Source organism: Lissotriton helveticus, chromosome 7, assembly GCF_964261635.1.
Source record: "Lissotriton helveticus chromosome 7, aLisHel1.1, whole genome shotgun sequence".
NCBI classification, from domain to species: domain Eukaryota; kingdom Metazoa; phylum Chordata; class Amphibia; order Caudata; family Salamandridae; genus Lissotriton; species Lissotriton helveticus.
Genome location: NC_136068.1, coordinates 1,722,578,819 through 1,722,650,907, shown reverse-complemented (window position 1 = coordinate 1,722,650,907; position 72,089 = coordinate 1,722,578,819). Strand labels below are relative to the sequence as shown.

Below are 72,089 nucleotides of genomic sequence, written 5' to 3'. Positions count from 1 at the left end.
TCTTTGCACTCCACACCACCCCAGGTCAGACATGGCCATATGCAAATCAGCCTTGACCCTGTGCCTCATGGGAACAGTCCAGCCCGAACTGCCAAGCCATGTCTTTCCTAGACCGGAATCAAGCATCCAAGGACCGGTTTCTGGCTATCAGCCGTCATCAGCCTGGATAGCTTGACTCCAGTGGTGTGGAGAGCATGGGACTCACGTCTGAGCATACCCATCCCACTCGGGGCGACAAAGGCAAAAACAACAGGTGATGGACAGAATGCAGAACATTGTCATACATTCACCCCAGTACAGAGATCTCAGCCTAAATCCATCGTTTTTTTGCACTCCACACCACCCCAGGTCAGACATTGCCATATGCAAATCAGCCTTGACCCTGTGCCTCATTTTTTTGATAAAACAATTTTTTATTGCAGGGTTATGCATAACATACAGAGCCATATTGAGTATCATACAATACAGAGTTATCGTTCATCAAGTGCTTTCCAGTCGTGTTGGACACAGCCATTTAGCCCTCATCCCGGAGGCAGGGCGGCGTCAATTCGCAATACAGTACTCTCTGTTGGCTGAGCCCGTCACCACTGTCAGCATTCAAGGTTCTCCGCCCACTGCTTTTTAATCGTGTAACCTGTTGTGTCGCACTGATGGTCCTATAAAGATGTACTCGGTTTGCTACGGGAATCCCTAACATTGATTTACTCGGGGTGAGGTAACCTCTGTGGAGGATATAAAGGTGTATCAATTGAAAGCGCGCGTTCCTAGTGCTTTTTCTGGCTCTCCGCACCAGTTGTGACCATGTCGTGTCTGGGATGTCTAAGTGCAGGTCCGCTTCCCATTTATTCTTAAGTGGAGTAAGTGGCAGTAGAGTTTCCATGTGCATTCTGCGATAGAGGCACGTAACGGCTTTAAATGTTCCCGCCGCCATCATGGTGTATTGGCACGCAAGCGCTGTCACAGGCTCTATCAGGCCCCCCCCCCAGTGTGCTTGTATGGCTCTCACCACCGCTGCATGCAGTAGGTAGTCCCCCCTCGGAAGATCGTACCGCTCTTGCAAGGCCTGGTATGGGGACAACACCCCGTCCTCATAGAGGTCGCCTATCATCTGCAACCCTGCCTCTTCCCAGCGATGCAGTCCCGACCAGTCCCCGCCATGCGGGAGTGCCATCACCATGCACAGCGTGATCTCGGGAGCATAAGGGTGACCGGATCCGGTCCGCTTTTGCGAGCGGTTCCAGCACAACCGAAGGGTCCGCTCCTCCTGGGAGAGCCCCCGTACAAGTAGTTTCTGTTGCAGAGTGATATATGCTAGGACATGGCGAGGTGTGCCGCTCTCTCTCCCCTGCTCCGGGCCGCGATACACTCTCGCGACTTCCTGCGTGAAGAATTGCAACTGAGCCGCTAAGTAGTAGAGCTCAAAATCCGGGACAGCTAGGCCCCCCTCATCTTTAGGGCGGGTTAGCGTCGCCAGTGCTATTCTGCGTCTGCCCGTTCCCCATAAGAAGGATACCAGCATCGATTTCAATTGTTTAAAGGTCGCCCCGGGTATCCACACGGGGAGGGCTCGGAAGAAATACAATAGTCGCGGCAAAGCCACCATTTTCAGAAGTGCAACTCGGCCAGCCATCGAAAGGGGCAGAGTGGCCCAGAAGGACATACAACTTCTCAAGGCACGGATGCAGCGGCCTATGTTACCGTCTAGGAGATCCGCCGGTTCGTGGTAGATGTGCACCCCCAGGTAGCTTAGGCAACGGGGTTCCCAGCGAAGGTTCTGGCGGAGTGAAGGGCTGTCCACCCCCCTCCGTAGTGGGAAGAGACAGGTTTTTGACCAATTAACCCGCAGCCCCGATATATCGCCAAAGCGCTCTAGTAGCCGCTCGGCACCCTCCACAGCCTCTTCCGCATTGTCCAGAAAGAGGAGGAGGTCATCCGCATATAAGGAGATGTAATGGAGTTCTTCCCTGTGGACAAGCCCGTCGTAATAGTCTCCCCTTCTAGCCTTGGCCGCAAGAGGCTCCACCGCAAGCGCAAATAGCAGGGGAGAAAGTGCACACCCTTGTCTGGTTCCCCGAGTCACTTCGTATTGGTCCAACACTAACGATCCGACCCTTACCCTTGCCCTCGCTGAGGAGTAGAGCACCTTCGTCCATCGTATATACCCCTCTCCCAGGCCGAATTCTTGCATCACTCTATATAGGTAGTTCCATTCTAGGCTGTCAAAGGCCTTCTCTATGTCGACCGCCAACACCAGGGGGGATCTCGCCTCAGGGGGCGGAGTGTCCACCAGCCTGAGTAGTCTACGAATGTTGTGTGTAGTGTTTCTTGTGGGAATAAAACCAGATTGGTCTTTATGGACCAAATCTTGCATATGAGTTAGGAGCCTGGTGGCCAGCACCGTACTCAATATTTTGTAGTCAGTCGTGAGCATAGATAACGGCCGATTGGATGCAGGGTCTGTGCTCTCTCTACGTGGTTTCAATAAAGGGAGCATTATGGCCTCGCTCATCGATCGGGGGAGTCTGCCCACCTCCTTGGCCTCGTTATAAATCACCTGGAGTCTCGGGGCTAATTGGTCTAAGTATCTCCCATAGAACTCGATGGGCAACCCATCCATCCCTGGTGTTTTATTACGCGCCATTCGCTTCACTGCTCCCCTAATTTCGCCCAAGTCTATTGGGCCGCCCAGGGCGTCAGCCTGTTCTTGCTCCAGGTGCGGGAGCTGCAGGTCACTCAAGAAGGCGTCCAGCGCCTCAGTGTGGTCACTGAGCTCAGTCCTATACAATCTCTCGTAGTAGGACCTGAAACAGTCCAGTATTGCAGATTGCGCAGTATGGGTGAGACCCCCACTTCCCTGTAGGGCCAGTATCGGTTGGCTATTCCTATTAGGGTTCGCCATCCAGGCCAAGAGAGTTACAGTTTTGTCTCCTTCAGCAAGAGTCTTCGTCAAGTAAATCTTATAATCGAAGCTACGAAGGCGCTCCACCTCAACTGCTACCGCTTCCCGCGCCCCACTCACTGTCTCCTGTAACTCAGGGTGATTAGGTCGGTCCAGTTCCACCCCTCGTAGTGTACACTCAGCCTTTTCTAGGTCTTCCACCAATGTCTTGCGTACACCTGCGTACTTCCCAATACTATGTCCTCTCACTACTATTTTAAACGCATCCCACTCTGCAGCTCTGGACGAGGCGGTGCCCTTGTTCTCTACAAAATACTGGGCGATCCGCTCTCCCAGCTCAGCACGGAAGGGCGGGTCATCCAGTGTGTCCGGCCGCAGTCGCCATGATGGGATTTTAGGAGGTTCAGTCATCCAATCCAGCGTCAGGAGGAGCGGATTGTGGTCAGACAACGTACGAGCTAAGTATTCGGTCCGGGCCACCGCAGTAAGTACCGCAGGGGAGCACAGAAAGGAATCTAGGCGCACGTGTAAGTCGTGCAGACTAGAGTAGAAAGAGTAATCCCGCTCAGTGGGGTGTTGTGCGCGCCAGCAGTCGGTCAGGTCCCACGTGCTCTGCCATTCAGACCTACATTTCGCCAACCGGTGGCAGGGGAAGCGCGAAGTGGTGGGTGCGACCTATCTAGGGTAACATCCTCTATTGAGTTGAAGTCCTTTCCCATCAGCACAGGACCTGTGAAGTAGTTGGCTAACACCCTGGAGAGTCTTGTAAAGTGTGTTGCTTGATCCACATTCGGTGCGTAAATGCTACAGAGCACTATGTGTCGACCTCTAAGTAGTCCCTCGACTGCCACATACCTCCCATCCAGGTCCTCCGTGTGCCTAGTCACCTGGAGGGGGATTCCCGCTCTAACCCAAATTAGCACTCCCCTAGCAAATGCAGAGTACGCAGTATAGAATAAGTGGCCCCTCCATCTCCGCTGAAGCGCAATCCCCTCTTTTTTTGTTAAGTGGGAACCAGGTACGAGTGGATTATGTGTCTTCTCGCCATTGTATTTAAGCCCCGCACATTCCAGGACACACATTTCAACGGACCCACATTAGCCATTGTCCCATTGGAGGTAAAGTGGACCTCTAGTAGTTTGCATCCTGACCACAGACGGGACCCCGAGCCCGCCCTTCCCCAATCGTCCCCCGACCCCCCCTCCCCAAGCTGCTCCTAGAGTCACCCCAACCTCTCCAGGCCCCCCTCCCCCAGAACGGGACTTAACTTCAAAGGAGTCGCACCCATCCAAACAATTGAGCAACGTGCTCACAACTTCACTAATACGTAGTCAATGCTACGTGGGCCTTATGGGCCCCGGGGTGCGCACGCTAGCCCTGGAACCTGTAGGCGCTGTCTCCTAATCCCCCGCCCTGTAATACACCGCAAGTCCCATACACTTCAGTCTTACAGCGATCTGCTCCAAAGTTCTCAGTAGCTGCAGCAATCCCCCGCAACCCAACCAGTTACCTTAGCGAGGGTTCAGCTCTCGATAATTTCACTCGATGTCTGTGGCGTGACCTTCGGGCCTCTGGCTCCTCCCAGCTCCGAAAGTTCAGTGTCTGAGCCCGTACCCTGGCCCTCCGAGCCCGAGTCCTTCTCCGACTGGGGCAGCGCCGACCCCGATACCTCCTTCACCGCCTGCAGTGCTGCTTTACGTTCATCCGCTGTTTGAAAGTCCGTCGGCCGATTGGGGCCCTTTCCGCGCCCTCGGTGTCATCTCGATCGCCTGAGTGAGTGTTCCTGGCGCTCCTCTTCAGCCCGAAACTGAGCCCCATCGCTGCCAGCTTTGTAGGTGTCCCACCAGGTCCATGCTTCTGCTGACGTCGGGAAGAACATGGTGTTCTCGTCCACCACTACTCGGAGCCTGGCCGGGAACAGCAGCGAGTGTGGTAGGCCCTCCGCACGGAGCTCTTTTTTGATAGAGAGGAAGGAGGCCCGTAGTTTTTGGGTTTCGAACGTGTAGTCCAGGAACAGCGTCACTTTGTTGTTGTCGACCTGGAACGGACCCGCTTCTCTAGCGCGCTGCAACAGCCAGTCCCTTTCCTTGTAGTGTAGCAGTTTTATGACCACCGGGCGAGGTGGGAGTCCTGGCTTCGGAGGTCTTGATGGTACTCGGTGCGCCCGCTCCAGGGTGAAGAAGGGGGATAGTCCCTCCGGCGCCACCACTGATTGCAGCCATACATGCAGGTAGCCTACCATGTCCGTTCCCTCTTTTTTTTTCCGGAAGGCCCATGAGGCGCACGTTGTTCCGTCGACTGCGATTTTCGGCGTCTTCAGCTCTCCTTTCCAGGATATGAATCCGATCCAGCGCCTCCGTGAGCTTCCCATCCATCGACTTTTGTGCTGGTACCAAGTCCTTCAGGGTGGCTTCCGTCTCCCTGACTCTATTCGTTAGCTTCGGTGGTCAGCGCGCAGGAGCCCCAGACCAGTCGATACCTGCGCAATGTCGTGGTGTAAGGCATCTTTCGTAGCGGCTATGGCTTCCAGGATCCTGTCCTGCATTTGTTGTAGGTCCGTCACAGGCTGCGTGGGATCTTCGGGTGTTTCCGAGGCAGGACTTCCGTCCCCCTTGGGGGCTCTGGGCTTTCCCATGTCTCACCGGACCAGCCCCCCGCGTGTCAGTTAGGGGTCCCAAAAGACTTCCTCCCGGGCTCCAGCTGCAGGTCCGGGGTCGCTGCTAGGGGGGCAGCCTGGCTCCTCGCTCAAGTCCGGGACCCGGTAAATAAAGGCGGTGCGCTCACAGCCGGTCCCTCTCTCAACCCAGGGGGCACACCTTATGCGGGTCAGCGGGCTAGATGGGTCCCTGGGCACCCCTGTGAGGGTCGCCGCACGCCCCCGGACAAAGCAGTATCAGGAATCCTGCCTCAGGCGCTAGGCGGCTGGACTCAGGACTTAGACAAAGCTTTTGCCTCCTCGTGTAGATATTCTCACCAGGAGATGCTACGCCTGAAACCCCGAAGTTTGTGGTGCTCGCACTCCTATGAACCTGACGAACTTCATTTCCCTTTACGATGTGGCTGCTACCACACGCGTGGGCCTGTTAGTCCTGTTCCCCGTCACCTTTCCTCTGACTACCCCGCTGTCTGTAGACCCAGGACAGTGGGAGTAGAAGGCATTTTGATCAATGCCCGCTCCCTTGTCAAAAACAAGATAATGTTTAGGGAGATGGTCTTAGATAGAAAGCCTGCCCTAGTGTTCATCACTGAAACTTGGGCTAAAGACTCATCTGGTCCTGATCTGATCGAAGCGGTCCCGGAAGGGTACTGCCTGGCCAGACTGGACAGACAGGGACGAGTGGGAGGGGGTATAGCGATCCTCTTCAAAGACCACTTGCAATGCCACACAGTACCTATACCCGACTTTCCGGATAACTTTCAAGCTTTCTATTTCACCATAAAGGAAGTGCAATGCCCTTTTTTCAACGGAATTCTGCTGTACCGACCTCCTGGCCCGAGGACCGACTTCACGCACAATTTCCTCCAGTCCTTGGAACCCTACTTTGGTCGAGAAAATGTTTCCATTTTAGGTGATTTTAATTACCATTTAGAACGGCATGATTTATCTGATACTTCATGTCTTATTGAGGCCTTGGCGTCCTGTGGACTCACGCAGCGAGTTAGCGGGGTTACCCATCGTGCAGGCCACACACTAGATGGTATTTTCTCTAATGACCATCGTTTGACCATCAAGGATCCGGTGTATCTGTCTTGGTCCGATCACCTTGCGGTCCCTTTCCTTTTGGAATGCTATAGGATTGATGGAAGTAAAATAGGGAAACACTCAGTGGAAACTGCCAGAAATTTTAGGAATATCAGCAATGACTCCTTTGCGCCATGGGCTGTCAGTCTTTCTACCACTGGCTTGGACAGTGTTCAGACCGCGGTTGGTCATTTTGAACAGGTTATTACTGAGGCCCTGAATGAACTGGCCCCAGTACAGACCCGCCGCCGAGCCAGAAAAAGACCATCTGCCCCATGGTTTTCTGAATCTCTCAGACTCCTCAGGCAAGAAGTGAGGAGGATGGAGAGGCTCTGGCACTCAGGCTGGGACCTCAAGAACAAGGAAGCTCACAAACTCCTGGTCAGGAAATACAAGGCTGAGATTGTGCAGGCCAAACAAGATTACTTTGTGGCCATGACAACCTCGCTCTCCTCGCCGAAGGAGCTTTTCAGAATCGTTGACTCCTTAGTCAACCTACAAACTCCTGACCCTGTTGTACCCTCGCAAGATCTATGTGATAAAATTGCTTCCTTCTTTCACACCAAAATACAGGATATCTACCTGGCTCTTGAGGAACAAAGAGCATCTATCAGTGGGCCCCCTGCTCGGGTTGAGATGAACACGACCACCACAGATATCTCCCTTCCGAGCACCCTGGACTCCTTTCCCCCGCTGGTCTCACAAGATCTGGAGACCTTGCTTAATAAGACTAAATCTGGCTCCCCCCTAGATACCTGCCCACTGAAAATCATTAAGCAGTGTAGGGAAACCTTCCTACCACCTCTGCTAGAAATCATGAATCTAGCTATGAGAGACGGTGTCTTCCCCTCGGAGTGGAAGAGTGCAGTAGTGAAACCCCTGCTAAAGAAGGCCTCCCTTGATCCGGAGGTCTTAAAAAACTTCCGTCCGATCTCACTGCTCCCAGCCCCTGCGAAGATGCTTGAGGCACATCTAAACAAGCATCTCGCTGCCTTCATGGAAGACTCGGGCTGTCTGGACTTTTCCCAGCACGGATTCAGGAGGGAATACAGCACTGAGTCAGCCCTCACTATTGTGCTTGATAAGACTAGCACGAAAGTGGATGGGGGCCAGACCACCCTCCTGGTCCTGTTAGATCTAACTGCGGCCTTTGATACCCTCTCCCCCTCAGTACTTACATCTCGTCTGAGGGAAGTGGGGGTGAAGGACGCAGCTCTAGATCTACTGACCTCCTTCCTTGACGGAAGGGAACAAAGAGTCAAGCTGGGGGAGTTCCTATCTCCATCCTGACCGGTGCTGTGTGGGGTCCCGCAAGGGTCGGCTCTTAGTCCGACCCTATTTAACATCTACGTGACCCCACTAGCCAGACTAATTAGAACTTTCGGGATGGAGGTAGTCTCTTATGCAGATGACACCCAAATCCTCGTCTCTCTTTCCCATTCAGATGTACCAACTTCCTCCAACTTTAGATCTTGCATGGAGGCGGTTGGTCAGTGGATGATCCAGAATTCACTTAAACTGAATGGGGAGAAGACTGAGGTGATGGTGTTTGGAGGGAAAGAGAACATCTGGTCAGCCAGCTGGTGGCCTGACTCGTTAGGAGAGTGCCCCTCCCCCACGACATCTGCTAAGAATCTTGGGGTGATGATAGACCCTGCCCTGGATATGGGCAGACAGGTTAGTAGAACCATCTCCACCTGTTGGGGCTTAATCCACACCCTGCGAAGAATTAGGAAATATCTCTCTCAGCAATCCAGAAAGCAAATAGCTGTCGCACTTATCGGCTCACGACTGGACTACTGTAATGCGCTGTACGCGGGACTAAACAGGAGCCTGCTGCAGCGCTTGCAGGTAGTCCAGAATGCCGCGGCCAGATTTGTTCTGGATGTTCCCAGACGCTCCTCGGCCACGTTGGCCAGGAAAGCGCTGCATTGGCTACCGGTAGAGCACCGAGTACGGTTCAAAGTCCTATGCATGACCTATAGAGCCATTGCAAAGAACAGCGACACGGGAGTCGGTTCCATCATCTCCCACTACACTCCTGGAAGGGACTTGCGCTCCTCCAGGAAACTGCTCCTGACAGTTCCCCGCATACGAAGAGCCAAGTGGGGTGGCAGGGCTTTCTCCACCCTGGCCCCTAAATGGTGGAATGATCTCCCTCTGGATCTCAGGTCCCTCCCTACAGAAATTCCGAAGTGCCCTTAAAACTTGCCTCTTCCTGCAAGCCTATGTGTAAGGATGCATGTTTCCTTTTTTAGATGTTATTGTTAGGTGCCTTGATACCTGCGGGTTATTGTTTTGCGCATTATACATTTTTATCAATAAATCAATCAATCAATCAGGCGCAGCAGAGGTCCACGTGCATATGGCAGCACTCAACGAGCTCCTGGCGCCCGGCGGAACGCGCCGAAAACAGCGCCCCTCGGTCAGGGTCAGCTCCAATGGAAACTCGCTTCCTAGGCAGGTAGTCCGGGTCCCAGTCGACCCTCGAGGCGTGCAGGGGGGGTCGGGCACCGGAGCTTGATGCGGCTGGGCTCCCCCAGTATCGCCGCCACCCAGGGCGCCGCAACAGGCACTGCAGGCCAGCAGCGCGCCGGTCGGGTCTCCTCCGCAAGTCGGGCCTCCTCAGTGCCGCCGAAGAAGCGGCCAGCGATGGAGATGGGGGCGCAGGTATCAACAGGGCAGCGCAGGTCCCCGAGCCCGGGGCTTCGGTTCACACCTCCCGCAGCGGTGGAGCTCCGCCGTCCCCGCTCAGTCTCAGCAGTCGGGCCGGCGGGAGTACAGCGGCCAGCCGCCTCCTGCCACTCCGTCCTCCTTGAAGCCCCCGCCGAAGCCAATTGAGCCGTCCCTGCTGGGATCGCAGGCCCCGAAGCCAGGGCGTAGATTAGCAGTCCTGCAGACAGGGCGGGCCTCGCTGGGTCGCTCTGCGGGCAGCTCCGTTCCGTTAGTTCCGCCGCAGGCGGGGGTCGGCAGCCTCCCCGGCGGTTCCGGTCTGTTCACCAGGGGTCCGCCGGCCTCTCCCAGTGCAGTCAGGCGCCGGTAAAGGAGCTCCTGGAATCGCTCAGCTACTCGGGAGCCGCCATCTTGGGTATCAGCGGCGCAGGCTCTTCGCGGCTCGCGGCGACCGCAGCAACAGTTCTATCAGCGCAACCCTCTCGCCGGAGCAGGCACGGGTGCAATACTCGGGATCCACCCGATGTTCGCGGAGATCCCGGGTCTTGGGAAGGATTAATTACGGATCGCCGGGCGGAGGGTCGGGAGCCTCGCTAGGCTGCGACCTTCCTCATTGGCTGCTAGCCACGCCCCCCTGACCCTGTGCCTCATGGGAACAGTCCAGCCCGAACTGCCAAGCCATGTCTTTCCTGGACCGGAATCAAGCATCCAAGGACCGGTTTCTGGCTAGCAGCCGTCATCAGCCTGGATAGCTTGACTCCAGTGGTGTGGAGAGCATGGGACTCACGTCTGAGCATACCCATCCCACACGCTGGTTAAGGATTAGCCGCGTCCAGTGGAGAGATTAGTTATTCGTAGGCCTGTACAAGCAGCCAGGTTTTAAGGGTCTTTCTGAAGCTGAGTAGGTCAGTGCATGACTGGATCTCCAAGGGGAAGGAATTCCACAGTCTTGAAGCAAGAGAGGCAAATCTGCAGCCTCACTGACATTTTAGCTTGAACGTGGACGTAGACAGAAGCAAAAGTTGTGTCATGCCAGCAAGCCTCACCGGTGTTTAATGGTGAGAATTACATTTTCAGATTCTCACAGGGGTCCAATGGGCACTTACAAAAACACTAGGCACTGATAGGTTACTTCTATTTAAGTTTCACTATCACTTTTCACTATATTGGTTTGAGATTCTTCCAAAAGGAGAATATACACTTACCTTTCTTCTACACAGAGAGGGAGTAACCTATGATGATAAGTGGGTGTGCTGGCGAGTACCAGTCAGCAGCCCCCTTGGTGTTACTACAGTGAGGTACTCTCTCTCTTTTCTCACACTTTTCTAACATTTCTCATGGTAATTTTTAGGTGGGATTTAGCCTATGATAGTTTTTACGACATCAATTTGATACACCATGACAATTTGAGTAATGATAGGGAACACACTCTAGGGGATTCAAAAGTATTGGAAACCCTTACAATTGTCAGATTCCAAGGATTGGGTGTAATGTAGGCGAGGCCAATTGTTGTTTGTAGTACATTAAGTGGATGGCGGCCTGGCCCTTCTTTCTCCCCCTGTGACTCCTATTGTGTTGTTACATGAGGGGGTATAACTTAGTACCAGATCGTTTATAAATCTGGGGGTACGACCGTTGAGAGATTTAAAGATCAGGCAACTAATTTCAAATGCACAGCATTGAGGAATAGGGAGCCAATGTAGTTTCCTCAGGAGAGGGGTAGAAGGTTGCCGCCTAGGATGTCGGAGGATCAGTCTGGTATCTTGGTTCTGAACCATCTGCAACCACTTAGAAAGGAAGAGTGACATGCCCAGGTAGACTGAGCTCACATAGTCCAGGTGTGACAACACCGTGGCTATTACGACCTGTGTCAGAGCTTCCTGCGTGAGTAATCAGATGATCTTCCTGATCTTTCACAGCTGAAAGAAGCATGTCGAAATCACTGATCAGACTTGCGCTTTTAGTGAAAGATCATCGTTTAAGGTGACACCAAGGGTTTTGGCAGAGGAGGAGGGGCTGGGCGGGGGTCCAAGCTCCATCGGGCAATATTGTGGGCCCCAGAACTTGTGGCTACTCCCCGTCAGGACTAGTTCTGTCTTGCCAGGATTGAGCTTTAGGTGGTTACAGTCCATCCATTGGCGGATGTGCAGCGTGGTGGCCTGAAATTCGGTGACTGATTTTGGAGAGTTGTTGACGGTAAACACCAGTTGTAGGTCGTTGGCGTAATTAAAAATAGTCACGTTCCTTTCCTTAAGGGACTGAACCAGGGGGAGAAGGTAAAGGATGAACAAGTGGGGGGAAAGTGAGGAGTCTTGTGGAACCCCACATATTGTTCTGAGGTTAGGAGCCATGAACTGGGCAGAGTGGACTGCCTGGGAGCGATCTTCAAGGAAGGAGCTAAGCCAACTAAAGGCTGTGCCCTGGATTCCAGCCAGCCCGACACGGTCTGCATGTAAGTCATGGTCGACCGTGTCAAAAGCAGCAGAGAGATCCAGTAGCACCAGGGCCTACGGGAGCCTCTGTCAGCTTTGTCTCGTAAAGTATCCAAGACCGCTAAAATCACTGTTTCCGTGGAGTGCGCGGGCGGAAACCGGCTTCATGGGAGTCAAGGTAGTTTGATTCCTCCATTAAGTTGGACAGGCACCTTGCTACATGGGCCTCCAGTATTTTAGCCAGGTATGGGGGCAGGGAGATGGGACGGTAGTTTGATGGACTCATAGGGTCTGCTCCAGGTTTTTTCAGGAGAGGGACTATGATAGCTTCTTTGAAGGCTCTAGGAACGCGACCAAAGGAGAGGGATTCATTCAGAAGGGCAAGTGCTGGACTCGGGAAGGCGGTTAGGTCATCCTTTAGAACATGTAGAGGACAGGTGTCCGTGGGGGCTCCTGATTTAACTTTGGACAGAAGGTCCTGGGAATCCTGGGTGCTAATGGCCGGGAAATAATCAAGCGTACAGTTGTTGCTGTGCATGGCAGAGAGAGTCACATTGGGGAAGTGTTTAGGGATGCTGGCTTTAATGGCGGAAATCTTTTCAATTAAGTAATTGTTCAGGGAGTTACACAGTGCTTGAGTTGGAGTGGCCTTGGGCAGAAATCTGTCTGGATTAGACAATTCATTGACGATTTAGAAAATTTCTTTAGAACTCTTGTTGATATTGAGGATTCTAGAAAAAATGAGCAGCTTTAGCCAAAGAAATGGCCATCTTATATTCTTTCAGCGCTGTCAGGTAGTGGAGTTTCCTTTCTGTAGAATACTTCTGTCTCCACTGCCTTTACAGTTGGTGAAGGGCCAGTTTTTGTAATTTTAATTTGTAAGAGAACCATCTCTCAGCATCAGTGCGGCGAGCCAGTTTTACTTTTTTGAGAAGTGCATGTATATTACTGGCCGCTAGTAGCCAAGCTGATATTCTTAGCTCAAAGATATGGATATCAGATTCAGAGGTTTGGGCAGTGCTAGCCAGTGTGTCAAGGAATTCCTTTTTTATCAAGGGTGTTCCATTTCCTGGCCATCCTCCCTTCGACCGTGGGTGTTTTATCAGTGGTGATGTTCTTTATAGTGAACTTTATTAAGTGATGATCTGACCATGTGCATGGGAGGACTGCAGGTGCAGATGTTATCAGGTTATTGGTCCAAACTTGGGCTAAAATGTGCCCTTTGATGTGCGTGGCTGTGGACACTTGCTGGGTAAAATTTAGGTTAGTTAGGTGATCGGTCAGCTCAGCTGACTGAGGCCCTCCATGTAGGTCATTGTACCTAACCGACTCAAATCAGTACGCAGGAAATACAAAAAACACATCAAGAATGAAAAAAGTCCTTCTTTTGCAGTGCTCTTGACAACGCAAAAACCAGGCCGAAAGGACTCTTCAATTTCATCAGACAGCAAATTTCCAAACACCCCTCAGCCTCAGTTCCAGCCTCCAAAAACCTATGTGACAACTTTGCTAACTTCTTTGACGACAAAATCACAAAGATTGAGCTCTGCCTCGACGTGCACAGCGGCCCCCCCTACAGTAGCTCACTCACTGAGAGAGAAGCTATCACTCTCAAGCACCACCCAAACAATTGGAAATCCTTCAAAACGATCTCCGAAGCGTAGTTCTCAAAAATGATATCCAGCTCCACCATCTCCCGTCTCGGACCCCATTCCTGCCCAACTGGCCAAAAAGTTCAAACACACCCTAGCACCGATCTGAACCAAGATTATAAATAGCTCCCTGAGAACCAGAGTCATGCCTCATTGTCTCAAAATTGGCCAAGTTACACCACTATTAAAAAACCGGGCTCTGACACAAACGATCCTAACAACTTCAGACCCGTCTCCAATCTCCCTCTCCTAGCTAAAATCCTGGAAAAATGTGTCCTCCTCCAACTTACCCAACACATGGACTGCAACAACCTTCTAGACCCTCACCAATCGGGTTTCAGAAAAGGTTGCAGCACAGAGACAGCGATGCTGAATGTCAATGATGATATCCACAATTCACTAGATAAGGACAAATGCTGTCTTCTCATACTCCTCGACTTATTGGCAGGCTTAACACGATTGACCACAAATTACTCTTTAAGGTACTGCAAGAGAGGGTAGGAGCGGATGAGGTGGTCTTACAGGGGTTTACCTCCTTTCTACAGAACTGAACCCAAAGAATAAAAATCAGTAACTTCTTGTCTGACCTACGCCCCGTCAGCAGGGGTGTACCCCAAGGATCAGTTCTTTCCCCACAACTTTTCAACATCTACATGGAACCCCTCAGGCAAGGAGCTTCAGGAGCACCAACACTCTTCTCCTCATCTCTCCGAAAACTCGCAAACAACAAACCTCACCTCGATCCTGCTCTGGTAGCGCGTCCACAAACTGGAACTCCATCCCAGTCCATATCAGGACTACCCCCTCCTTTTTAAAAATGAAAAGGCAGCTTAAAGACCTCTTCCTCAACCGATCTTTTCAGAAAGGATAGCTGCCACAGACTCTTGCCCATTGCAGCACTCAGCCAACTTAACATAAAGGCTTCTACCTCACCCTCTTCCCAACTCGTTCCTATTCCCCCCTCCCCGGAAAGGGTCTCCCCACGAGTCAATGTGTATATTACTCCTATATTATGTGATTTCCTGCTATCAAAGTTGCAATGTGCTCTGAGACCTTTGATTAGCATTGAGTCAATATGTATACTACTGTTCATTTTTTGTGATTTCCCCCCCTTACCTATGTTGTAAAGCGCTCCGATACCTTTGGGTCTGGCTAGCACTAAATAAAACTCCTAAATAAATGATAATAAAAAATAAATGAATAAACAGTTGTTTATTAATTTAGCAAACATTAATGCCCATGCCATTCTTACAGTTTCAGGGGCCTGGAATAATCTGAATTGTCACACTTGTAAGAGTGTGAGGGTTAGTAGTTGTGTTGGTTCTGTCATTGGCAGTGCTTGCTGTGGTGGCATGACGGGTCCCATGGCCCTCTTGTGGTGAGAAAGAGATACAACGCAAGTTACTGAATGAATGAGTAATCTAAAACGGGGAATGGAATATAAGAGACGTCATGAAATAAAATGAAGAGAAGAGAGAGAAACAGAGCACAAAGGCCAGAGAATAAAAGAGGCAATTCAACGAACAAGGGTAAGGATAATGAAATAGGGTGGAATAACACAGAGACCCAAGAGACCTACAGAAAAAGAACCAGGAGTTGAAATAGAAAAAAAATTATGACGAGAGAACAGGGAGCAGAAGAGAGATACAAGAGAAGCAGGGTGTGGTGTAGGGGTCTAGCTTATACACCACCACGTGACCTAGAGGATCACAAGAAGTGCGGTCAGAGTTTTAGCCGGGGAGATGAGAGAGAAGTAGCCGGCTCCATACTCTCCCTCCGGAGAATAAATATGCTTTAACCTCCCACCAGTCTCCTGCCTCTTCCTTCACTGTGGGCGGGAGGTCAACATTACAATGGCGAAGAAGATGGTGCACGCCTCTCTTCCTTTCGGCGTTTAACACACGCCTGCACGGGAATCAACGTTCTGCAACGAGGTCGCGCCTCAAGCGACATTCCACTCTCGAAGGGAGAGTGGACCAGTGGGACGCCCAGAGGGTGGTGACGCTTCCCGCCTTGATGTTAATGAGAAGCAGAGGCGTGCCAGCTACCACAGATTGAAGGGACGCTTCACACGAGTGCCCCCGGCTGAGTCCTACAGCCTACTGAAATGAGCCAGTAAGTGTCTGCGTGGGGCCATCTGCACACTTTTAAGCGTGCTGCTCCAGGGCCTTGGTCCAAGGACTGGTACCACACTGCACCGTCCCTGCTACAAGTAGATACAAGTTCCATGGAGCACCTGCCATCTGCTACTGGGGGGTGCACAGGTTCCCCCGCCCCACACAATCACTACAGCATACAACGAGTACCCGGGAGGAGCTCCAGTTGACCACGTCACGACCCCACAAGGCGCAGCCTACGACTGTTACACGCCTTCTCCTGTTGGACACTACTACATTGGCACAATATTACTGCCTGCCTGCTCTTCCCGCGTCCGCCTGCAGACTTTCCTGCTGTCCCCAGGTTAACTCGTCTCCACAATGTGTGCGCAGACCATTTCCCTCACCAATCCGGTTCCCTTCCTGCCAAAACCGGGGGAACCGGCAATGAAATTGATAGATTGGAAAGGATACTTTTTGAATTACCTGTCTGCACTAGAGGACGAAGGGGAAGATGAGTTTTCCAGTAAACGGAAAAAGAAAATCTTATTGCATAACTTGGGCCAGAGGGTTAAGAGTATACGAGAATATGGTCAAAAAGACAAGGGCCCCCAACGATGATGACGTCTTTCAACATGCGCTAGAGGACTTAGACAGCCACTACCAGCCAGTTGTATGTACTGCCATAGACCGTTATATTTGTTTCCAAAGAAAACAGACAACCACTGAGTCAGTGGAGGACTATGTAGCTGAGTAGAAAAGACCAGCTGTGACCTGCAATTTTGGCCCCCTTCATGATGAGCTAGTGGGGGATCAGATAATAATGTACACAGTACATACCAGCATCCAGGAGAAATTGTGGGGGAGTGGGGATGCCCCCCTCAACGAGATTATTGCCATTGTGAAAAAGGTGGAACTGTCCAAAAGATGCGCTGCCACTGCAAAACAAAAAGACAGTGAGAGCAAACCTACCATATGCAAGGTGAGCGATATTAAAGCTCCCAACAGCCGCCCTCCATCCTCTGCTGGGATGCGTACCAATATGAAGCCAGCACTGAAGTCCATGGTCCCCAACAAGTCACATAGCTACCACAAGGGTAGTTGCTACAGGTGTGGGAGCCAGTCCGACAAGGCAAACGATAGACGCTGCCCAGTCTTCCGTGTGAAATGTTCCTTTTGTGGAGTTACGGGCCACTTTGGTAAAGTATGTAGATGAAGGCCCAGTAAGGCCACTGTTAAATGTGTCATGTATGATTCAGACACGGAGGGGGGGAGGGTGCAGCCGTTGATGACAGTGTCTTAAGGTGGAAGGGGTGTGGCTCAGCGGCCAGGGTGCCTGACTTCGGACCACGGGAATCACGGTTCGATCCCCGGTGCCGGCTGCAGGTTAGCCCAGCACCATGTGACTGTGGGAAATAGCTTGCTTAATCTTCCCGAGGACCCGCAGCGCTGGGACACCGTTTTGGAGGTAGCTGTGTGCTTTACAAATACTGGTATTCCATTTGGTATTTCATTTAAGCATTAATGACCAAGTCCTAGGTATTGATTGCTACAGCAACAGGAAACCATTCCATGTGTTAACCATTGGGGAGTCCAAGTTTCCATGGTAGCTGGCTCAGGGTCCCTGTAAACCATATTTCAAAATGTTATTTGGGAGAGGGATTTCATTCCCACCTTAGGTACCCACCTTCACCCCACTGATGTTCACCCAGCAACCTTCACAGGAGAAAAAATTCCCATGGTTGGGTTTCGCCCACTTCTCTTTGAATTTAAGGGGAGGACTTCCATGGGCAAACTGTACCTAGCAGAGAAGGGGCCCTCCGCGCTAGGATGGGCAGACCAGGGGGAGTTAGGAATTCAGCCCAACCCAGGCGGAGCAACATAAGTGCTCATGACGGACAACCAGCTAGCACTGGAAATAGTGAAACTCAAAGAGGACTTGCCCTCTGTCTTTGGCGGCACCATAGGCAAACTCGGAAAATTCACCCACAGAATCTGCCTGAAGGAAGGAGCCACACCTGTCTGCCACAAAGTCAGGAATATCCCATTCAAGTGCAGAGACGCTGTGCAGATGGAATTGCAGCGCCTGGAAGACAATGGCGTATTTGAACCCATTGAAAGCACTGAATGGCTGGCACCCTTGGTGGTAGCATGCAAGCCCAATGGGAAGGTGTGCCTCTGCATTGACCTCAGGGAACTAAACAAAAACATTATAGTTGACAAATTTCCACTACCGAAAATCAATGAAATGCTGGCCCAGACCAAAGGCATCAAGTGGTTCTCCACCATTGACCTCATGGCAGTATATCACCAAATAGCACTTCATCCTTCCTGCAGTAAATTAACATCCTTCATCATGCCATTCAGATGTTACAGATTTCGCCGCATGCCTTTCAGTCTGGCGTCCGCTGTTTTTCAAAAACTGATGCACCGATTGCTTAAATACATCAGTGGTGTCCTATACTTCCAGGATGATATACTAATCATGGGGAGAACCAATCAAAACCATGACAACAAACTGAAAGTAGTGCTACAAATCCTGTCCACCAGCGGTTTCACAGCGGTATGGGAAAAATGCAAGTTTAGCCTGCGCTCCGTCACATACTTGGGGCATGAAATAAGTGACTGCGGGATTGCCCCAAAGAAGGAGGACGTCGACGCAATCATGTCCGCACCCACTCCACGTAACACAGAGGAAGTTCGTTCCTTCTTAGGATTGGCCGACTTTTTCAGCAAGTTTGTACGGAACTTCGCCACCAAAACGCACCACCTCCGTCAACTCTTGAAAGAGAAGAATGCCTTCCTCTGGCCAGATGACGCTAACGCTGAATTTGAAGAAATCAAAGCGGACATCTGTAAAGCTGTTCCACTACACGGTTTCGACAGCTCGGTCGCCTCCATCTTGACCGCGGTTGCCAGCGTCAAAGGCTTGGGAGTGGTCCTCTCACAGATATCCACGGGTGAAACTGAAACCACCATCAGTTTTGCCTCCCGTTCCCTTGCCCCCAATGAGGAGAAATTCAGCGTCATAGAGAAGGAGATGCAGGCTGATGTTTGGGCCATGGAAAAATGTCATCAATACCTCTGGGGCTCCAGGTTCACTATCAGGACAGACCACAAGCCCTTGGTCAAAGTCCTCACATCTAGAGGACATGTCAGTGCACGCCATGCATTGCCAAGATGACTCTCAGACTGTTGGATTTTGCATACGACATAGCCTACTTACGCAGGACACAGAACAAGTAGCGGACTACCTCAGTTGGTCAGCTGCGGAGGCGCAGTCCCACACAGAATGGGATGAATACTCTGTAGCGTTCACAGCGGACCAGGAGGAGGTCATTAGCGCACATGAATAGAAGGCGGCATATGACGTGGCTCCCCCCTTGATGAATGTAAAAACCTATGTTACGCAAGGCTGGCCAGAGAAAAGACACATTAGTAATGATCTCAGAAAATACTGAGAGGTCCGAGATGAACTTTCTCTAAGTGATGATGCCACATTCTTACTACGAGGGACTAAAGTAATACCTCCCCAACAGTTAGTGGATCGCCTCCTCACTCTCCGGCCTGAAGGCCACTTAGGAATAGTGAGATCAAAGAGACTATTCAAAGAATCCTACGGGCGGCCCGCAATCAACACCCAAGTGGAGATGTATGTGAGGTCATGTGAACAGTGCGGGAATGCAGACAAATAACAAACCTTGCTGTAACCACCCCTGGGGAAGTTCACTACCACTCACAACCCCTGGGAGGAGCTAGCCGTCGACATTCTGGGCCCCATCCTGGATTCGTGGGGAGTACCCAAATATGCCATATTGACTGATACTCCAAATGGCCGGAAGTAGAGATATGTGAAAAAGTGGATACGGACACCGTCATCGCATTTCTTACCACCACATTCCTACATGATGGGATCCCGAAAAGCATCACGTGCAACAATGGGCTTCAATTTACCTCTTACAAGTGGAAGGCTTTCACTAAAAGAAATGGCATTGCAACCATACACACACCAGTCTACCACCCTGCAGGAAACAGTATGCAGACATAATATCGATTTTTTTATTGACCTACAGGAATATCGAGTTTTAAATATCGTAGGGACAGAATATCGAAGTCAAGAATATCGTTGACCAGAATATCGACCTTAAGGTAAGTAATATCTTTTTTAATATCGAAGTAAGTAATATCGAAGTAATTAATATTGTTAGCAAAATATTGTTTTTAATATTATGGATATTTATCTTAGTGGTATGTAATTTAGTATGTATTTTATATGTATATGTTTAACTTTTTTGTAATGTTTTTTAATTATTTTTAAATATATGTATTAAATGTTTAGAAATTAGTAATGTTTTTTAAGTAAATTTTGCGTTTTAGTATCAGAGCAGGCTGTGGGTTTAAAGGGGAATAGGGTGGGAAGTAATTTAATTGTAATTAATTAATACATAAGTTTTGTTTAATTTTGAATATTTATTATATTATTGTTCATTAATTAGTAACTGTTAATTAATTTGTATTAAATGATTGATTTTTAATTATATTAATTATAAGTAATGTATTATTACTTTGTATTTTTTGTTATTGTTAATTAATTTAGTGTTAATTTATTAGTAATTGGTCATTACTTTTTATTAATTGATTAATTGATAATTAAATTAAATGTTTTTTTTATTTGTAGAGAGTTGTGAGTTTATAAGGGAGTAGGGTGGGAAGTAAATTATTATAATTAAGTAAATATTAGTTTTTTTAATTGATATAGATTATTAATTTATTGTTATTCATTAATTGAATTTTTTTTAATTGATTAATTTATAATTAAATTAATTGTGTTCTTTTTTATATGTAGTGGGTTGTGGGTTTATAGGGGAATAGGGTTGTGTAATATCTTTAATTGTTTTTACATATGCTTAATTATTGTCTCTCAAGACAGCTTCCTCACCTTCTGTTCTCGAATGTTATTATTGAAAGCCTCTATGTGAATGCCTTTGTCAGTTGCTTCTTTTATGCTGTGTGGATAGGATGTTTTATACTTACTTAAATACTTGAAGAATAAATCTACATTATTTCATCTTCTACTGGCATGATTGTACTTCATTACCCTGGCGACGAGGATGGGATAAACACAAATTAAAGTGAATTACATGTCCTGCTTTGTCTGCTAAATGTAAAACATGTGGGAAAATAGGTCACTTAACAAAGGCTTGTAGGACAAAGATTTATTAAAAAAAAAAAACGTGTGAAAGAAGTCTTCATTTAAAATGCTTCAGACTCAGAATCTGAGGATCTTCACTGTGGTGAAGTTTTGGTCCAATCAATTGACAATCCCAACAAAGCCTCGAAAAATCTGATTGATGGAGTTCAAGTAAATGGTTGTACTGTCAAAATGCTTTTCAACTCTGGAGCTAAAATTACTTTAGTCCCTAAGCCTTTAATGATACTAATTTAATTCACAAGTTTAATATTTTCAGCCTGACATTAGACCTTTAGCTTATGGAGGACAACCGATAAAATTATTTGGTTATTTTACAGGTAAAATTGAATGTAAAGGGAAAATCACTGCTGGAAAGATTTACATATCTTGTAGAGGAGATTGTATCATCAGCTGGTTCCACCAAGCTAATCTAGGCGTGATGTTGGTCCCTGCTGCTGATCCTTGTATAGTTATGAGGGATTCTGTTATCTCTTCAACTAATCAGATTGAAGACGACGTTGTGTACAAAGATGGACATAAAAAGTTAGTTGAAGTTATTCAAATTCACGATTTACGACCCGGATTCGATGAGCTCTTTAGAGAGAAGTTAGGGTGTCTTTCTGATTATACTCATAAGATTGTACTCGAAGCTAACTCTGTTCCAGTCTCATGCAAAGTACGGAGGAGTGTACCTCTGGCACTAAGGAAGCCTATGCGGAATGAATTAGAGAAACTTAAAAGTGAAGGTATCATAGTGGAAACAGAGGCAAGCGATTGGTTGGCTCCAGTCGTTTTGGCTCGTAAAGCTTCGGGCGAGATTAGGTTATGTGTTGACCTTCGCAATCTTAATTGTGCTGTCGTTGCTGATAAATACCCACTTCCCAACATCTCTGAGATGTTGACTCAACTAGAAGGTGCGGAGGTATTCTCTACTTTAGATCTGAGGGCAGCGTATCACCAGATAAAGATAGATAGTGATTCCATGAATTTAACATCTTTTATTACTCCCTTTGGGACTTATAGATGTACTCGTCTTCCTTTTGGTCTTAACTCTGCTGCATCCATTTTCCAACGAGCCATGGAAAATGTTTTACAGGGTGTAGCGGGTGTTAATATATATCAGGACGATGTTTTGGGACATGGTTGGTCACTAAAGGAGCATGATGGAAGGCTTAGAGAAGTTTTTTCCAGGTTTAAGTTTCGTGGTTTAACACTTAGAGAGAACAAATGCAAGTTCAACTTGAGTGAATTGGATTATTTGGGACATAAATTAACCAAAGAAGGTGTAATGCCTAGAGATCATTTAGTTGGAACCATTGTGAGCCTTTTGTGAACCTCAAAATAAAGATGAGATAGTCAGTTCCCTTGGGATGGCTGAGGACTACAATAAATTTGTTCCCCAGTTTTCTTCGCAAACATATACTTTAAGATCACTTTTAAAAAAGGGACAAAGTTTGTGTGGACTAGCAAATGTAAAGCTGAGTTTGATGATGTCAAGAATGCTCTAGGTAGTGCACCTTTGCTTCACAGTTTTGATACCTCTGCTAAGTCAATCTTAATTACGGATGCTGGCTCAAAGGGGCTAGGTGCCGTGCTCAAACAAGTAAAAGATGGAAAGGAAATGACCATCATGTTTCTTTCAGGAGCTCTGGTGGGGCTGGAAAATGCATACTCTGTCATAAAAAAAGAAACTTTGTGTATTTTCTGGGCCAGCAGGAAGCTAAAACAATTTCTATGGGGAAACTCTTTTGTTGTTCGTTCAGACCACAAGCCATTAAAAGACCTTTTTACTAAAAAAAGCTTAGACGCTGTTTCCTCAAGAATTTGCAGATGGATCATTGCTCTCCAAGACTAAGATTTTGTAGTGAATTACATACCTGGCATAGAGAACAAGGTATCTGATTGCCTCGCTCGTCTTGTTCAGATACATTCAAATGTAGAATCTGAGAACATAGGTGATTTGTGGGATAATGATAGATACAAAGTGTGTGAAATTGTTACTGATGTTTTGAGTGAGAATGAATGGAAAAGCTCTTTAAGTAAGGATACGGTTCTTGTGAAAATTTCCGAGTTGGTAACTAAAGGGTGGAAAAGTATGAAAGATCTCAGTGAGGACGTTTGCAAGTTTTGGAATGTTCGTGACGAATTATCTATCAATTCCGGGGTCTTATGGAGAGGTACGAAACTTATACCTCCCACTTGTGTCAGACCAAGAATCATCCAACAAGCTCACCTAGGACATGTGGGTGTCTCAAAGACTAAAGAAAGAATTTGCATGCACTTTTGGTGGCCAAGTATATACCTCCAAGTTGAACGTGTTGGGAGAGATTGTGTTTCATGCAATACATGCGATAAAACCTTAACAACAAGAGTTCAACCTATGGTAATACGTAAGGAACCCTCCAGAGGCTGGGAGGAAATTGCCCTTGATCTGCTTGGGCCCATTTCTAGTTCTTTTGGCCAATATTTTGTGTTGGTTTAAATTGACATGTTCTCCAGATGGCCGGAAATTAAAGTTGTAAGGAGTACTGAGACAAAAGATGTTATCAATTTTCCTGAAGAACTTTTTGCTAGGGAAGGGCTTCCCGATCCTCTGCTGACCGACAATGAAGTCCAGTTGGTCTCAAGAGAAATGGAGGAGTATTCAACTAAAAATGGAATAAGACATAAACGATGTTCTCTCTATCATCCCAAAACCAACGGGATGGTAGAGAGGTTTAATCGAGTTCTCAAGGAGTCAGTACAGGTAAGACTGGAAATTAGAAATTGATAAAGGTGTGAGAATGTATCGTCTCACACCTTATTCCACCACTAACAAAGTGCCGTTTGAATTGTTTAGAGGACAGAGTCCTAATACTCACCTTTTTCAGCCATGGATGAGAGATAAATGTCATATTTCTGATTCTGGGAATGTTTCTGATGTTGTTACTTCTGATAGTTACGATAATTCTCTCAAAAATTATTGTCTTTAAAAAGAAAGAATTATTTTGATAATAGGAATGCTGTTTCACACACTCGTGTACAGGTGGGTGACAGGTTGAAAGTTTGTTTACCCAAGAAAATTTGTGGTTTATCGAAATATTCTTCTCCTTTCTTGGTTAAAATTTTTTGGGAAAATGCTGTCAAGTTAAGTGACGGTCGCATCTGGAATTTAAGTAGAATTGCTCCTTTGCACGACAATGTCTTTGTTACACCAAATGCTCGGAATGAAACAGACATCAGAAAGACTGTTTTGCGAAGAAGTTGTCGTAAAAAATGTTTTCCAGCGGCTCTTCATGACTTTGTTCTAAAATAAATATGCAAAGGGGAAAGGTGTGTAATATCTTTAATTGTTTCTACATATGCTTAGTTATTGTCTCTCAAGACAGCTTCCTCACCTTCTGTTCTAGAATTTTATTATTGAAAGCCTCTATGTGAATGCCTTTGTCAGTTACTTCTTTTATGCTGTGTGGATAGGACGTTTTATACTTACTTAAATTCTTGAAGAATAAATCTACATTATTTCATCTTCTACTGGCGTGATTGTACTTCATTACAGGTGGGAAGTAATTTATTTTGATCAAGTACATTTTATTTTGTATTAATTGGTATTGATTAATAATGTATTGTTATTAAATTATTAAATGGTAATTTGTAATAATTGATTAATTGATAATTTGAATAATTTTGTTATCTTTTTTGTGCAGCGGGTTGTGCGTTTATAGGGAAATAGGGTGGGAAGTAATTTAATGTTATGTAAGTAAATATTTATTTATTGTTATTGGTATTCAATATTATTATTTTTGTTAATTAATTATTAATACGTTAGTTTAAAAAAATGTAAGTAATAAGTATGTTTATTTAACTCCTATGCTATCCTATATTTTCCAGACTGTTGCCACTCCCTGGAGTGGTATTAGTAATTTTTACCCCACGCTATCCAACACTTTCTGTATTGTTGCACTCACTGGAGGGGAAATAGTAATTGTTACCCCTACACTATCCAACCCTTCCCCTACTGTTGCACTCACTGGAGTGGGAATAGTAATTTTAAACCCTACGCTATCCAACACTTTCCCTACTGTTGCACGCACTGGAGTGGGAATAGTGATTTTTACCCCTACGCTATCCAACATTTTCACTACTTTTGCACTGTTTGGAGTTGGAGTAGTAATTTTATTCTCTCGGCTCTCTAACATTTTTTGAATTATTTTAGTTAATGTAGTAAATAAATAATTTGAAAAATATCGAAAATAATTGTAATTAGTCGTATATATTTATTTAATTTTTATTTATATTATTGTTTTATATGTATAAATATATTTGTAATTTATAAGATATTTTTTAACAATTCATAAGTTAATAAAATAATTCTTAAAAAACATTATTAAGTATGTATTAATAGTTTATATGGTATATGTATATGTTTAATTTAGTTTTTATATTATACATATAAGTTATCATTTTTAAACATTTTAATTTGTTTAACTATGTTTATTTTAATTATATGTATTATTTACTTTATTTTACATTATTTTATTAACTTTTAAAAAAACTATATTTTTAACAAAGATATTTTTGACATCGATATTATTTTTTCAATATTTTTGTACTTACCATAATGTAGATAGGATGTCAATATTCTTGATTTCGATATTTTTGCGTCGATATTTCTGTAGGTCAATATTCTGTCATACATTCGCAGGAAACGACCTAGCGGAAAGATTTAACGGAGTACTCTTGGGGTCCGTGTAAGCAGCCATCAGTGCGGGGAAAAACTGGGAGACGGAAATCAAGCACACCATGTGGGCATACCGCATCACACCCACCATGACGGGTTACAGCCCATTCAAGATCCTACGGGGCCGGGACCCATTCACATGTGACAACTCGGTGTGGATGAACCTCACATTGCAGAGCAAGTGGGCTCCTACAGTTGTCATACGCAACCTGGAGAAGGCTCAGACGATCTACACAGATCATTACAACACAACATGACTTGTCTGTGATGTCTCCTTAGAAAAAGGGGAATGGGTCAGGGTGAAGCTCAGCCAACTAGGCAGGAAAGGTGACAGCAAGTTCAGTGAGCCCCTACAAGTCAGAGAAACATACTCGTGCTCCGCCCTGCTAAGCGACGGCAAGATATGGTCACACACCAGGATGGCAAAATGCAACAAAGTGATCAATTGGTACAAAACCAAATCTTTGACACGCGTTGAACAAGCGGAATGGCAACTGGACGATGATGAAGATAGACCGAGTACAAGCGCACAATGCCACGACAAGAGACAGCAACAGCGATGCGGGCCACGCAAAGAGGCAGAGTAGTGCAGAAGTCACACAGGGCAGCATGCCCCAGGAGAGCCAGGACACCTGTGATTCAGATACCACACAAGGCGCTCCCAGTGCGCACAATAGGGCCCAGGAGGAAGGTACTGAGGAACCCAGAACACACACTATAGAGGCACAGAGGACAAAAGAACCCCTCACACTCACCCGCACAGGTAGAGCGATAGTATTAACAAAGAGATATAGAGAATATATGTGAACTCTTACCCCTTTGTACTGTTCCTCCTCACCAGGTTATCCACGAAACTGGTTGTAACATTTTATGATACCTCATGCCCCACTGGGCGCTGTTAATGTTTAATATGGAAACATATTGTTAGTATTTTGTTTGTATTGGTTAAGGGGGGGAGATGAGGTGTAGCAGTCTAGCTTATTAACCACCACGTGTCCTAGAGGATCACGGGAAGTGCGGGCGGAGATTTAGCCGGGAAGATGAGAGAGAAGTAGCTGGCTCCATACTCTCCCTCCGGAGAATAAATATGCTTTAACCCAGTGCTTAATTTGTAAAAAAAAGAAGTGCAGGTGCTGAAAATGTTGCCAAGGAGTCCACCCCTCATGTCTTCCTCCGGTGAGCCCCACTTTCAACACTCTCACTGCCTCAGTCTCTATATTCTAACCTGGATCTGTTGTCTAACCCCTAAATCCTTGCTTTAAAAGTCTATCCTCTCACCTCTATAAATATTTTCTATCACCTTTTTCACATCCTGTATTTCTGATTTGCCCTCTATTCATTTTAGCCCTGCCCCTTTTCTTCTTCATTTTTATCCATGCTTTGCTCTCTCTCCCCTCGATCTTAGCTCTTTACTATCACTCTCTAGCAGTGATTAGCAGTGTCTCCATTTTATCATTTGTCTGCTTTTTTCCCTCTGTCCTATCCTCCACATTGTTTCATTCTATCTTCTCTCTTCTTAATGCTCTCTTCTTCACATCGTGGCTTCTTTCTCTTTGTATCTGATTTGCTCTCCTCCTTTTCTTCTACTGTGCTCCGTTTTATCTCTCTCCTCTCTTGTTGTTTCTTCTCCTCTTTACTCTTGCTGTCTCTCATCTCTAACACTGCTCAAATTAAGCACTGCTTTAACCTCCCTCCAGTCTCCTGCCTCTCCCTTCACCGTGGGCGGGAGGTGAACATTACACAGGGGAAACAAAATATAAAAGAGATTTCAGGGAACAAAAAAGAGAATCTTAAGAATCATGTAAAAATACATAACTTAGGGGTTCTAGGTAAGATGAGCAAGAGAGGCCGTCAAATAAAACAGTAGTTAAGGAGAGGCCAGGGAGACCAACAGAGACCATGGAGCGAAAAAGAGAACGGAGGTCATGCGATAAAAAACCAGAGAGAGAGATAACTGAGTAACTTAAGAACAGCTACAGGTGAAAAGGAAGAGCAAAGAGGAGCCGAAATGTGAAACAGAGAAGTAAGGCAGCCCAGAGAATAAGAGGGTGATAAAACGGGCAGGAAACGCGGACACCCGGCGGGCAGGGGGGTGGGGAGGCTCTGTGTGTGTGTAGTGTTGTTGCATACTACAGTGACACTGTCCGGTGACGTCAGACATGATTTTACTCTGCTTTGCTCCCAGCCCGTCTCTAATAACCTCACATCAGACACGTGAGCGTAGAGTTCATGTCAACCCAGACCTATGACGTAAAATGAAACAGAGAAGGAGGGGAGCTTTAAGTTCATTTAGTGCAGCGCTCCTCGGAGGCCCGATGAGAAGTCCTACACCCTGGAAGTGTCAGGGTTCAGTCATCACCACAGTGTGCAAGCCGCACTCTCCCAGCCCACTCCTTTTATAGCACACACGCCCACCCCGGTGTTGAAATGAGCTAAGAAAGAGGGGAGGGGGCATTTTAAAATAGCACTGGAGTTTCCTGCATGGGTTCTATAAAAAGACTCCCTCCCACATACCCTGTGAAACTCGGACTAGCAGTCTGTCACTGGGGACAGGGAGCTAAGAGAAGAGGCCAGCATAACAGCCAGGAAGACAAACGTGAAAACGCAAACCTACACCGAGAGGGGAGCACTCCAACGTCAACATGAGCGCCTCCGATCCTTCCAAGGAGACCCCCTCTTCATTCAACCCTGGATATCCCCCAGTGTATGGAGCTGCACCCATGCCTGGATATCCCCCAGTGTATGGAGCAGGACCGCCTGGTGTCAATGCGGGGTATAACAGCCCACCCTACAACCCCGGTTACACCTACGGGCACAGCGGGGTAGTGACGACCCAGCCAATGGTGATTGTTGCCCCGCCGCGTGCGTACGAGACGGACTACCTGGGCTACTCGATATTCACAATGCTCTGCTGCTGCCTGCCCATCGGAATCGGGGCTCTTATCTACTCCATTAAAGTGAGTGTGCAGACAATTATATCCTCCAGTGCTTTTAGTGGGATGAAAAAGTTGGAGCAGTGGTCTCTGAAGGGGCGTGGCACAAAAGAAGCATAACTAGGATCATTTCCAAGAGGCCTGAGCTATGTAGTTAAGGGTGTGACTTACAACTTGTAAACTAAACTGCTGTGCTTCACACAGGTGGCCACATGTTCAATATGGTGTTTCTATAGCACACGCCTAGCCACAAGACAGTGCAGCCGCGTGTACAGGGTTAAACAAGTATAGAGTCACCGAGTAATCGGAGAGGATGCTGGGCTGTAGAGTGTTAATGTCTTGAGATGTAAAGAGGTGAGTCTTGAACACTTTCCTAAGTTAGAGAAAGGAGTGGTCCTGCTGTATACAGTGATGTTGTTCCAGATTCTGGGTGCATAGATGGAAAGCTTCTGCTGTCTGGTTTATTCGTCTTTACACTTCTTGGATAAGATGTGCAGTGACGTGTAGGATGCTTTTAAGGGGTGACATTGTGGATTCTGAAAAGACCAAGGAGTAGGGCATTTCCACCATCTAGATGCAAGGTTACAAGGGCCTGATTAGCAATTCTTAAATCAGATGCAGGAAGAAACAGTTTCACATTTAAAGTGAGAGCTGGAACCAGGTGGTCTTTGTTTTTTTTGTAATGTGTTCCTTGAAGGTGAGGTTGGGGTCCAGGATGTATCCAAGTGACTTGTCGTTCATTGAAAAGTTAGGATTCGAAGCCGATGGAAGGGCATTGGTAGAGCCATTTGGACCGCAGCCTAGAACGGATAGAAGCTAACATCATCAGCTGAGCAGTTTTTCTGCAGCTTACATGCAACATCTTGACTCAGTGTTGCCAGCTCTAGCAGCAACAGATAGATTGACAAAAAGAAATTAGTTTACATAAAACACCCAGAGGAGGGTAATATATGTACAGCAACAGCTTTGCAGCAGGTGACACTTTTCTATACAGTTTTGCTTTACATTAATGTTCCTGGCTTAGTGTAATGGTACTATATGACTTGATTTAGACGGAGGGCTCTACGGAACTATATACAAATGTGAGTATGCAATGTTGGTACTTTATTTTCCTTTAATGTATACGCATTGTTTTATGTACAATCCATGTTTGATTGCGGTATCTTTGTAACACGACTGTAACTCTTCTGATGCCTTCTTGCCGCTATCACTTCTGTTACCATTTATGTTATTTTTCAATAAAAATATGATTTGAATAAAAAAAAAAAAATGTTCCTGGCCTAACAGGAGTTTCCATTTTTATAGAAAACATTTGAAACATCACCTAGGTGTAGTGATCAGAATATTGTCTCTTAGGCTAGACTTTAAGCCAGAAATGTATGTTCATGTACACTTAGAGGACTCATGGGGGGCTCGGTACTTCTCTAGAAGGTGATTTTCAAGGAATATGCTGGGCTCTGGGATCGCTCGTGAGTGACATAGTATCTGGTGCCACAGGGTAGAATCTAGGTCCATATTTTAAGTCGAGAAATACCAGCAACAGACTAGTTGGAGGCCCAGAGCTGCTTGGCACATCCCCTCTCTAACATGGGGGAGGACCCAGTGTTCCCATTGGAGGAGGTGTGCCCTCTCCTGGGCCTCTTGCTCTGTTGCTATTTTTGTGCTGTTTAGACATTCACATTACATACATACATTGTGAGTTCCTATAAAGGCTGAGCAGTTGTTACCCTAGGAGTAATAACTTGCAATAGGAAAGCTTTCTCAAGCCCAGCCTTCACAAATATATGAAGTTTGACTACACAGATTCCAACTTCACAATCACTGTTATGGTTTAATCTGCTGTCACTGCCTACCATGTTTTCATTTAATGCAGCGCTTCAAACGACACTTCTATCTGCTGTAAATAACAAATGCCACTATTACCATATTTGCTGTACTTAGTTTATAACTTTGAAAAAGTGAAAGGCCGAGTTTGCATCGTCTCGACTTGATTCTGTGACTCTCAGATCACAGAAAATGACAGCAGGGAGCTTTACCATTTCAAATATATGTTTTGTTCACTTTTTACTTTAAGGATACATGTGGAAAGCCGCCGACACCATGTACTTTAAACACATTGAATTAACCTTAATATACCTCAAACCTAAAAGAAAGGGGTTGAGGGAATGTTCATACTTAAAAAAAAACTTTCTCAATAAAAACAAGCTCACATCAGCTGCACAAAGTGATGCTCTCCAGCCAAATGGAGAGCGAGTGGGTGGAGGAGGGGAGAGCTGGTAACCTAATGGCAGAAAAGTATTAAGGACCTCATTATTGGCAGCCCTGTAATTAGTGTGATATTTATTCAACCAGATAAAATCCGACTCCCCTGAGTCAGAATGTACTGGTATTATAAAGATCACCCAATTACCACTGCTTGGGGAATAACATGTAGATTTTGGTGATTTCCGCATGCTTCAGTAAATACCGGGCATTTTCCCCGATAAATGTTTGCAGGTTCTACCTGACAATAATTATCACAAAATTGCTAGTTGCAATATCTGCATTAACAGGAGTTACCACACATATCGCAATTAACCGGGTCGCTCATGATGAGGGGCTTATTGTCAAACATGCAGGAAGTGACTTCTGCCACAAGCCAGCGATTTCAAAGACAATGAAATGAATACATATAACACAGTAGAATCCTGTAAAATCCGGTAGTGGCCATTCATAGAGTGAGGAGTTTAGTGTGTCATTATAACTCCCTTATTTTTTCAGCAGTTGCCCTGCTCCCAGCCAATACTGATATGTGTTTACCAGGTGTAATATTACCCATTCACCCATCTTCCATGTCACAGTACTAACAATATCAGGGCGGTCCTGCCCTTAGATGCAGCTACCCTACACGTCTGAGGAATAGCAAATTACGAAAGGGGGATGACTGAGTGTTAATTGCGCTGGAGTGTGATATTTGTAAAAGTTCTCAATCTGTAAAAAACAGCTCAAAGGATAAGGTTGCGTTCACCCACCCACAACCAAACTGGGCAATGTCAAAAACAAAACCACATATAGACAATAAACAAATATATCCCGAGCTAAACAACAGTGTATCAAAATAGATGAATAAATTCCAAAAGATGAGTAATCTTCAAATCTTCTGTTTATTAATTCCGTCTTTCTTCTTAAACCACACTAGCCGCCAACACGTGTTTCGTCTTGGTATAATCAACCTTAGACTTCTTCAGGGCTATGGTTAGAATCAAGCAGAACTCTCCATCGTTCATGAAAACATATAAGTGTAAAACTTTATTCCACGAAGGCTCCTAATTCAAATATAAGTAACGAAATCTCCAGTGTAAAGTCTTCATCAATTGGCCTCCGAATACCTATCCTTATGAATTGAAAAGGATCGTGCGAAGTGTGTGTTCTGTGGCGTGTATACCAAGACGAAACACGTGTTGGCGGCTAGTGTGGTTTAAGAAGAAAGACGGAATTAATAAACAGAAGATTTGAAGATTACTCATCTTTTGGAATTTATTCATCTATTTTGATACACTGTTGTTTAGCTCAGGATATATTTGTTTATCGTCTGAGGAATAGGTGAAGTCTGTTATCTATTTTTATGTAGACTCTCTTTTCCCTCCCCATGCCCCCCACACTCCCAGACTGCCAGGACTTCTACAGATGGTGAAACAAATGAAGCTGGTCTGAGGGAATGAAGGATACACAAATCACAAATTAGTTTTTCACTTCTGCTGGGCTTACCTCAGTATGAATAAGTAATAAAGTGCTGTAAGAAACTGGGTTGGTATTTGGGGGGACAAAGGGGAGGGGGGTTTGAAACCTTCTCAAGCAACAGCCATGATCCTTGTCAGGGTGAATCACAAAAGTCACTAAATTACCCTGTACTTACCCTTAGGTAGTTTGTCAATCAATTCAAAGCTTTATTCGGAGTATAAAAACATCCATATAAGCATACATAAAGCATGAATTACAATTTCTATTGCATACTGCATAATGGGCTGAACAACGAAGCCAGAACGATTAAGTTATCAAAGTGCAGTTGCAGTACAATATATACAAAAAGTGACTTGTGCTTATAGCATGCAATATGCTTAGTCAATACGTTTGTACATATGATTCTTCTTTATCAGAGTTTTAGTATGGCAAGAAAGTACAATTTAAGTAATCAACATAACAGTAACAGCATAGTGGTTATTGAACATATAAAACGTGCAAAATACGCTAAAGTGTCGAGTATAAGGTGAGTAGTGCAAACAGTGCGTAATTACATTTGCGACTATTTGTCTTATATATAAATGTTCCAAAAAGCGCCACTAATCGCCGTCTATATCCTTAATTACATTTGGTGCAAAATAATGTGCATGTTCAATAAAACAAGGACTTTCCAAGTATATATCTTTACAATACAATTGATTTCCTAGCAGAGAAACATTTTAAAATATAGGACGCAGTAAAAAAACAGACATCGGGGCTTTCAGGCAGGGATAACAGCCTCATAGCATTTTTGATGGATCGAACGTTATGTTTTAAAAACAATGGTTTCAAATAAAATTTCCTTAAGAAATGGTAAAATTTACAGAACAATAAAAAGTGGCAGGAACTTTGTATAGGTGTATTGTCGCATGGGCATACTAATCTCGTACTTCTTTTCATTTTCGGGAAGGCCACTAAATGATGCGCAATCCCTAACCGCAAACATGTTAAGACGAATTGGTGGGAAGGCATGGTTACTTCATTCAAATATGCCTGAAAGCCAATTGTAAGGTTAAGATCTTTATAAAAAGCAACAGTGGGCTGAGACCTGGTTAAGTTTCCCCTATTCTCATTTTTGTGGGCTAAAAACGCTTCTTTGAGATCTTTTTTGGAAATGGAAGCTGTATACTCAGGATCAATAAAGATATCACATTTAAATAGGAGACTGCACCAGTGACGAATATATCTCAGCCACGGGATGCGAGAATTGTGGTCGAGTTTAATACAATCTCTTATTATACTTTGAGTAAAAGCTGTTTCAGGTTTAGCCCAAATGGAACGCCATAATAAAAGGGGACGAAGGCCGGCCAAATCTGAAATATGTTTTAGACCCACTTCATGGTGTGTTGAGGCCGAAGGTGGCGCGCACAGCAGGCGTATAATAAATGTGTATTCATCCTGCTGTAAAGACTGTTCAGAGTGGTGGCCCCAAATTCTGGCACCATAAAGCGCAGATGAAACACATTTGGCATTGTATATAGTTACCATGTCTTTAATTCTTCGTGCATCAACTTTTGTGGAGAAACGGAAAATGCCATTCACGTTCCTGCTCATTTTGAGGCAGATGTTAGCATATTCTTGTGACCACTTCCCATTTCCCGCAAAAGTTACCCCAAGGTAACAGAAGGATTTAACAGATTGCATTTTTATTCCTCCTAGAAAAAAGGCCTTTCCCGGTTTATTCATAGATTTCCCACATGACATAACAAAAGTCTTCGTTTTATTAATTAGGAGTTTCCTGCCTTTGATAAAAAGAATAAAATTATCTATAAGACGTTGAAGGCCAATCGGGGTACCTGAAATTAAAACTGCATCGTCTGCGTATAATAAAATGGGTACAGCCTTACCCTCAATAGAGGGTGCATCAGCAGGGATTTGTTTTAGTGTACTGTCTACATGATTGATAAACAGTGAAAACAAAAATGGCGTAAGTACACATCCCTGGCGGATGCCCCTTTTCAAACTAAACAGGTGGGTACACTCTCCTGCAGGACCATAGCGCACTTTGCTGGACAACTTCTCGTACACCTTTGCTAAAAAATAAACAATTTCCTTGGGAGAGCCGGTGTCCAGAAGTATCTGCCACAATATAGAGTGATCCACCAGATCAAAAGCGCTGCTTAGGTCCGCGAAACATAAAAATAATTTACCTCCTTTTGCCATAGTGTATTTATTTATGAGAAGGTCCAAATTAACATACTGTTCCAGTGTGCCAATGCCTTTTCTAAACCCATATTGGGCTGGTGAAAGAATTTCATTGTCCTCAGCCCATGTTTCTAGTCTTTTCAACATGACCCTACTCATTACTTTGAGTGACGAGTCCAGCAACTATATCGGACGATAGTTGCTGGGCACAGATTTGGAACCGGTTTTGAAAAGGGGGATAATTAATGATTGACCCCATGTGATGGGGATTTGGCCATCAACTGCTGTGTTACAAATTACAGTTAGAATAGGTGCCCATAGGTCCTCCTCGCTTTTATATAGGTCAATGGGCACATCATCAGGCCCTGGTGCCTTCCCCCTTTTACTGTCGAATAGTCCTTCATGGACTTCGTCTATTTTTATCATTAAAGGTAGTAGAGGCCAGGTAGAAATAGTTATTTGATTTGTGTCAGCGTTATCTGCGTTAAAAATTGATGTAAAATGTTCGATCCAATTGTCACTATTTATATATGAAGTTAATTCCGGTCGGTTATTATCTTTTAAAAAGGGACAGTTGACCGTCTCCCAAAATAGCTTACTATTTTTGGTTGCTGCCGCTAAACTAAAATTGTCCCATACCTCGTGTTGCAATTCTTTTTTATGGGCCCAGATGATGGGTTTGTAGTTTAGGCGTAGCGCTCTAACATTCTCCTTATTACGGGGTTTTATGCCCAATGCAAGCTTTAGAGCATGCAGGGCATCAGTGCAGCTTTTGTTAAACCAGCCTATATGTTCCTGTTTTCTGGCTTTATATTTTTTGGTGAGAAGTTGTTGTATGAATACATTAATCCTTTGGAAGTTAAAAATCAGGGAGCTAGGGACCACCTCCTCGCCTAAACACTAATCTATTTCTTTTTTACAGTGGATGATAACTTCCTTTTGTATTTTATTTGGGTCAACGGATGCCCATTTTAATCTCATACCATTTATGGGGAAAATATCGGTTATACGACTGGATGTATTTACCTGTTTATTTCCCCAGCATAGCAGGGCTATGGAAATGCTATTATGGTCACTGACCACCTGTTCCGTGATCCATAAATCCTTATAGTCACTGTTATAAGATAATAGAATATGATCAATAGTTGTTGAAGCACCCCTCCCAGTGAAAGTTGGACAATAGATGTTATTTTGGTTCCTGGTACAGCTTAAAAGTTCGAGATCATATTTTGACAACAAAGTATTTAGAGCTGTGCCATATTCACCATGGGGGAAATGCAGCAATTCCACTTTATCTTCTCGGCTGTAACCTTTGGTAAAGCCACATGTTTTGGTAAGGGCAAATGGGCAAATTTGGACGTTTAAATCTCCCATCCATAGGATGGTTGTTTGACTATTTGGCATTTCCAATGCTCTATCTACTTCTTTTTCAATGTCGTGGATGCCACGGGTTGTACCAGAATTGCGGAGGACAAGCCTTCAGAACGATTGTGTTCTCTGGCGTCCTGTACACCGGACACCAGTGCGAGTGTTTGTAATACATAAACTCGTGATTGTTTTCCCGCACTTAGGGGGACACTCTCCATAGATTACACAGGATTGGTAAGGATTTCTTGGACCTACCTCCCTGTAGGGGTAATAACTTTCCCCCAGATCACGGGGGGACCCCGATAGAAACCGAATGCGACGGTCCTGACGAAGACCGGAGTGACCATACAGGCGCATCAAGAGCGGTCGAAACATGTTGACTCTGGCAGTGGTAGGAGGGAAGCCTTGAGGTTCCTAATTATCTCCTGAAGGCATTTTCCCATCCTCTGTTCTTTCATCTTTTTAATCCTGGTAGAGGTGCCGAATAACGTTTAATAAAGTTGGTTTTCTAGTTGACACCTTTAATCAGTCTTAAATCACTCCTCATACTGCACAATTTCTTTGTCGCACTTTTCGGTTTGAAACACATGGTGTTTGCACTATTTTCACCACAGTGGATGTGTTAAGTGTTGTGTCTGTTTAGTTTGTTTGACTATATGTTGTGTTAAGTGGAATTTATTATTTTCCCCCCCTCCCTTATGCTCCGTCCTGTGTGGGGTACACCAGGGCGTATTGTAAGCAGGCCCAATGATGAAGCATGTCACATACCTCGGTGTGTGAGTGAGGGCAGTTTTTCCAAATAGAGTGATTTGCCCTATTGGGGCTGGCTCTATCTTTTACCACATTAGTACATATGGTATTATCATTTACTCTTCTGAAATATGTTTTAGACCCACTTCATGGTGTGTTGAGGCCGAAGGTGGAGCGCACAGCAGGCGTATAATAAATGTGTATTCATCCTGCTGTAAAGACTGTTCAGAGTGGTGGCCCCAAATTCTGGCACCATAAAGCGCAGATGAAACACATTTGGCATTGTATATAGTTACCATGTCTTTAATTCTTCGTGCATCAACTTTTGTGGAGAAACGGAAAATGCCATTCACGTTCCTGCTCATTTTGAGGCAGATGTTAGCATATTCTTGTGACCACTTCCCATTTCCCGCAAAAGTTACCCCAAGGTAACAGAAGGATTTAACAGATTGCATTTTTATTCCTCCTAGAAAAAAGGCCTTTCCCAGTTTATTCATAGATTTCCCACATGACATAACAAAAGTCTTCGTTTTATTAATTAGGAGTTTCCTGCCTTTGATAAAAAGAATAAAATTATCTATAAGACGTTGAAGGCCAATCGGGGTACCTGAAATTAAAACTGCATCGTCTGCGTATAATAAAATGGGTACAGCCTTACCCTCAATAGAGGGTGCATCAGCAGGGATTTGTTTTAGTGTACTGTCTACATGATTGATAAACAGTGAAAACAAAAATGGCGTAAGTACACATCCCTGGCGGATGCCCCTTTTCAAACTAAACAGGTGGGTACACTCTCCTGCAGGACCATAGCGCACTTTGCTGGACAACTTCTCGTACACCTTTGCTAAAAAATAAACAATTTCCTTGGGAGAGCCGGTGTCCAGAAGTATCTGCCACAATATAGAGTGATCCACCAGATCAAAAGCGCTGCTTAGGTCCGCGAAACATAAAAATAATTTACCTCCTTTTGCCATAGTGTATTTATTTATGAGAAGGTCCAAATTAACATACTGTTCCAGTGTGCCAATGCCTTTTCTAAACCCATATTGGGCTGGTGAAAGAATTTCATTGTCCTCAGCCCATGTTTCTAGTCTTTTCAACATGACCCTACTCATTACTTTGAGTGACGAGTCCAGCAACTATATCGGACGATAGTTGCTGGGCACAGATTTGGAACCGGTTTTGAAAAGGGGGATAATTAATGATTGACCCCATGTGATGGGGATTTGGCCATCAACTGCTGCGTTACAAATTACAGTTAGAATAGGTGCCCATAGGTCCTCCTCGCTTTTATATAGGTCAATGGGCACATCATCAGGCCCTGGTGCCTTCCCCCTTTTACTGTCGAATAGTCCTTCATGGACTTCGTCTATTTTTATCATTAAAGGTAGTAGAGGCCAGGTAGAAATAGTTATTTGATTTGTGTCAGCGTTATCTGCGTTAAAAATTGATGTAAAATGTTCGATCCAATTGTCACTATTTATATATGAAGTTAATTCCGGTCGGTTATTATCTTTTAAAAAGGGACAGTTGACCGTCTCCCAAAATAGCTTACTATTTTTGGTTGCTGCCGCTAAACTAAAATTGTCCCATACCTCGTGTTGCAATTCTTTTTTATGGGCCCAGATGATGGGTTTGTAGTTTAGGCGTAGCGCTCTAACATTCTCCTTATTACGGGGTTTTATGCCCAATGCAAGCTTTAGAGCATGCAGGGCATCAGTGCAGCTTTTGTTAAACCAGCCTATGTGTTCCTGTTTTCTGGCTTTATATTTTTTGGTGAGAAGTTGTTGTATGAATACATTAATCCTTTGGAAGTTAAAAATCAGGGAGCTAGGGACCACCTCCTCGCCTAAACACTAATCTATTTCTTTTTTACAGTGGATGATAACTTCCTTTTGTATTTTATTTGGGTCAACGGATGCCCATTTTAATCTCATACCATTTATGGGGAAAATATCGGTTATACGACTGGATGTATTTACCTGTTTATTTCCCCAGCATAGCAGGGCTATGGAAATGCTATTATGGTCACTGACCACCTGTTCCGTGATCCATAAATCCTTATAGTCACTGTTATAAGATAATAGAATATGATCAATAGTTGTTGAAGCACCCCTCCCAGTGAAAGTTGGACAATAGATGTTATTTTGGTTCCTGGTACAGCTTAAAAGTTCGAGATCATATTTTGACAACAAAGTATTTAGAGCTGTGCCATATTCACCATGGGGGAAATGCAGCAATTCCACTTTATCTTCTCGGCTGTAACCTTTGGTAAAGCCACATGTTTTGGTAAGGGCAAATGGGCAAATTTGGACGTTTAAATCTCCCATCCATAGGATGGTTGTTTGACTATTTGGCATTTCCAATGCTCTATCTACTTCTTTTTCAATGTCGTGGATGCCACGGGTTGTACCAGAATTGCGGAGGACAAGCCTTCAGAACGATTGTGTTCTCTGGCGTCCTGTACACCGGACACCAGTGCGAGTGTTTGTAATACATAAACTCGTGATTGTTTTCCCGCACTTAGGGGGACACTCTCCATAGATTACACAGGATTGGTAAGGATTTCTTGGACCTACCTCCCTGTAGGGGTAATAACTTTCCCCCAGATCACGGGGGGACCCCGATAGAAACCGAATGCGACGGTCCTGACGAAGACCGGAGTGACCATACAGGCGCATCAAGAGCGGTCGAAACATGTTGACTCTGGCAGTGGTAGGAGGGAAGCCTTGAGGTTCCTAATTATCTCCTGAAGGCATTTTCCCATCCTCTGTTCTTTCATCTTTTTAATCCTGGTAGAGGTGCCGAATAACGTTTAATAAAGTTGGTTTTCTAGTTGACACCTTTAATCAGTCTTAAATCACTCCTCATACTGCACAATTTCTTTGTCGCACTTTTCGGTTTGAAACACATGGTGTTTGCACTATTTTCTCCACAGTGGATGTGTTAAGTGTTGTGTCTGTTTAGTTTGTTTGACTATATGTTGTGTTAAGTGGAATTTATTATTTTCCCCCCCTCCCTTATGCTCCGTCCTGTGTGGGGTACACCAGGGCGTATTGTAAGCAGGCCCAATGATGAAGCATGTCACATACCTCGGTGTGTGAGTGAGGGCAGTTTTTCCAAATAGAGTGATTTGCCCTATTGGGGCTGGCTCTATCTTTTACCACATTAGTACATATGGTATTATCATTTACTCTTCCCACCCCTTTCGTGTGTATACTAGTGTTCTCTCGGGGGGTTCGGGGTGGCAGAGTATAAATTGTCCTTAACCCTCGTCCCTTCTTTGTGATTATAGACCTTTGGTAAAGCCACATGTTTTGGTAAGGGCAAATGGGCAAATTTGGACGTTTAAATCTCCCATCCATAGGATGGTTGTTTGACTATTTGGCATTTCCAATGCTCTATCTTCTTCTTTTTCAATGTCGTGGATGGCACCTCCTCTATTATTGCTAAAGTTATTATTATAAAAATTAATAATCAGAAGGTCATTACTCCTATTAAATCTAAGTCTCATTAGCTGACAATTGCTATCCATAATTATACAGCTAATGATTTTACACTCGACTAATTTATTAGAGACAAGTATTACGAGACCTCCCTTTGCCCTACCAGAGGTAGAATCGACCGCTTTAACCCAATTAGTAGTATACCCATCTACGTAGACTGGTTCTCTATACCAAATCTCCTGCAGGCAAATTACGTCATATTTGGATGCAATGAGATTATTCCAATGTGGAGTATTTCATTTACTGTTTAGACCTGCTATATTCCAGCTCATGGAGGTATAAACTTCATGATCAATAACCATATTACTTTCGTGTTAGTTGACTATATTAAGTGTAGCTGGTGATTGTCCAATAGATATGCCCTCGTTATATATGGGTACTACTGGTATGGCCTCAGGTAAAGACTGGTTTACTGCAGCCCCACCTATATTTGATGCTAATATACTATTTTCGGTTGTTGCAGTAAAGCCTGTTACCATCCTGGGTAGCTTTTAATTAGATCTGTGCCGGTCTGTCATTAACTACCATTTTGCAGCCTGTTGCGGCACTCCCCCCAATTTGTTTCAGTATTAGATATCTATTAGATGTAGGGATGCTTGGGTGTGGAGGTTGAGATGGTAGTGGGAGAAAAGTTTGATGCCTAATGTTGGAATTACAGGTAGTTCCGCCTTGGTCAAGGTTCCCCATTAGGTGTCTGTAAAAGTAGCCAGGTGGTAGTAGTGTCATGTTGTATTCCCATTGGGATGGAAGGGGAGCATTTGCTAATGCATCTCTTGCCCAGACTGGGGATTTGAAGTTAATTATGATGCCGTCTCCCTCAAATTTTTCCCTCAAGGGACCTATCCAACCCACATGTTGCACTAATAATATCTGTTTCGCTACCGCTACTGGGAAGCCACATTTGTCCAACATCCAGTGGAATATTTTGTTTTAATGCTGCGTGATTTTCCCAATGGTCTTTTTTTAATTTGGGCACATTCACCAAAAAGGCCACATAAGGTCCACACTCAGGAGGTAAGTTAATAAATGGAGGCACTGTGGGTATAATATTTGTGTTGCCTATCACCTCTGGGACTGGTGGGTGGAGATTTCTACTTTCTGATACGGTGACATCCCTTTTATCTTTTTCGCATTGGGTTTTAGTAATATTTTTATTCGATGGCTGTTGGGGATTTTCAATCAGGTCTCTTGTGTGGGTTTGTTTACCGTTAGGGGATTTCCCATGTTGTTCTTTATTTATACTGGTTGCAGGAATGTTATCTCTCTTAGGGATATTCAATGCATTCGCACCCAGGCTATTTTTACATACACACTCATTGCTTTTCTCTATTTATATCTACACTACAATAATAAAGGAGAAACTTTCAGGCTTTGAGGCGGGTAAACTCCGGAACCACTGCGCCAATCTACACACCCAATACACCGTAGAAATCGTCAGGGTGTGTAGATGGTTATAGGCTATATAAAGTTTCAAAATAAACCTTATTTAAAAAATGTATTTAAAAAAAAGTAGTCCCCCCAAAGTAACGCCGGCTGCGACGTGCGTGCTCACGTCAAGGAGCGGCGTCAGAGGAGTGGCGGACATGGCGCGGGGGAGGAGCGGTCACGTGAGGAGTAGCAGACAGGCCAGCGGCGGTGCGACCAGCGGAGAGGCGGACATGGCGCGGGGGAGGAGAGGCGGCGGACAGGCAGTGAGGAGCAGAGCGGCGAGGAGCTGTCAACTCAGGAGCGGCGGCTGAGGTAAGCAGGTGGGTGTCGGGCCAGGCGGGGGTCGGGGAAGGTGGGGGACGGTGACTAACACCTCCATTGACTCATGCCCGGCGAGGGTCAGGCCAGGCGGCAGGCGGGGGATGGGGCGGGCAGGGGCACGGGCTGCTGGGCAATGTCGGGGTAGGCGGGGGTAGGGGGAAGCCTGAAAGCTCCCGGACAAGGTCGGGACAGGCTGCTAGTATATTATATAGACGCCCACTAAGTTTGTGCACTTCTTTGGCTACATTATCTATTCTTTCGTGCAAGGGCCTTAACAATATTACCAGTTTGTTGAAAATGGATTCTATCTTCAAGTGTAATGCGTTGTAAAGGTTTTCGTTGTAATACTTGCGTTGTAACAGCACTGCGTGGTAAAAGTTTCGTTGTAAAGGATGTTTCCCATAGATAACCGTCTCTCTGTACAAACAATTTCTTTTGACAGATCAGTCACTGCTTTAACTAGATATGTATCCAAAGTATTACATGCATTCTCTACCAGATTCTTATTTCCCCGTTTTCTGGCCAGTGTCACTTAAGCCAGTGAGGAGAAAGATACAATGTGCAGAGGTTTAAAACAAATTACTTATATATTACAACTACTTGGTATTTCTGCTAATTGATCACAATACTAATACCTCAGGAGTTGTGTCTGTTTTCAACACGTTACGGGGGTGGCCCAGCCCAGTCTCTGCCAGTCTCTGATTGCCTCAGACGACCCGCCCTTTGCCCGGGTTTAGCCCGGCGAGACCCGCGCGCGTCCTGTGACGTGGGAGTTCTCACGTAATTTTAAGCGCCGCCGGGCGCGTTGTGGGCGTGGGCGACTACGTGCTGCAAGGGGCTCCTGGAAAGTGTAGTTTCCCCCACTCGGTGGCCGCGCTTGGTGTCCTGTGGCTGCGGCGGCGGGGGGAAACCAAAGGCAGAAGCTGCAGGGATTGAGGGTCCTGGCGAGTTGCAAATGCCCCCAAAATGCTATGAAAAACAGCCCGCTCCACCGGAGCTCTCACATAGTTTTAAGCGCCACAGGGCGCGTTATGGGCGTGGGCATGGGAGTCTTCCAAGCTAGAGCCAAATCAAAGCACCAATGCATCCAATGCATCCAAAAGCGCCAAGCTGTGACGAGGAAGGTCCCGATTTTTTTCAGTTTTTCCCTTTTCCCTTCCTTTTCATGCTCCCTCTTGTTGTTGTTTTTTTTTTCCGGTATAGGAGTGACACAAGTTATTTAGTGAGCTCAATTTCAATGCTGCTCCCGTTTTTTCTCCGTTTCAGTGGCTTGGGCTGTGTTATGTTATGCTTTTTCACCATTCAGGCCATGCAGCCTCACCTGGGAAGCTGAAACACCCTGGAACATGTAAACAGACCCGAGACGAAAACTGCCAACATCGGCGTAAACACCAGCACAAGAGCGGGTACGGACGCGGGCACAGGAAAGACGCAGAGCCCCCGCTGACTCGCAGACTGCCTTCAGCACGCCTTGAACAAGAAGATACCGCCACAGCAGACGCATCGGTACTAGCGTCGACGAGCACACTAACAGCAATCCGCCATCATTGAAGGGGGTGGAGCCTACCAGTCACTATCAGTGCCTGCCTCATTGGGAGACTAAGCTCTGCCCTACACATGCAAAAAACTCCGAACTTAATTAGGATGCCCTAAAATGCGTTTTGTAAAGGGAACGAGACAGTGATCCAGCAACAAACTCCAAACTAAGGGGCCGATTATGATATCGGAAGCCACCGCCGGCCCGGAGGATGCATGAAAACCGCTGCGGACTGAAAAAAGACCCCTGCCAGATTAGGATGGCTGGGGGATCTTTTTTCCGTCCGCAGCTTTTCCGCCGCAGTCGCCTCCCGTCCGTGGCAGAAAAGCACTAACATGGCTGGCGGTGTCTATCAGACATCGCCAGCCATATTAGGATGTCTGGAGTACTATGCCTTTATACGGCGGCATTTCTGCCGTGCAAAGGCATACGAATTTTTGTTTGGGGGCCCGTTGCGGGCCCCCAGGGGTGAAGGGGGTGTGGGGGGTGCACATGAGGGGTACCTATGGTACCCCCCCTGCATTTGCGTGCACAAAGCGGCAGGCACCGCGCGGTGCCTGCCGCTTTGTGCATGCAAATGCACAGCTTAAATTTTGGACATTGCGTCGGGTGCTGCTTCAAGCAGCACCCGCCGCAATGTTAAGAATACAGGATGTGACTGCCAGGGTGGCGGTCACATCCTAATTTGCACGGAGGGACCGCCGCTGCCCCTGCGGACGGTCCCTCCTACTCCGGGGTGGCGGACGGACTCAGGTCCGTCTGCCATCATAATCAGCCCCTAAGATCGATATGTATCATCAGTCGCCAGCAAACCTATCTGGCATTTCCGGGTCCGTGGGGAGAAATTTCTTCCGGTTTTTGTTGAAAAGCAGTCAGGCTTAACTTAGAGGCAATGTATTTATGCAGCACTCACAGTAATAAAATAAAAAAAGACACAAGAAAAATCCCATACTAATTTACAAAAATAGAATAATATTTAGTAAATTAATGTATACCAAAATGTCACAAATCCAATCAGTAGAATGGGAGTCATGAATTTTTAAAGTTTATAATGAAAATTAGCACCAAAAAGGAGAAAGCCCCAACGACGGGTAGCTGGTCGTGCAAGACCATGCTAAAAATGAGATTTAAGACTGACCTTAAAGGAGCGCAGTTCGAATACATGGAGTGGATGGGGCCCAGTCTCAGCTTAGGTTTGGATTTAGGAGAAATGTAAAAGAAAAATGTCTTAGAAGTTAAAGTTCAGCAGGGCAAAGCAACCGTTATGTTTGCTTTAGGAGAGTATGCTGTTTCAGTAGCGTAGCAGGGATGCCAGAGGCTCTGATGCAAGCACGGGAAATGGCCCTTGAATTGCTGTTGGCGTAGTAAAATGCAGAAAATAGGGCTCAATGGGTCCCGGTACCACTGGACATGCTGCACCAATGGTAGCTATGCCCCTGCCTTATTTGGAGGAAGGTAGGGGTTAGCAGGTTGTATGATGTGTGTCAGAAACCCATCTGCTTTTGGATTGTGCTCCATATGCTATAATGATCACAGCCTTTTGCTAGCATTTAGACAGGCGGCACATTGCAGGAGCTATAAAGTGTTTGGGAAAGGCACTGCCAGGTATCAGGCAGATTCTTTGCTCCTTTATATATCTGGAAACTGCTTCATTATTGTGCACCAGGCGCTGTATGGATTATTTAATAGCTTTTGATATCACCCTAACCTTGGGAAGAATTTCATTATTTGGAGAAGGGTGGATGAAGACAGTTTGTGTGAGACAAAAGAACACCTGTTTTTTGTGAAACTTATTACACAATGCAAAAGTGTCTCATTTTCTAGTGACATAGGGCCATATGTATCAAAAAGTAATTTTGCGATTCTCAAATAGCGATTTTTGGCAAACTGCTATTTGAGAATCGCAAAATGCTATGTATGTAGGATTAGCAAATAATTTTGCGAATCCTACATATTCTTTAATTGCTAATCGCAAATTGCGATTCGCAATTAAGGAATACCTCCCCATTCATTCCTATGGGCCTACAGGCCCATAGGAATGAATGGGGAGATATTCGCTATTTGCGATTCTCAATTAGAGAATCGCAAATTGCGAATGCAAATTCAAGGGTGCCAGGGTGCCAAAAGGACACCCTGTTGCACCCTTGAAATGTACATATGTGCGCATGTGGCACAAATACATGCCCTAAGGGCGTGTATGTGTGCCACATGGCACTTTGAAAAATGCAAAAAAATGCATTTTTCAAAGAAATCGCAAATTGCCACCAACTTGAAGTTGGTGGTAATTTGCGATTCCTTATGGCCAAATTGCACATTTTCTGTGCCTCTTACATTGCATTTAATGAATCACAATTTGCGGTTCCTTAAATGTAATTGCAAAAAAGGGAATTGCTATTTTGCGATTCCATATTTTGCAAGGCTGTTACATCCCACTTACCTGAATGGTGATCGCAAACGCCAAAATTCTGCAAATTTTGGCGTTTGCGAAAAATGTTTTTTTTCATACATATGACCCTGAATCATTTTTTCAGAAGCTTGGTGGAATGTATGTTACTGTAATATTTAATAATGTCTATTCAGTAAGTAATAGGATTTCTGATTTCTGTTAGAACTGTGAAAGTACCCGAAAAGTGGCTGAATGCATGTGGGACAGGCTCAGCCCCGATGTCTGCTTTCTAACTGTATGGTCTTTTCTTTCCTACAGACACGAGACGCTAATAACGTTGGGGATGCTGCTCAGGCTCGCAAGAACTCCCGCACAGCGCTGACACTCAACAATGTTGCCCTTGGAGTCGGAATCACCCTTACACTCGCCTGGGCAGCATATGTTATATATGTGAACATCGTCATCGGACAATATATCAACGAGCAGAATAATGGCTGACACAGAGCACAAAACATTAACTGTCCACATCTACCTTCTCAGGAACCATTCTCTGAAGCTATTTATAAATTCCTATGTATATGCAGACATTACACTAGCAGTTTCTTTAATTCAGTGATGGCATCTGTCCTCATTGCATGTCCAACCCCGAGCTATGGAGTCTCTCTTGGCACTTGGACAAGCATTTTCTATCTGTGGTCATCAGATGATGAGGTACATATGAAATCACCATTCAGAAGCGATTGTAGAATGTGGAGTTTTATATTTATATTTGTTTATTAGATTAGCCCTTTAAAAGAAGTCCTGTACATAGGTGCAAACAATATCTTCAGTGATGGAAAGGTGCTTGGTTACATTAGGTACTTGAGTAGTGCACATTGTGAACAGGAGATAAAAGGTAAGGTCAGAGGCGTAGCTAGTGCTTGAGGCACCCGGGGCTATTCCTCAGATTGCCGCCCCTGGGGGGGGTGTGGGGGGATGCTGGGAAAAAAGGACGGCGAGCACTTGAAAGAGGTCAGAGAGACACCTACCACTCAGGGCCACCACATGTCAATGCAATTGTATAACTTTTGAACCATTTGAGCTAAAACAGCCTCTTTAAAAATCTGCAGATTATGCAGAAGATAATGGAGTATGTGGCAAATGTGGCAAATCCATACCTATGCGAAAGATGCCACGCCTGCACAATCACATAAATCCAGTGGCCCTGCCCATAGGTCCCTGCTCAAGGAATCATTCTATCACTTGTAACAATCGACATACAAATTATTGTGGTGTGAATTAATGATGAGTAGAATGTTTTTTCATTTAGCCAATCGAAAGATAAAACATATTTTTGTTTGACTTTTTCCATTAATTTATTTTTTATGTAATACTGCAAGTTAGTAAAGGCCTCAGAGTAGGAAGATTTTTTTTTTTAAACCTGAGTAAATCTATATGCTAACTATAAACACATTTTCACTATTTTTTTTGGGGAAAAGAAATCCTTTGCAAAGCGTTTCTGTCATATCACTTTTTGCAACTCCTAGGTACCTTGTGATGGAAGCCTGCAGCCTCTTTTGTGTGAGTGAGTGAAAGTGTTAAGGATGTCTGTGCGGTTCATTTGCACATCATAGCAGCCACTATCCTTGCGGATTTCACACCTGTCCCCAGGCCTGAAACTAGAGCATGTCAATAGTTAATAATTAAATAATACAATGCAGCAAGGCACAATGGGGTTTGAAGCCACTGAGAGACATTAGGATGAAAAACGCGAATTTTCCAGTTCACAATGGCCTAGGGTGGGCCAGGGCAATCCGTGGGTGGGCCTGGCTCACCAGGCCCACCCTCCAGAACCGGGCCTGGTTGTAGGTATTATGTTACTTGTTGTATCACATATCTGGACTGGATGCAATGACAGAAACAGCAAAATACAAGTCAGGCGGCACACTATGCTAAACACAGATTTTTAGCGTAAGTGTTTTAAAGCTACGTCCTTAATTAAATTGGCCACCCCCCTTTGAGAGACCCCCCAGTTTTTTCATCCCACTTAAAGCTCTGTAGGCAGCTATGCTGCCACTCTGCCACTTACAAAATATTCCCTCAGAAATCTCTCCTCTAACCTCACTTGTGACTTGCTTCAGGGTCTCTATGGCAGGCAGATGTGGTTGGTTTGAACTTATTCAGCAGCCAGACCAGTCTCCAGTGCCAGCAAATTGCCCAGAGAGCAGCACTGCACTGACTGCCCCAGGCCAGAATGAGCACGAGAGCGCGTAGTGGTGAAGCGCGTGAAGCGTCACTGCTAAATCGTTCTCATTGCGAGGGCAGGGCTGGCAAAAATAAATCATCTAATGTCGCCTAGGGCCGCATTGGTAGCGCTCACTCGCTACAAGATTGATTGACGGATCGGCTGACCAAAAATCAAGAGCTGAGCAAATACAAACTCGGCGGCGGGACAAACATGGGGGCGGGAGATCATGGCCGCAATTCTGGAAGCACTATGACTGCCGCTGGCGCACTAGCAGTTATAAACAGCAGGTCAGACTCTGGTGCGCTCTTTTAAACTGGGCCGCGCACGGCACTGGTGGCCCGTTGCGGCCGTGGCGGCCTTTTATAATTTATTTGGACACACAGTGGCCCCAAATCAATTATAAAGGCAGCCGCGGCCGCAACGGGCCACCAGTGCCGCGTGGCCGCCCACAAAATTGTGCCGCCTGGGGCGGACCACCCCCCCTAGCTACGCCACTCGGTAAGATTCATACATAACAAGAGATTTAGAGTGGTAATATAGAAAATATACATTCTGGCCCTGATTTACTAAACAATCACAAAATAAAATTGCTGCGTTGAGTTGCGTGAAAGGGAGAGAGCATATTTACTAAGAAATCCTAGGGAAACTCCTCCTCTACTAGGATGTGGCAGATACATTTGTAAGAATGATCAGGAACTCTTACAAGGGAATGAACTGCAAGATAGTCCATGGATGAAAACTCATGTTATGTTATGTTATGTTAAAATAGCTCTTCTATAGCGCACGGCTACTCCCAAGAGTGTCCCGGCGCTTTGGCAAAGAGAAAAAACTCATAGAAGCATTTCAAATGAGAAACAGAGTCCAAAAGGGTTGTTTGCAATTACCTTTTGTCCTCCTGCTGGCAGTAAGGAGAAAACACCTTGGATGTAGCTCGACGAACCTGGACTTTGCAGAAGACCTGGCCCTACTCTCACAAACCCATCTGCAGATGCAAGAGAAGAAAGACAATGTGGCAGGCATATCAGCACAACTTGGCCACAACATCCACAGGGGGAAAACCAAAATCCAGAAGGCTAACATGGCCCATACGACTGCAGTTACTTTTCCATGTGATGCACTGGAATAGGTTGAGGCCTTCACCTCTTTGGGCATTGTCACAGACACCAACGTCAAGGCAAGAATTGGCAAAGCAAGGGCTGCCTTCTTTCAGCTAAGGAAGACCTGGAGCTCCAAGGACTTAACACTGCAAGCCAAGATCAGGCTTTTTTATCACCAATGTAGAATTGGTCCTTATGTATAGTGCAGAAACTTGGAGGACAACAGTGACAACCACCAACAAAGGCCAGACATTCATCAGTCCCTGTCTGGGAAAAATCTTCCAAATCCACTGGCCAAACACCGACACCATCAGCAACAATGACATATGGTAGCAGACTTTCCAACTCTCTACTCATGAAGAAATCATGAAAATTGGAATTTGCTGGGCTTTGTAAGTTCTGAAATACATTTTGCATCGTGGCTGCACCATGACACAAAATGTTAGTAATTCTGGGCCTCCATACATTAGACCAATGCAGCTTCTAATATGGAATGTCACATTTTCTAAGAGACAATAAAAATAAGCTCCCCTTTGTATAGCCTAACTGCTAAATGTTCCCAATGCTACAAGAAAGGTCAAATTAGGATGCGCTAAACAATAATATATGGTAAACAATTCTACTTACATAAAAAGATTGATGACTCTCTCTCTATTCTAAAAATTCTGTCACTTTTTATCTGTTATTAAAAATGACAAATAAACCTTATTAGATATCACAAAGTGAATCATAAAAGTATATACTACAAAAGTAGATATACACTATTCAGATTAAAATCTAATAAAACTGTTAAAACAAATACAGGTCAGATAAGACAGACGGTGTTCTATTTCGACTACAGAAGCTTCCTCTGAGTGATAACAGCCTATAGAACTCGTGAAAGAACAGGACATGTATACACATTTGGAAGCAACTGTAAATATAAAAAAGCTGGTCGACATTGCATAATATTTAAAGGCTTTAACAATGGCTTCATTAATGGCTTCCTGATATCTGAGTAAAATTTGCAGGAAATACAATGTGCATAGTGGTCTGCTTGGATAAATTGTCGCAGGGACAATGCACTAACTCAGGTGACCAAATATTTATGCTGGGAAAACTGGTCAAACGATAGAAAATATCCAGCCTAAAGCCTGTCAGTAGAAATCTTTGGGAATAATGTACATTTGTTAAATAAGGATGCATATCAAAGGTGGTTAAAATCAGCTGAGTTTTAAGTACAAATGGTTTAATTATTTCAGTAGACAACCTCAGTTCTTCAAGCAGTGTTAGACACTCCTACGTTAGTGCTTTCCTAGTGGTACTGGTCAGAGTTTCTGGATGATCGTAATACTCAGGATGACCAATATCTGTCATAAATTGGTTAACATCCTTTAGCCAAGGGATTTTGGAAGCATGTTCGGATATAAGGCAATACCTTGCAATAGCTCGGTTGAGATCCGGGTGCTCAGATGACCTGATTTTTTGCCAGAGAAGAACTGGCTGAACCTAAATGAGATCTACTCGGTATGGGGGACCAAATTTCAAATGACAGATAAAAGTGGACCAGCTTTTAGGAAGGGTAAGGAGATTTCTTAACCTCTTGAGCGCTCATGACGAGCTCAGCTCGTCATGAGCCACGGCGCTCTGGTGCTCATGACGAGCGGAGCTCGTCATGACCGCGCCCGTTACTTGGAACGCTCGCACGCTGGGCTGATTCCCCTGCTGGGCTGAACGTTCCATTGGAACAGGCGCGGTAATGACAAGCTCAGTTCGTCATGAGCCCGGAGCGCCGTGGCTCATGACGAGCTGACCTCATCATGAGCATGGGGGCGCCCAGCACTGCGGGGGAATCCCGCCAGCGGCGAAGGTGTTAAATAAGCGTTTTCTATCAGCTGAGAGAATCAACCTTTTGCATAACCCCACAACTCAGATCCGTACAGAGCAATAGGCTGGCATTTAGAATTATATGTGGTCATCATCTCTCTTTGGTGTTTAATGCTCAGCTTACTAGAGAAGTTAAGCAAAGCCGTAATGGATTTAACAAATTGGAGTCTTCTAGAATTCACTGCATTTCTCCAGTTTCCTTCCTGATCAAATAATACCCCTAAGTAAGAAAAAGCTGATGTGTGTATTCTTTTGGTACTCTCAATTAAAATGTCACAGCATTTTATTACTCCTTTCCCTACTTTCATAACAAAAGTTTTACTTATGTTGGTTTGTAGACCCAGGTTCTGCATATAACAACAAATTCAGTAAGCAAACACTGTAGGGGCAACTGGGTACGGGCAATGAGCACCGCATCATCTGCATTGAGGAAGGCCTGTATGGGTCGCTGTCCATCCTGGGGAAGAACAAAACATTGGCTTACCCTAATACTGCCCACGTTCTTGATATGCAGGTTAAACCCTTGTCGGAGCCCTTTTCTATGCTAAACGGCTGAGTGCATTCACCTTATAGGCCATATTGTACCCTAGCTGTGCCGGAAATATAAGTATCTCGGAAAGTTAACTATGATAGTATCCACACCCATGGTGAGCATGATGGTTCAGATTCTTTTGTGTGCGATGCAGTCAAATGTGGAAGACAAATCGTCAAATACTATAAACAGATTGCCACGTTTAATATGCACGTATTTTTCTATCAGTAAATTCAGATTAATAGCCCGCTCAATTGTCCCTACTCCTGTTCAGAATCCATATTGTAGTTCCGAATTATATTATTAGAATCAGCCCAGTCCTGAAGTCTGTATAAAAGCATGCAGCCAATCACTTTAACTAAAGAATCAAGTAAGAGAATAGGTCTATAATGAGCAGGACAGTTACAGTCGCCTTTCTTATGGATAGTTATTATAAGGGAATCTGACCCAGTATTTAAAAAAACAGCACTCCGATAGGATCAAAAGAGGACTGTTAGGAAGGGTCCTCAGAGGTCGTTGTTAGATTTATAAAGGTAATTTATAAAAAGGTCAATTGGAATACCATCTAAGCCCGGTGTTTTACCTCCTTTACTCTTCCTTAGAGCCAAAATAACTTTGTCAAGGGTCTGATCTTAAAAAAATGCCGTCAAGGGAGGGTAAGTCATAGACACTGATGGAAGAGCTTCACTGACACTCTCCACTGTATTAGAATATACTTTAGAATAGTGAGCTAATCAATTTACCTCTGTAGTTGCAATCTCGTTTCGGGGTCTGCCAACTTCTCTCAAAAAAGGGAAGTTGATAAAACAACAAAAAGCCATGGAATCCTTATTGTGAAATGCCTCATGTAGGTTTTCCCGAGCATACTCCTTCAAACTTTTTTTACAGTGTTTTATGGCAAGCCTGTAAGTGTGTCTACAGTCCTGGACTTCTTTGATTTTCCTAGGTTGCTTGCTTAGGCCTAATTTTCAACTCTTGTGGGCACTAGTGCAAGCAGAGATGAACCAGCCACTAGTCTGCTTTTCTAAGTTTTTCAGATGGGAAATTAACCCTTCTTTAATACCCTTGGTAATTAGTTTAAATGCTTCTTCAATGACTTGTATTACCCCAGCAGTCTCATCTAGACAGATTTCAAAAGTTCCACTCTGTTTAATAATTAACTAGTCTAAATATTTGTTAGGATTTAGCATATACCACCGTAGTGTGTAACCGTTTAAACAAGAGATTTCAATGTTCTCAACTGATGATAGACAGTGGTTTGACCCATTGATGAGGATGATATCTAACTCTAGGGGAAAAGGTCACTCATTGTAAGATCATGTAAAACAAATTTAGTTACCGAGGTGGAATAACGATTTGGAAACAGCTGGTAATCAATTACACTTTTCTCCCCTCTCCCATTAAATGTGCCGATTACTTCAACTGGAGGATAGCTTAATTTGTTACAGATATCCAGGTCATATTTAAAAAGTAATTAAGTTGCTCTCCATAATCTGTGCGTAAAAAATGTGTGATATTACCATTCACGGGATTAGCCAGACCGCAGACCTTTTTAGATGGTAGTGGGCACAATCAAAGGTTAAAATCACCTCCACATAAAAAAATCAAATCTCTTGATTCGTTAGAGGCTAGTAATTCCATGTCAGTGTCGAGTTGGCGTAAAACAGATAGTATATCCAAATTCCAGGCGTTATTGTAAAAACGTATTAATACGTTATCCGGATCCCGGTAGCGATGGGTAGGCACAACAGCCTTGACCAAGGCCACGGGAACCATTAAACATATATGGTCCTCCCCCTTGATGTCACACCTACCGGGTACTGTTGACACCTAGACTCCTTGACCATTAGGCAAGAACAGTCCAACTCAGGTAGTACAACAGGAAGTAACTGTATTATTGGTTGACACTGTACTAGGTCATTCCATCGAGATAGATGTAAATTACTAGGTCCTGAAGAATCGCAGCAAATTGCATATGCGAGAAACATGTCGACCTCACGATACGAATCGTAGTCCTAGATCGTGATACGGAATCCTAATTTCTGACGATCATAGGCTACCCACTGCTTTTATGTATAGCAAAGGACCACCAGAATAAAATTGATCTCCGGTACCTTGTGCTATATTTTAACCCACCTATCTACACTATCCATTCTCTCCCTGGCCCCACACCTGCACTTCACCCACAGGCCGTTGGAAAAAAGATCTCCGATAAAGAGCCCCTCTTAGAGGTGAGCCCGTAGGGCATTGCATCGCCTGCCCTACGAGGAGCAACCGCCAATGATGAAGCATGACACTCGCAAGGGTGTGTGAGGCAATTAATTCCAACTAATTGGATACCCAGGGTAGTCCTCCACTGAGCACTACCTTCACCCTTTTGTGACCGGACCTCTCCTTTCTTAGGAACAGCAGAGTCCTCTTTTGTCAAAAACGTATTAATACCAGCAATTTTGACGATAAGATTAGGATAGAAATAATTTGATAAAACACTTTTGGGGTTGTAACAACTAGATTCGAGGAGACCAACTTATTTGAAACATAGGTACATAAGTCACCTTTGGGCCTACCACACATCGAGGGGACAGCTGGCGTATGGAATGTTTTAAAGCCAATGAGATGCATTGGATCAACAGACCAAGTTTCCTGTAGACATACAATTAAAAATCAGGACACAAATCTAATAACTCTGTCAAATTATGCTTGCTATGTAGCCTGGCCACTTTCCAAAATAGAATGTCAGTTGCACGAACAGGGGGGAGCGTTCCACAATGGCCATGGGAGCTAAAGTAATACTTATTTTTGGATATAAAGGTAACAATCTGCCATGTTGCCTGCCCATACACCCATATTGATATATGGAGTTTTTGGCAAACCATCACAAAGATCTTCTCTATTTCCATTGTCTGCCTTCTGTCAGTCCACTCCGATAAGGGAGGAAAGTCCATCATACCAGTTAAGAGTCCGAATTGTAAGTGGCGAGGAACGTGTTTGAACCAGACTAAAGAGAGCCAGCTTATGTTGTACTTGACCCTGCATGGGGGATTGAGTGGGGAGTTGCGTGATAGGTTGACAAAAAAAAAAACAAGTGGTAAAACAGCAATTTGGGGTGGATTCAGAAATGGTGCTGGGGTAAATCGAGAGAATCAGATTTATTGCTATAATTAAAAGCTGATTCTTTATTGAGGTTAAGGAGAAAGGGGGTTTGGAGCACACCGACTCACATCACAGCTCAGTTCGCCCATTTGCATCCTGGTAAATGCAGTACAAAATGAGTATTTGCTTGAAATTTAGCTGTAGTTTTTCACCAAAGTTGGTGGAGACATTGCTGTATATCTCTATACACTTGTTTCTCGGTTCACCCCTTCATCAGTAGAAAACAGCAGTTGTAGGAAACAAAAGAAAAGTCATCTGAGGTTGCTGGAAATGCTGCCAAATTCCTCTCAAGTCACAGTACCACTCACAGGCACACAGGTGCATCTCCAAAGCTTGTCACCTTGCTGGTTCAAGGGAGCCTTAAGAACAGAAAGGGGGTTGGGAGCACACAGCCTCACATCCCAGCACAGTTCGCCCCTTTGCATCCTGGTAAATGCAGTACAATATTAGTGCTTATTTGAAAGTTAGCTGTAGTTGTATTTTACCAAAGTTGGTGCAGACATTGCTGTATATCTCTAACCACGTGTTTCCGGGTTCAGCCCTTCATCAGGAGAGAGCAGAAGTTGTAGAAAAGTCATCTGGGGTTGCTGGAAATGCTGCCACATTCCTCTCAGGTCACAGTACCACTCACAGGCCCACAGGTGCATCTCCACAGCTTGTCAGCTTGCTGGCTCAAGGGAGCATTTTAAACAGAAAGGGAGGGGGGAACACTGCCTCACATCCCAGCACAGTTCTCCCCTTTGCATCCTGGTAAATGCAATACAAAATGAGTGTTTGCTTGAAATTTAGCTGTAGTTTTTCACCAAAGTTGGTGCAGACATTGCTGTATATCTCTAGACACGTGTTTCTGTGTTCAGCCCTTAATCGGTAGTGAGAAGCAGTTGTAGAAAGCGAAAGAAAAGTCATCTGGGGTTGCTGGAAATGCTGCCAAATTCCTCTCAGGTCACAGTACCACTCACAGGCACACAGGTGCATCTAGAAAGCGTGTCAGCTTGCTGGCTCAAGGGAGCCTTTTGAACAGAAAGGGGGTTGGGAGCACACTGCCTCACATCCCAGTACAGTTTGCCCCTCTGTATCCCGGTAAATGCAGTACAAAATTAGTGCTTACTTGAAACTTAGCTGTAGTTTTTCACAAAAGTTGGTGCAGACATTGCTGTATTGAGGTTGGTGGGGGGGAGGGGAGCCCAAGTCTTAGAAGACTTTCAAACAACATGGTCTGGACCTGTTGGGACTGAAGAGTTGGATTAGCCATGGGACTAGTCAATGGAGTGTTACTCATTGTGGCAATAGATAGCTTCACAATTAGGTGGAACTATCACAATGCAAGTGTACCATCCCCGGTAGGTCTACATAGGTTAATACAGTGCTTTCAGTAAGTTTTAGTCTATCAGTAAGACCACTGTAGGAGGTCTTAACCAAGTCTGCCAATACTTGTAAAGATGGTCACCAAGGGGGTGTAGTTCTGGGTTAGTATGGGCAAATTTCTGTTTTGAACTCTGGAATGTCTTGATTGTGACTACATGTTTCCATTATTTCCTTTCCTTTTGGGCAGTTATGTCCCTCCTGTTATTCCAAGTTGGATTCACCAGTGACACTACTTGGTATTTTTGGCCATTTCGTTGGGGGTTGGGGAATCGAAGTACACGGCAAGGAGGGGTTAGACATGCTCTCATCTATTTTGAGTACAATAGGGTTCGTTCCACAAGGAGACCTGCATTGAACAATAGTTAGTGAGGACACTTAACTAACTATTAGTACACAAGTAGTTAATGTTTCCTCCACTCTCAGGATCTGCTTCTCTATCGCTCAATAATACATATAAGTTAAGAACACATTATCATTAAACCATACGTTTTCTTACAATTCATCAACCTCTTATTACATTTAAAATCTCAAGGCATCAATAGTACTCCGTATCATTGATATCATTCCAGCATTGCAAACAATGCAATTCAACTCCAAGCAATTAAAAACAAGACTCATTGTTTCTACTTGTGGCGATGCACACTTTACACAACTCTTGGAACAAAAAAACTAATTTATATATATTTTAAAACTTAAAAAATATTGGACCAAATTCACAAAGGTAAACTGAGATAAAAGTCTAACTTTACGACGTTCGGTATTGCCAAAGGACATTTACGAGTAGTAAAGTTAGACTTTTGTCTTAGTTTAACTTAAGTTTTGGTCTTAAGTTTAAGTGAGACTAGACATATGGTCTCAGTTGAACGTAAGACCAAAACTTAAGTTAAACTGAGACGAAAGTCTAAGTTTACTACTCGTAAATACTGTTTGTGAATATCGAAAGTTGTAAAGTCAGACTTTCTTCTCAGTCTGCCTGTGAATCAGGCCCAACGTCATTAAAAATTCTTTTGATGCAGTGTTTTGGCTGTACTTGAGATGACTCACACCAACTTCCTCAGGATTACAATACTTTTATACATAGCTACACAAATTTGGGGGAAAGAGAAATATAAAAACATCATCAGTCTGAACTTATTATCATTGTTGTGTTCATCTAATACTTTAGTGCATACTATTTACCTGTGCGTCCTGCCTATCACCCCACCATTTGTCAAGTGAGTCAGTTGGCTTAGGTTGCCAATGTTGGGGCTGATTGAAACCTAAGCCCATGGTCTAATTCCAGGATACTATTCAATACAACAACATATTCTAATGACAGCCTGTTCTTGATTGGTCAAGGTGACTATAAGCAAATAGCATTTGCCCATCTGCAATCAGAAATCTACCATTGTGTTGTAATTACAAAATTCAATTAAAGGATATGTTGGTCACTTCTTAAAATAATTTACCTTTTATCCTTTTTTGTCAGTATAAAGCCTCAGATTGGGAGAATTGGCAAAGTTATAAAAGTTCCTCCATGACCTTTATTTTCTACAAGGTGTACAATAGCATGTTAGGGAGTACTTAGCTCAGTTAATACAAAAGAATTGTCAATACTGATTCCCATCCCAGGTTGTCACTCATTTACCTCTTAACCTTATTTTTCAGCCTTAAGGTTCGTAGTGTGCGACCTGGCTGAGTTATAAAATTTACTCCATGACCTTTATTTCCTAATAGGTGTACAATACCATGTAAATAAGTACTTAGCTCTGTTAATACAATGAAGTTGTCAATACTGATTGCCATTCCAGGTTCTCACTCACTATTTAAAATCAGCTGCTGTGCCTTAATTTCCCTTTCATTATCCCCCCAATATATTCCTGTGTGGAGATCTATGTAATAAATATATAAAATGCACTATTTTATTGTCTTTTTTCTGTTAGCGGAAGATATTTAAACAATAATGTATTACTTCACTTACCATGTTAACTTAGTTAAAAAGATAAACATTTGTGTCTTGTATTTGTATAGGACTTTCTAGGAGCTAAAGCTTTTCTTTCTGTTTCTGTGTTTCTTTGTTTCGTTTGTTTTATGATGACTGGTCCCTAGTGACCCAGCCGAATACCCTAAGTAAAGAGATAGGATTTAGGAGTAGTACCTAAATCATTATTTCAAACATTCCTATCATTTTATCATAATCTGGCATATCTTTATTACATTAACTGACCGGCAAGCAACCTTTCACGGTTTACACCATGTCCTTGAGCTGACATTAAATTAATATGACAACTCAGTGTTGAGCTAGGAAAACTAATTTTTTCCTGATCACTAACTCATTTCCTATAAACTGTGGGTGATATATATGCCGGGCACTGAACAGACTACTAAACATTTGTTTAGATGCCCCCCAAGCTGCCAAAATATTATGGCAATTTGTGATTCACATGCTCGGTTTTTGGGGTCTTAGTGACGGTATGCTAGCACCAGAACCCACATCTATTGGTGCGCCTGACAATCTGTATTCAGCACCGTCATCATTATGCCAAACGATTGCAGCTATTTAAAAAAAATATTGTATTCGGCTTTAGAGAACTTAGGGCCAGATGTAGGTCGCCAAATACCGGTCGGTAACGGCCGATTTCGGCCGTTACCGACCGGTATTCGGGATTTGACATGTAGGTGGCCTTAATTTTACAGATTCGGAAAATTTACAGATTCGGTAAATTTACCGATTCGGTAAAATACCGAATCGGTAAAGTTACTGAATCAGTAAATCCAGATGTAGGTAGCACTTTAAACAGTGCCACAGGCGATTACCGATTCGTTATTTACCACCAAATACTATTTGGTGGTAAATAACGAATACCTGTGTACATGCACATCTGTGCATGTACACCTGTGCCATGTGGCACACACACATGCCCTATGGGCATGTGTGTGTGCCACATGGCACACAAACCAAAATCAGGGGTGCAACAGGGTGTCAAAGTGACACCCTGTTCCCCTTGACAAATCAGTATTTGTACCGAATCGGTATTTACCGATTCGGGCCTATAGGAATCAATGGCAATTAACGAATCGGTAAATACTAATTCGGTAATTACAGAATCCTACCGATGCGGTAAAAAAGTACAGAATTTTTAGCTACATCTCATTTACAGAACCTAGAATACCGAATCAGTAAATTCGGTATTTTAAAGTCGGTAAATGAGGATTACCTACATCGGGCCCTTAGTACCAACATGCTCACACCAGGACTTACGCTTATCGATGCCTCCACTCAATTAGTACTCCCTAGCTCGGCTCATAAACCCATTCTAAAAGACAGCATGCAGATTCTCCCCACCTTGTTATGGCTCTTGTCCATAGTCTAATTCTATATTGTTAGACCTGGAACATCCAGTCAACATAGGGTAGCCTGGCACAGAGGTGATAAAGCTGACCTCAAAGGCAATACGTGTTAAGCTTGCATCACACCAAATACAGTAACTTAGTGCCCAACCACTAAAAAGAAGAAACTACACCAGTTTAGGAAAATACGGTCTGTTTTATAAAATTCTCTTACGTTTCTTTTTGTTTTATATCAGATTTTTCATTCCAGTGCAATAAACAATTTTTCAATCAAAAGGTTGTCATTTACGAAGTTTCACATCACATTCCTGGTTATCTTTTCTTATACAAGAGGAAGGAATCCTTGAATTCCCCCTATGCCCCCTGTTACAGAATTAAAACCACAGTACTTATGTTGAGGATATTTAGAGCAAAGCTTTTCCAGGAGGAACTGATTTATACATTACCCTCGGGTATTCAGGGTCAACAGAGGCTAGAAATCACAGTTGCCTAGCACCTTTCCCCTCTTTCCACTCTTGCCTCTAGCACAAACCGCTGTACATCTAGAAGAAAATTAGGTACGTTATTCACACATTTCCCTCTCTCTGTACGTTTTACTTCCCTTCAACAGAGATTGACCTGTCTGACATACGAGCGATACGGGGCCCGGGATAGACAACAATAGATTATTCCCTGATCTCTACTTCCCCTTGGTTTCCGCTCTTCAGCAATTGCGCAGCCTAAATGACGCTCTCCCACTCTCCAATCTCATTCCCCATGTGAGTATGGCAGTTCAATGAATGTTTAGGTCGAGTTCCCAATGAGGGCTGAACACAATGCTGTTGGCCTGTCTCACAGTACCTCCTGAATAACTGTCACAGACTCAGTTCCCAGCCCGACACCCACTAAAGCCAAGGGCTGTTCCTTCTTGCTTCCGCCCTCTCCCTGAGTATATCCCCAGCTTACTTCGGTACTGGTGTGCGGTCACCCGATTTCTGGGCAGTCCGTTCTACGCTTCTGCTCCTGTGGAAGCTTCGCCAAGGGTTGGTTTGTCTCGCCCCCTTCCTCTCATGAAGCGAGGTTCAGGCGTTCCTTTCCCTGTGAGCCGGTCACAGCGTGCGAACGACTTCCGCGGTCCTTCCCTCGCTGGCTCCGCCTTCGTCCGGCCTCCTTTCCAACACTGATCCGCCTTCTCCGTCGTCGTCGCTGGCCTTCCTCTCCAAGACTCCGCCCTCGTCCGGCTTCCTTCTCTGCTTGTCGGCGCCTCCTCACAGACGGGTCGTCAGATGGCTCCACAGCTTTCCCACCCGGTGAGTCTTTTCTACCTCACTCGCTATGGTCGCGAACGCCCCGGCTCAAAGTGCTGCTGGCAAATTCTCCACACACAGTTCAAAGGGCAATTTAGATCTGTTGCGGCAATAGTCGATCCTTCAGGGCTAGTTCTCAACAGAGGATTCACGATTAGGGGACCCAGAGAATTAATTATAGTTCTGCAATGGCCGGGATTGGTCAACTCAAGAGAGGTCACATCAATACAGGAAAGCAGCCAGCCCACAGGTCGATCTAACCCCCAATAGTGCGTTCCTCCTCACTGGGTTGCCTCACTCCACACCAGGACAACCCCAACCTCTCTCTGGTCTCCTCTCACGCTAACTTAAAATGGCCGCCCTGGGTCTGACCCTTTTATAGACTGGCCCAAAATGACAGAATCAGCTGGAAGGTTCTAGAGCCCTCCTAGTGTGGTCCTATGGTGTAAGTCTCTGAGGTAAGAAGTAGGTGGCAGTTACAAGCCACCATTTAGTTACTCTGTTTTCCACTAATTCAAGAGGAGGACTAGGCCTAAAAAAAGTATGGGGACCAGGTAGCACCTAACCCCTAGGATAGCACTAAAAATTCCAGTGGACAGAAAAATGAGAAACATTAGGAGGCAAAAAAGGGACAAAATAAATAAACCATGAGGAGGGATCACCCAAAGGGCTGACAGGTCTAACACGCGTCCCCCCCAGCTGAAAGTGGGGAGAGCTACCCAACCTCTTGGGAGTTCTCATCACTAAGGCGGAAATACCTAGAGAGACCGTCTGCATTGGCGTGGTCCACTCCAGGCCGATGTTCCACCCGAAAGTCCTTTCCCTGAAGGGAGATAGACCATCTCAACAACTTGGGATTTTCTCCCTTCATTTGCATCAGCCAACGAAGGGGTCGGTGGTCGGTCTAAACCAGGAAGTGCGAGCCAAACAAGTATGCCCGCAGCTTCTTCAGAGCCCATACCACCGCAAAAGCTTCCCGCTCAATTGCACTCCACTTCTGTTCCCGGGGAAGCAGTCTCCTAGACAAGAAGACAACAGGTTGATCCAGACCCTCTTCATTGAGTTGCGATAACACTGCCCCAATGCCATGCTCTGATGCGTCTGTCTGGACAATAAATTCTTTATAAAAATCCGGGGCCCTTAAGACTGGAGCTGAACACATTGCTTGTTTCAAGTTGTCAAAGGCTTGCTGACAAGCCTCCGTCCAGACTACCCGTCAGGGTTGCTTCTTGGATGTAAGCTTAGTTAGGGGTGCCACAATAGTGCCATACCCCGTCACAAAGCGACGGTAGTATCCTGTGAGGCCCAGGAAGGCTCGGACCTCTGTTTGGGTCTTGGGGGGCTCCCAGGCCATGATAGCCTCAATCTTCGCCTGGAGGTGCTGCACCGTTCCCCTGCCCACCAAGTGGCCTAGGTACACAACCGACCCCTGCCCGATCTGACATTTACTTGCCTTGATTGTCAAGCCAGCCTGTTTCAGGGCCTGGAGAACAGCTTGTAGGTGACACAAATGGTCCTCCCAACTGCTGCTGAAGACGGCAATGTCATCCAGATAAGCAGCGGAGAAGGCCTCCATCCCAGAGAGGACCTGGTTCACCAGCCGCTGAAAGGTGGCCGGGGCGTTCTTGAGCCCAAAGGGCATTACACAGAACTGGTAGTGGCCCTCAGGCGTGGAGAAGGCTGACCTTTCCTTTGCTCCATCTGTAAGGGAGATCTGCCAGTACCCTGAAGTGAGGTCAAAGGTACTCAAGTATTGGGCAGCTCCCAGCCGGTCAATAAGTTCATCCGCGCTAGGGATCGGATGTGCATCAGTTTTGGTCACTGAATTCAGTCCCCGGTAATCCACACAGAACCTTAGTTCTGGAGTGGTGCCCGGTGGGGCAGCTTTTAGTACCAGAACCACCGGACTGGACCAGGGATACTAGAAGGTTCAATTACTCCTAGTTCCAGCATTTTAGTGACTTCACTGTGGATGCTGGCCTTCACCTTATCAGACAGCCGGTAGGTCTTAGACTTCACTGGTGGGCTGTCTCCTGTGTCCACATCATGGGTACACAGGTGGGTTCTTCCCGGGATAAGGGAGAACAGCGAGGAGTACTGCTTCAGGAGCTGGCAGCAGTCCTCCCGCTGTTCAGGAGTTAGGGATGGGGAGAGAATCACTCCCCCCACTGACCCATCCTTTTCCTGAGACGAAAATAGATCAGGGAGAGGTTCACTTTCCTCTTCCTCTGCTCCATCAGTCCCCATCATCAAGATGACCTCGGGCCTCCCATGGTGGGGTTTGAGGCGATTAGCATGGAGCACCCGCAGGGGCTGCCGGGGGGTCTTCAGATCCACTAAGTAAGTGGCCTTACCCTTCTCCATCACCTCAAAGGGGCCTGTCCAGCGATCCTGAAGGGCACTAAGCTCTCCAGGGTCCATCACCCACACTTTCTGGCCAGGCTCCAACTCCACAGGGTGAGCATTGTGGTCATACCACTCCTTCATCACTGCTTGGCTGGCTTCCAAGTTGTCAGAAGCCTGCTTCCACAACTTAGCCATCTGGCTCCGGAAGGCCAGCATGTAGCTCACCACATCCTGGGGAAGTTTCCTGGGAGTCTTCTCCCATCCGTCTTTCACCAGGCGGAGAGGTCCACGCACAGGGTGCCCATACAGAAGCTCGAAGGGGCTGAAGCCCACTCCCTTCTGTGGAACTTTCCTGTAGGAAAACAACAAACAGGGTAGGAGGATGTCCCATTTCCTCCGCAGGCTCTCAGGCAGACTTCTAATCATGCCTTTCAAGGTTTTGTTGAACCTTTCCACTAGACCATTGGTCTGTGGGTGGTAAGGAGTGGTGAACCTGTAGGTAACCCCACACTCCTTCCACATAGCCCGCATGTAAGCTGACATGAAGTTGGTCCCCCTGTCGGACACAACTTCCTTGGGGAAGCCCACTTGGGTAAAGATCCCCATCAGGGCCCTCGCCACTGCAGGTGCAGTAATGATCCTCAGAGGAATTGCCTCTGGGTATCGTGTGGCATGATCCACCAGAACCAGGATGAACCTGTGACCAGCTGTAGTTGGTGGATCCAATGGCCCCACAATGTCGATGCCCACCCTTTCAAAGGGGGTGCTAACGACAGGAAGTGGTTCCAGGGGACCTTTCAGCTTCACCCCTGTTTTCCCACTGGCTTGGCAAGACACACATGTCCGGCAGTAAGTGTCGGACGCCACCTTCATCTGAGGCCAATAAAAGTGGGGGACAAGCCGGGCAAAGGTCTTGTCCTGACCTAAGTGTCCTGCCAAGGGTATCTCATGAGCCAGTTCTAAAAGAAAGGCTCGGTAACGTTGAGGGACAACCAAGGCCCGTGACGAACCGTGCACTGGTGCCTTTGGTTCACTGTAGAGGAGACCATCCTCCCAGTATATATGGTAGTTCCCCGTAACGTTACCTGCTGCCTGGGCTTTGGCCTGTCGCCTCAGCCCCTCAAGGGTAGGGCACTCCCTCTGGCCCTTACAAAACTCCTCCCTGGTAGGCCCTCCTTCCACATGCCACTCGGCAGGGATAGGTAGGTTCTCCAGGGAGATAACATCCCCCTCCGTGGACTCCTGGTCCACCACCGCTGGTGGCCTATCCGTCTCACGGGGCATGGATGTCGAGGCAGGCTTCTCCTGTCCCCGCATCTTTCCCTTTTTGGTAGCCGGCTGTGCCTTTGTTCCAGGCTCCAACCCAAGCAAACTCCCCCTCCGGGTAGTCGCGGACCTTGTGCTAGCACAGGCCCAGTCAGGTGTACCCAGCATCTCAGAATGAGTCCGGTATTCCACCTCCTTCCAAGCATTGTGCTCCATATCATTCCCCAACAGACAATCAACTGGCACGGCAGGGCTTACGGCAAATCAAAGTGAACCTGCAATCCCTTTCCACTCAAATGGAACTTCGGCCACGGGGTAGTGGCCCAATCTGCCGTCAGCCATCGCGGCGGGGTGGAGTACATGTGGAATCACCTGCTCTGGAGACACCAGTTGACTCCTTACCATAGTCATACTGGCTCCTGTGTCTCTCAGAGCCTCCCCTCTTTGGCCATTGATGGTGACCCGTTGCCCATACTTAGTAGTGTTTGAGGGCACATGGATCTTAGGAACCATCTCCCGATCTCCCAGGGACACTAAGGTGACACCCGCCCACCCCCCCCCCTTATCTAAGGGCAACTCCTCTCCGAGCACTACACTAGCTACTCCCGGGGTTTTTCCTCCAGTGGGAGGGGGTGGTCTTTTTGGGCACTTAACATCACCTTTATAGTGCCCAACCCCACCACACTCATAGCAGCGGCAACCCTTGGCTGCTGACTATGGTCAGGATGAGGGTTTCTTGGAGGGTTAACCTTGGGAATGAATCCTGTTCCTTTTCCCTGGAAATTGTTTTGGGGGCCTCTTGAGACCTCCCTCTTTTTATCTCCCCCCCTCCTTCTTCCGGGGGGCGCCCTGTCCAGTCCTTTGGAAGTCCCCTCCAGTCCCCTTTGAGGACACCCGGGTACTAGCCCAGATGTCCGCCTCCTCAGCAAGCTTCCGGGGGCTGGTCAGCTTGCTGACCACCAGGTGTTGTCGCAGCTCGGGAAAACATTTCTCGAGTAGGTGCTCCTTGAGGATCCCCCACTTCGCTGCCTTGTACCCAACCCTCTAGGGCCTTCTTTGCATAGTCCAGGAATTCCACCCAATTCTGTGTGCTTAGTTTGTGACTATTCCTAAACTTCTGTCGGTATTTTTCTGGAGTCAGCCCAAACGTTTTTATCAGCGCCACTTTCATGGTGGGGTAGTGGGTCTGCTCTCCCTGCTCTGGGGCCAAAAGTGTATCCCTTCCTGCAGGAGGCATGTATTTATACAAGCCACCCCCCCCCAGTGTTTTTCCAGTATCCCATGGTCTCTTAAGGAGACCTCATAGGCATCCAGCCACTTGGCAATGTCATCCCCTGCGCTGTAGCTGGCGACTATGTCCTTTGGCAAATAGGGTCTGGGTTCCCTGGTTATCTCTTTGGATTCACTGCCACCGACAGGAGTACTAGGAGTCCCTAATTGTAGGGCCTTAAGGTCTAACTCTCTGAGACTCAACTCATGAGCCATCCTCTGTTCCTCCCTCTCCTTTTCCAACCTAGCTAGCTCCCACTTCAGCTGTCTTTTCTCTCTCCTGTCAGCCAATTCGGCTTCGGTCAAGCTTCTTTCAGAGACACTGCTGCCCCCCCTTGAAAGTGTCCTAGGACCCGTTAGTAGGTTCCCCACTTCAGGTTGGTACAGTCTATCCACTCCGATGACAGTGTCCCGATCCCCCTCTTCCTCCTCCTCCTTCCCATCTGGGTGCACTGCCACCCATGCTCTCAAGCTGGTTTGGAGTTCCCCCTTTTTAGCACCACGCTTGAAAAACACTCCCATACTTTGGCAAAATTCCCTGAGTTGGGCCACAGTATAGGTCTCCAATTCTTCAAGATCAAATTCCATTTTGCCAATTAGAGACAGGAACAGCCACTTGGAAGAAGTTAAGAAAGGGGGTAATTAAAAGCTACCTCCACCCATCACCAGGAGTAAATTTGGAAAAGCAAAAATGTAATCAGGGAGTCCGCTAGGAGAAAACTCCAGGTGTAGGTCTGTGGAGTACACTAGGCTACTGCTAAGCGGACGCAAGCACAAGCTCTATCCCACCGCTGAGCACCAATTATGTTAGACCTGGAACATCCAGTCTACATAGGGTATCCTGGCACAGAGGTGATAAGGCTGACCTCAAAGGCAATACGTGTTAAGCTTGCATCACACCAAATACAGTAACTTAGCGCCCAACCACCAAAAAGAAGAAACTACACCAGTTTAGGAAAATACGGTCTGTTTTATAAAATTCTCTTCCGTTTCTTTTTGTTTTACATCAGATTTTTCATTCCAGTGCAATAAACAATTTTTCAATCAAATGTTGTCATTTACAAAGTTTCACATCACATTCCTGGTTATCTTTTCTTATACAAGAGGAAGGAATCCTTGAATTCCCCCTATGCCCCCCTGTTACAGAATTAAAACCACAGTACTTATATGGAGGATATTTAGAGCAAAGCTTTTCCAGGAGGAACTGATTTATACATGACCCTTGGGTATTCAGGGTCAACCGAGGCTAGAAATCACAGTTGCCTAGCACCTTCCCCCTCTTTCCACTTTTGCCTCTAGCACAAACCGCTGTACATCTAGAAGAAAATTAGGTACGTTATTCACACATTTCCCTCTCTCTGTACGTTTTACTTCCCTTCAACAGAGGTTGACCTGTCTGACATACGAGCGTTACGGGGCCCAGGATAATCAACAATAGATTATTCCCTGATCTCTGCTTCCCCTTGGTTTCCGCTCTTCAGCAATTGCGCAGCCTAAATGACGCTCTCCCACTCTTCAATCTCATTCCCCATGGGAGTATGGCAGTTCCATGAATGTTTAGGTCGAGTTCCCAATGAGGGCTGAACACAATGCTGTTGGCCTGTCTCACAGTACCTCCGGAATAACTGTCACAGACTCAGTTCCCAGCCCGACACCCACTAAAGCCAAGGGCTGTTCCTTCTTGCTTCCTCCCTCTCCCTGAGTATATCCCCAGCTTACTTCGGTACTGGTGTGCGGTCACCCGATTTCTGGGCAGTCCGTTCTGTTCTTGTGGAAGCTTCGCCAAGGGTTGGTTTGTCTCGCCCCCTTCCTCTCATGAAGCGAGGTTCAGGCGTTCCTTTCCCTGTGAGCTGGTCACAGCGTGCGAACGACTTCCGCGGTCCTTCCCTCGCTGGCTCCGATGACTTCATATGTGAATAGGATGTGTGCTGTTGTTTAATGTCGATATAGGTGTATAAGTATTTTTGATAGTGTTCTATTGTTCATTGACAGCATGTATGAGTGAATCTACAGGTAAGTGATTAGATGTGTGTATACATCTATGAATCACTGAGTGGATTTTTAGATACTTGTATTGCTGTGACAATGGATTCAAATATGATACTCTGTATTTTACAAAGAGTGATGAACATTTTTAATAGTGTATGAAAAGGTGTATGTGTTTGTCACGTGGATGATGTCATCAGTGATGTCATTTGAGATGTCATCAGTGATGTCACTGACCATGTCATGAATGATCTAATATGTGACATCATCAGCAGTGGATTGCGGGTGCGCGAAATATAGTTAGTACAACTAACTATATAGGAGCAATTTCAATGGTTTTGTATGAGTGAAATGTCCAGCTAAATTTAACACCCCTAAAACTTATAGTTTTTTGAGTGAATTTCAAAGGTTTTTTAAAAGCTAATTCCTAACTATATAAGGCCTGAAACCTATGGTGTTTTCAGTGAATTTCAAAGGTTTTTTAAATGCTAATTCCTAACTATGTAAGGCCTGAAACCTATTGTTTTTTCAGTGAATTTGCAAGGTTTTTTAAATGCTAATTGCTAACTATATAAGGCCTGAAACCTATGTTTTTTTCAGTGAATTTGCAAGGTTTTTTAAATGCTAGTTCCTAACTATATAAGGCCTGAAACCTATGGTTTTTTCAGTGAATTTGCAAGGTTTTTTAGATGCTAATTCCTAACTATGGGGCCGATTAGGATGGCGGACGGACCTGCGTCCGTCCGCCACACCAGAGGTGGAGGGACCGTCCGCAGGGGCAGCGGCGGTCCCTCCATGCAAATTAGGATGTGACCGCCACCCTGGTGGTCACATCCTGTATGTTTAACATTGCGGCGGGTGCTGCTTGAAGCATCACCCGCCGCAATGTTAAAACTGCATGTTTTACATTTACATGCACAAAGTGGCAGGCACCGCGCGGTGCCTGCCGCTTTGTGCATGTAAATGTTGGGGGATACCATAGGTACCCACCATGTGCATCCCCCACCCCCCGACACCCTGGGGGCCCGCAACAGGCCCCTAAACACCAATGTCCACATGCTTTTCCACGGTGGAAAAGCCACCGCGGAAAAGCATGTGTCCGTGCACATCCTAATTTGGCTGACGGTGTCTTGCAGACACCGTCACCAAATAGCCCTACACACCCCGCGGATCAGCGGCGGGCGAACCAGCCGTCCGCCGCTGGTCCCACCGCAATCCCACCGCCATCTTAATCTGGCGGTGGGTGTTGTCTGTGGCTGCGGCGGTTAATCCGCATCCTCCAGGCCGGCGGTGGCTTCCGCCGGCCCGGGCGATGCGCATTACCGCCATCCTAATCGGCCCCAAAATAAGGCCTGAAACATATGTTTTTTTAAGTGAATTTGCAAGGTTTTTTAAATGCTAATTCCTAACTATATAAGGCCTGAAACCTATGGTTTTTTTCATTGAATTTCGAAGGTTTTTTAAATGACAATTTTTAAATGTATTAATTGTTATTTTTTTTATACTGATTTACTACATTTTTTCAGGCAGGTGTTCAGAGGGCACGCCCTCTTTTTACAACGTTCTGCAGCGCAACCCCTGGCGCGTTTGCAGAGGAGGAACTAATTCCCCTTGCATACTGGGGGTCCCTGGGGGGGCAACTAGCCCACCAGGAGCCTCCAGTATGCGCCAGGGGGCTGCATTGCAGAGAGGTGTAATGAGGCCAAACCCTTTTTTACACCTCTCTGCAGCGCAACCCCTGGCGTGTTTGCAGAATAGGAACTAATTCCCCTAGCATACTGGGGGTCCCTGGGGGCCAAGTAGCCCACCAGGAGCCTCCAGTATGCGCAGAGGGGCTGTGTTGCTTTGCCCCGAGGGCGGCGGTCCCCAGGGCAGTGTGGGGGGGATTGTGGACCCCCCACACTTCTTTATCACTATGCCGCCGCGATTTGGTCCCCCCGGGGGGGAATTTTTTTAAAAAAAAGACCAGGTTAAAAAAAAAAAATGTGGGCCTTTTTTGTCCTTGTGGGACCACCTGGGCAGGCCTAGGGGGTCAGGGTGTATCTACCCTGCCCCCTTTTTGTGTTCTTCAAGTTTGTTTTTCTGCTTTCCTGTGCCTCAGTCTAACTACACGCACACATATACAGATATATATATGCATATATATGCATTTATATATATGTATGTGTATATTACCTACTGGCGGTCGCCAGTAGGTATATATAGTTAGGATTTTTTCTCTATGGGATTTTTGAAAATTCTATGTCTAATAACTTTGGCGTTTGTGGACGGAATTGGCTGAAATTTTCAGGAAAATGGAACATTTTGTTTCTGAGCAGCCCCAGAAAATCTGGGGGGGTTTTGTCAAGGGGGGGCCGAGAAAAAAGGGGGGTCCCAAAACGCGTTTTTCCCATTCATTTTTCCATAGGGCGGTTGGACTCAGTTTTAGCTCGAACGGCTGAATAGATTTCCACGAAACTTGGCAAAATTGTAGATATTGTTTGCCCAATGTGCCTTTGCTAGGTCTCAAGATATGTGCTCCTGTGAATTTTGAGTAAATTAGGTTTAAAAAAAGATATATATCTAGAGCCGCGCCCCGGTGCGCGTACCGGGGAGCGCTTCGGGCGCGCCACGCGACTTGCGCACGGCAAGCTGATTGGTTCTCGGGTGTCTGTAAACATTCGAAACAGTCCGCAGCGGCCGCCATCTTGTGTCTCGGTAGGATTGAGACACAAGAGGTGGCAAAAATCAAAGGGGGAAATGAGCAAAAGGGGGCAGGGTACACCCCCCTGACCCCCTAGTTTTGATGTGGGGGCCATAAAAGGGTCCCGCAAGTAAAAAAATAAAATAAAAAAAAAATTCGATTTTCGCAGGGGGAGCGCCCGGTACGCGCACCGGGGAGCGTACGGGGGAGCGTACCATGGAGATAAAAAATGACAGACTTTTTTTTTTAAAATAGCATTTTTTTTATAAATTGGAGGTAGTTCTGAAAAGAACTTTTTTTTTTTGTTGTTTTATATTTTTTTAGACTTTTTAAAACGATTTTATATTTTTTTGGGATTTTTGTCAGGGGAAAAACAAAAACAGGGATTCCAAAACTGCTCAACAGGAGCAAAAAAATGTGAAAATTTAGGGACTGGCAGGGCAGCGGTGTTGCTGTTTCTTTATGGCAATGAGTTCAACACTCTGCTCCCCATAGCAGAGCAGTTCGTCACACTCCGTGCACAGAAATTTGATGCCTGCAAACACCGGCTGGATGTTAGGGACCATTCTTCCACGGGATGGTCCCGAAGGTGTTGCTCCACCAGTGGAGGTGCTGCCGCCATCTGTGGGTAAATTCCGTGCCAGCTCTCTGACACTCTCCCTGGCAAAGTTGTTTGGGTGTCTTCTTTTGACATGCCTGATTAAATTGGCATTTCCAAAACTATATTTTTTCAGAGGATTGCCTCTGGATAAAGTACTACCACATATTTTGCAGGTTACTTTTGGAGCGTTGACTTTTTTTTGTCCTTCAGGGATGTCATAGAATTTCCGGATGAAATGGTCTTTTTTCTTCTGCTGAGGAGGGTCCTCATCTAAAAATCCGTCTGAATCACTGCTGGATGACTCTCTTACAGCCATAGCTGTAGATCAGGAAAGTAGGAGATGAAGACAGTACACAGAACAGCTCTTGCTCTCTCCAAGTACAAAGCAATAGTGAGAGAAATGGGTGGGTTTCACACAATTTGGAAAAAAAAAAGTTCTGAACCAATGAAAAGTGTTATTTTAAAGTCACATGGTTTGACGCGCTTACGCTATGCGCCCCGGGGCGCGTCCCGGGGCGTGTTTCATAAGCGCATCGGGGCGTTTACGTTGCGCGATCGTATGCGCTTCCGGGTGCGCTTACGCGGTGCGTCATAAGACGCATCTCGCGGCTACGCGATACGTGTCTTATGACGCAAGGCGTGGCGGCTACGCAATACGTCACGATGTTGTTTTCGTTCGCGGCAATAGCGCTATCGGGACGCTCATCGGTACGCGCCCCGGGGCGCGCCACAAGATTGCGCTTACCCGTGCGTTCACCGGTCCGCGCCCCGGGAGCGCACCGAAAAGAATTAAAAAAAAAAATGACATAATTATACAATATAAAATTCGCTTTAAAATTTATTCTTTTTTAAAACTATAAAGATTTGCTATTAAAAAACCTATGAAATTCACTGAAAAAACCATAGGTTATAGACCATATATAGTTAGGAATTAGCATTTACAAAACCTTGAAAATTCACTGAAAAAACCATAGGTTATAGACCATATATAGTTAGGAATTAGCATTTACAAAACCTTATTTTACTCACACAAAACCATTGAAATTCCATATATAGTTAGTTGCACTAACTATATATCGCGCACCCGCAATCCACTGCTGATGATGTCACATATTACATCATTCATGACATCACTGATGACATCTCAAATGCTAATTCCTAACTATATATGGTCTATAACCTATGGTTTTTTCAGTGAATATATATATAACATACATATATAAACATATATAATCTGCATATCTATATAAATACAAATATAAATGCATGCATACATATACATATATGCATACATGTCCCCAAAAGCGCTCCTGCTGGCAATCCTCCGCCTTTGTTGGGGTGTCTCGTTCCGGCGGAGCTGCGGGTTTACAATATCCAAAACAAATCGGTGTTCCTTCACGAGCACTAAGTAAGAACAACACAATACAAGTAGGTTTATTACTCCATAAACCAAACGTGACGTGTTTCGCGCTTCAAGAAGTGCTTGATCACACAACCATGTTGTTACATTTCCGGGTATTTGTCTTGTGGATACTAGATATGAA

At 45.4% G+C, this 72,089-nt stretch overlaps 1 protein-coding gene across 1 annotated transcript; it reads left to right on the top strand.

The window, feature by feature from the left end:
* The first annotated feature begins 27,934 nt into the window (after positions 1-27,934).
* LOC144767640 (proline rich transmembrane protein 1B-like) lies at positions 27,935-46,986 on the top strand. Its single transcript, XM_078651039.1, has 2 exons — positions 27,935-28,362; positions 45,857-46,986. Exons 1-2 carry the CDS (start codon positions 28,048-28,050, stop codon positions 46,034-46,036), a joined length of 495 nt encoding a protein of 164 aa, XP_078507165.1. The 5' UTR covers positions 27,935-28,047; the 3' UTR covers positions 46,037-46,986.
* The last annotated feature ends 25,103 nt before the right edge of the window (positions 46,987-72,089 follow it).

Coding starts and splice junctions, on each gene's coding strand:
- LOC144767640 (XM_078651039.1), top strand. CDS start 28,048: ATGAGCGCCTCCGATCCTTCCAAGGAGACCCCCTCTTCATTCAACCCT. Junction 28,363..45,856: donor CTCTTATCTACTCCATTAAA/GTGAGTGTGCAG, acceptor TCTTTCCTACAG/ACACGAGACGCTAATAACGT.